General features: G+C 45.2%; 1 protein-coding gene across 1 annotated transcript; it reads left to right on the plus strand.

Moving 5' to 3' along the window:
* The first annotated feature begins 20115 nt into the window (after positions 1-20115).
* LOC144680396 (heme-binding protein 2-like) lies at positions 20116-56824 on the plus strand. Its single transcript, XM_078541366.1, has 4 exons — positions 20116-20296; positions 29468-29597; positions 47084-47258; positions 56668-56824. Exons 1-4 carry the CDS (start codon positions 20165-20167, stop codon positions 56822-56824), a joined length of 594 nt encoding a protein of 197 aa, XP_078397492.1. The 5' UTR covers positions 20116-20164.
* The last annotated feature ends 15265 nt before the right edge of the window (positions 56825-72089 follow it).

A 72089-nucleotide genomic window follows, 5' to 3' on the forward strand; every position in this document is an offset into this window, starting at 1 on the left:
TTGCCTTATCACTAATCTTTGCCACATTGTATGTTTTTTCTTTCAATTTGACATTTGGGATTGGGACATGTTCATCATTCTCTTGTAAAGGGAGGTGACTTAGAGCATCGGTATTTGCTATATGAATCCGTGGTCTATGTACAAAGGTGCATTCATATGCCTCCAGAATTCGGACCCATCTTTGTATTCTTGCAGAGGCTATGGGTGGTATAAGGTTTTCCTCACTAAGCAGACTCAAAAGTGGTTTGTGTTCTGATGCTATCATGAAATGTCGCCCGTGCACGTATTGGTGTCATGTTTTTACACCAAAAATAATTGAGAGACCTTTCATTTTGATCTGAGGATATCCTTTTTCAGCTTTTGTGTCCCGGGTACACAGCCTCTCGGCCTCTCTGTGCCATCGTCCATTTTGTGAGGTAGTACCGCTCCCACTCCATAGGGGGAGCGCAGGTCAGCTACACTTCCTTCATCTGGTCAAAATGCACTAAAAAATTTTGGGAGCGTGAGAGCTGTTTTACTTTCCGGACGGCTTCTTTTTGAGGTGCCTCTCAAAACCAACACTGCTTTTTCCTTAGCAGAGAAAATAGAGGGATTAGAATTGTGGACAAGTTTGGTAGAAATCGCCCACAGTCATTTATCATCTCTAAAAGTGATTGAAGTTCAGAGTTGTTCTTGGGTGCAGGTGCCTCTCTGATTGCTCTAACCCGATCTTCAACTGGGTGTAACCCTTGGGCATCTACCTGGTGGCCTAAATAAATGACTTCATTTTCTTAAAAAGTACATTTTTCCTCCTTCAAGTACACTCCTGCTTCTAGAAATCACTTCAGGATTTCCTCTAAGTTAACCAAGTGTTCCCTTTCAGTGAATCCAGTTATCAGTACATCGTCCAGGTAGACTACAGCCTGAGGTAGTCCCTGTAATAAACTCTCCATTGTCCTCTGAATAATGACACAGGCTGAGGAAACACTGAAGCACAGGCGTGCGTATTGGTATAACCCTTTGTGGGTACTGATGGTTACAAATTCCCAGGAGGCGCCACCCAGCTCCAGTTGCTGATATCCTGACTCATGTCAAGCTTTTTATACATTGTCCCTCCTGCTAGTTTAGCACATAGGTTTTCAGTCTTGGGAATAGGGTAGCTGTCCAGTTTGGCTGCTCTGTTGATCTTTAGTTTATAGTCCCCACACATCTGGACGTCTGGTCTGATTTAAGGACAGGGATTATGGGTGCTGCCCACTCTGAGAACTGAACTGCTTTTATGACACCCAGGCTCTCTAGCCGGTTCAGCTCAGCATCGACCTTCTGTCCCAGGGTGCATGGCACCAGTCCTGCTTTCAAGAAGTGAGGGGTTGCTTCTGGGTCCACATAAATCGTGTCCTGTAGGCCTTTGATTTTTCCCAGTTCATTCTTGCAGACGGTGTGATTTTTTTTTTCCAGCTCTTGTAGCCCACCTGCTCACACCTGGAAGATTTCAGACCAGTTCAATTTAATCTCCTTCAACCAATCACGCCCTAGAAGGTTTGGGCCTTCACCTTCTACCACCATCACTGGGAGCCGTACCGATTGGTGTCTAGAATGAACCGTTACTCTGGTGATAGCTTTTCCTTGGATTTCTTCGTCTGTGTACGTTTTCAACTTGGCAGATGTTTGTTTCAAATTTAATTGTTCATTACCTTTATTTAAATCTCTGAAAGTGTGTTTTCCAATTCCAGTAGTAGAAGCACCCGTGTCTCCGTCCACTTTTAATGGTTTACCATTCACTTACGCTGTAACAAATATTGGCTCTGTCTTCCCAACTCTAATGTTGAATAATGAATAAGTGTCAGGATTGGCTGCTTCTGCCTCTTCTACACTAAAGAGTTCATTGGATTTTGGCTGTTGATTGGAGGCCTGTTTAAATCTCGCTTTGTACTGTGTCATTATTAAGCTCAATTTATGCTGTTAATTCATTTATTTTGCCCCAAATACTATGTGCATTTAAGTGAATGGAAATTAACTTTTCTTTTTTACTATTTGTTTCCCCCTTTGACCTATTTGCTGCTTTTTTTTAATGTTTGCACACTCTGTCCCTTCCTTTCACACGCTGGGTATCATTACCTCAATAGCTGTCCTACTCTGCTGCCATATCCTTTTGCTTTGTAAGCCTACGTATCCCCTCTCCAGAACCATCCCCAACTCTATCCAGTTTAAGACAAGTAACATTTGCCCCACACAAGTGCCAGGCAATGGCCAACTCCAACAAGAGAGAATCTAACCATCGCCCCATGACAGTTCATGGCATTACCATCACTGAATCCCCCACTATCAACATCCTGGGGATTACCATTGACCAGAAACTGAACTGGACTAGCAATATAAATACTGTGCTGACAAGAGCAAGTCAGAAGCTAGGAATCCTGTGACAAGTTACTCAGCTCCTAACTCCCCAAACCCTGTCCAGCATCTACAAACCATAAGTCAGGAGTGTGATGGAATACAACCCACTTGACTGGATGAGTGCAGCTCGCACAACACTCAAGGAGCTTGACATTGTCCAAGGCAAAGCAGCCTGCTTGATTGGCACCATGTCTACAAATATTCACTCCCTCCACCATCGATGCACAGTGGCAGCTGTGTGTACCATGTACAAGATACACTGCAGGAATTCACAAAGGTTCCTTAGGCAGCACCTACCAAACCCACGATCACTACCATCTAGAAGGACAAGGGCAAAATATAGATGGGAATACCACCACCTGGGAGTTCCCCTCCAGGTCGATCTCCATCCTGACTTGGAAATATATCACCGTTCCATCACTTATGCTGGGTCAAAATTCTGGAACTCCATTCCTAACTGCACTCTGGGTGTATCTACATCACATGGACTGCAACAGTTTAAGAAGGGAGTTGACCACCATCTTCTCAAGGGCAACTTGGGGTGGGCAATAAACGTTGGCCCAGCCAGTGAAGCCCACACCCATTGAAGAAAAAAGATACATTGCAACTGTTTCAGCAAAACAAGATAAGTGATCCTATTCGCTGAATCATTCTTCAAGCCAATGCCTTGATGAATAAGGGTCAAGCTGCCTGGTTTAAATTTTAAACAATTCTTGGCAGTTAACTGTCAGTCACCATCACTGGTGCATTCTCCGTGGCAATACCTCAACCAATCGGAGTCCAATTGCAATCCAACCAGCACTCTCTTCACACTCATTAACATTGATAGTAATATTTACCTTAAATCCCCAAGCAGAAAACTGCCAAGTCTAGCAAGATGCCTCAATCCAAGTTAAGGGGTGAACTATCATCACTACACTATAGCAGCATACCTTCACCTTGAGAGATGTTGGAGTGAATCCAACAAATCTAAATATCCAACTGTGTAGTTCCAATATATATACACGAACATACGAACAAGGGACAGGAGTAGGCCATTCAGCCCCTTGAGCCTGCTCTGCCAGTTAATAAGATCATGGCTGATCTGATAGTAACCTGAAAGCAGTATCTCACATCCCGCCGATAACCTATCACCCCCTTGCTTATTAAGAATAAGGGGGAAGAAAGTACAAGAGAATTTATGGTAAGGAAGAATTCATTATAGGGGAATTAATTACTTAAATTTGAATCGATAGGCAGGCCAGCACAAATCAGTAAATCAACAATTGAACAGTTAAACCAGATGATCCTTATACGCTCTCAAACTTTGTGCACCCTCAGGGTTTGCAATGACCAGCAAGGTCCTGGGAGTTAGACTGGAGTCAGAGAATGGCAGTTACATAGGTTAAGTGTGCTCTTCAACAGATAGGGGAAGGACAGATGGTCCCAGCTTAGATAGGAAGGCAGGTCTCTGCCTGGGTGAAAGTAGGGTCAGATGATGCATGTCCCTTTGTCCCCTTTGTTACCAGGGACGTGTCTGTATAATGTAAACCTATATGTTGATAAGATGGGAATCTGGAGGATGTTCTTATCTGTGACCAATAATGTAAAAATATGGTAAACACTTGTAGCTTAGCAGAGTGCTGTCTCAAGCTGTATTGAGAAGGTGCTCTCCTTGCAATTGCTCGAATAAACGATCGTAACCTGTACCTGAGTCTCCTGTGGTCCGTTCATCAAAGATACCACTTCACTATCCACCTCGGCCTTAAAAATATTCAAAGACTCTGATTCCACCACTTTTCCAGGAAGAGAGTTCCAAAAACTCACGACCCTCTGAGTGAAAAAAAAAATTGTCTCATCTCTGTTTTAAATGGGTGATCCCTTCTTTTTAATCAGTGACCCTTAGATCTAGATTCTCCCACAAGAGGAAACAACCTCTCCATACCCACCCAATCAAGGCCCCTCAGGATCTTGACGGGTTCTCAAAATTCCCACATTTTTCATCTCATTAACAAGGACATGACTTTTGAACTTTTATGGCAGAGGACCCAACTGCTGAGTTAAGTGTAGAACCCTGCAGACAGGAGGCTAGGCCCATGAAGGCCTGGGACTTGACATGCCCAGGCTTGTTGAGTGAAATGTGGATTGTGGCCTGAAACCAGACAACAAGAGGGGACAGAATATACATTCTTCCCTTTAAAATAATCAACCCAGAGAAAGACTTCACCTTACTTGAAACTAAAGCCCATCAAAATCTTGCATAAATAATCGATACTAACTACTAAGGCAGGAAGGCTGCAATCAATGCAATTATGCGAACCTATCAATAGTCCACATATACAATGGCTTGCAGTTCAAGACTAGTGACGGGGTCAAGAAGACAATGATAAACAACATGCGAGCCCTTTAAAAACAACGAGACAACAATCACTTGAAGAAGCCCACCAAAATCAAACAAAGAACTAACATTGATTTGGTTTCAGAAAAACAATTCGAAAAACTGTATAACTGGGGCACTAGTTACTATGGGGAGGAGGGTGAGCAGTTTTGGAGCAGTTGATGCAGATTTTAAGCAGGGAGTGGTAGCTGAGCCAAGTGGAGGGAGGAGATCTGGAGGTTTGCAGGCCCGCAGGCAACATCATGGCGAGGGGCATGGAGTGGCAGGCTCAACTGAAGACAACAAGGACGCAACCGCAGCCCTCCATGAAGACCGACCACCCACAACCGCGCCCTCCACCCAACTGAAGAACCTTCGCAGATTCCACAGACCAGGACCACGTGGGGACGGCAGGCCCCAGAGGACACAAAGAGTGTACCCCAAAGCTGCAACCGGCTTACCTGGCTGGATTTCGAACTCTCAAGGGACCCTGGTTGGTGAGCATGATCCTTGACCTCTCCAAGATCAATTTAGTTAGGTTTTGGGGGTGGGGCAAGGGTAAGGGGACTAGTAGCATGATTTTCCCTCGTTATGCCGTGTGTTCCCCATTCTTAACTAAGTGTACTTTGTAAGTCTGTATAATCTCAGTGTAATCCTAATGTTTTCAGTTCATTTGTGAATTCAATAAACCCAGTTTTTATTTTCTTACACCAAAACCAGTTGTCTGCTGCACTTTGTCACAACCCCCAAATAAGTCCAATGTCTAGAACCCAGGGAGTTGGAGTGATTTGAACTGCTCAGAAGTCAGAGGCGGAGCTGACACACACACCACCATCCACTACACCATATGCCTTCTTAACCACCTTATCCACCTGGCCCACTACCTTCAGGGACCAGTGGGCATGCACAGTGGGGTTGGGGATAGGGGTAGTTGGGCATTGGGGGGCCCCTGTAATCTAAGGCAATCCTCCTCACTATTGACCACTCCACCATTCTGATGACCCTCTGATTTTCTTCATATCAAAGTGGATAGCCTCACACTTGCTCACAAAATATTTCATCTGCCAACTTGTTGCCCAGTCACCTAACCGGTATATATCTCTTGGCAGCAGAAAAGACAGCACAACCTTCAGAACACCCGGTCATAGCTGCAGAGAATCGTACCGATCCACTGAACTGAATCCTAGGATGTAAACTATCAAGTACAGTGAATTGGTCAGCCTTTAGTCCCATTAGTTTCTCTAGTGCTTATTTTCTTCCATATTAATTACTTCAAATTCCACACTCTCTTTCACCCTTTGGCTCCCCATTATTTTATGTGGTTAGCCGTGGGTGGACCAGTATTCCCGGAGAATTTATTGTTTCTCAATGGAATGTGTTTTCACTGAGAATTTGGAATTATTTCTTTAAATGTTTACCACAGTTTATCAAAACCCCATAGTTCTTTCTGTCCATTATACAATCCCCTATTCATGTTAATGGCTCACAAAATCCGGGGAGTGACAATCACCTTCGGATTTCCACTCGGCTCCTTTTCACTCACCTAGGTGTGGGGGAGTGTCAGGATGTCAGGAAGGGTAGGGAGCTGTGAGAGGAGGTGGGGGCTATTCATGGGGGGATGGGAGTTCAGGTGATAATCAACGGGACTGGTAGGATAGTTGGGTCAGTGTGGGTTAGCTGTAGGGTCATCAAGGTAGAAAAGGGGTGTGGTGGTTGGGGGATAGTCAGGGGTGGGATGTATTCAGAGTGTTTTGCAATAGTCATAGATTGGTGTTTGAAGGGGTGGGGCGTGGGGGTTAGTCAGGGGGTTGTGGCGTAATCAGGGAGTGCGAGGGTCAGAGGATAATGGTGGGGGGTGGTGATGAGTGGTCAGAATGTTGGAAGGTCTATCTGTCTATTATCCAATCCCCCATTCATACTAATAGCTCACAACTTCCTTGGGGTGGAGGGGTTGGGTCCAGTGGTTGGGGTGGTGGGGGTAGTTTCAGACACCTGAAACCCACTCTGAGAACTGAACTGCTTTTATGACACCCAGTCTCTCTAGCCACTTCAGCTCAGCATCAACCTTCTCTCTCAGGGCGTATGGCACCTGTCCTGCTTTCAAGAAGTGAGGGGTTGCTTCTGGGTGCATTTACAGGGCCTGCATTTCAGAGCAATAACTGGAGCTGATTTTTATATTTTAAACTGTTCAAGTGCTCTTCAATCACAAAGGCCTGAAACTACTCACAGGGCAGCCTTCCGGATTGACTATCGAGTTCAACAATTTAAGATCATGAGCTCTCTCCTCTGTCCCCACCCCCTTTCCGATTCCCCCCCCACTTTTTTTCCAATAATTTATATAGATTTTTATTTTCCCACCTACTTCCATTATTTTTAAATGTATTTCCAAACATCGTTTTATCTCTACCTTTTAGCCTGTTTTGATTCCTTCACCCCAGCCCACCCCCACTAGGGCTATCTGTACCGTGAGTGTCCTGCTTTCTACCCTTAATTAGCACATTCCTTAGATAATATCACCACCTTCAACACCTCTTTGTCCTTTTGTCTGTGACATCTTTTGGTTATCTCCACCTATCACTGGCCCTCTATCCAGCTCTACTTGCCCCACCCACCCCCATAAACCAACTTATATTTCACCCCTTTTCTATTTTTACTTAGTTCTGTTGAAGAGTCATATGGACTCGAAACGTTAACTGTGTTCCTCTCCGCAGATGCTGCCAGACCTGCTGAGTTTTTCCAAGTATTTTTGTTTTTGTTTTTGGATTTCCAGCGCTCGCAGTTTGTTGCTTTTCTCTGTAGGTAGATTCTTGTTAGGCAAGGGAAACAAAGGTTTTCGGGGGTAGATGGGAATGTGGAATTCAAAACACAAGAAATTCAGCCATGACCTTATTGAATGGCGGAGCAGGCTCGAGGGGCCGAATGGTCTACTCCTGTTCCTATTTCTTTTGTTCTTAGATTCTTCTGTTACATTGGCAAGAATTCAAGTTATCAACCATCTTAAGTAGTTAAAGTCAATTCTGCCTTTTTATGTCGCTAACCTGATGCTGCTAATCTGGTGCTGCTAATCCTGGGATTAACAGCTTCAAATCTCAGATTTGCCACCTGATCTGTAACTTAATTTACAGCCTTATGCCGTGTGCAATCGCACTGCTACCCACCGCCCACCTCCTCATGTCTGCTAGATTCGGGTTTGACTACAAGCTTTGTAACTAATCCAGGGAATAAAGAGTCAGAGAGAATTACAGGTACATTTTGTGTCTCAGGTTGGAAAATCTCCAGTTATTAAAATTCAAGTATTTATTTTGTCCAGGTGCAGATGAAGTCACTTTATGTCTTGTGATGCTGTTTTTCTTCATCTCTCATTAGTTTTACATAAAAAGATGCAAAGCACATTGTAAATGTTACTGAGAAGAGGGGCCAAGAGATGACATGTTGCTCTCTCAATGCAAAGTAATAAAATCAGCTGAGTACCTCACTCAAAAACAGGGTCATTGTAAATGTGGGTAAGATCTGGACCACCCAATGATCACTGAAGTAAAGCTGCCTCCAAAGATGTGAAATCAAATCCCAATTGTCCTTCCGGACATTTACTACATTTCAGAGCAATAACTGGAGCTGATTTTTATATTTTAAATTGTTTAAGTGCTCTTCAATCACAAAGGCCTGAAACTTCTGGTCGGCGTGTGGGGGTGGGTCCCGCTCACCCACGGGTAAAATGACACGCGGTGATGTCGAGCGTGCGTCCTGACGTCACCGCGCGCCATTCTAATCCTGAGTTTGGCAGGTGCCCAGCGGAATCGGCTGCGCGCCCATCGAGCTGTCAAAGACCTATTGAGGCCATTTAAAAACGAATTGAAGTAATTAACAGTGCTGCCCGGCCAACCTTAAGGTTATCGGGCAGACGAAGAGCCCAGGCGGCCTTTGCATTTTACATGGAAGCTCATCCACGGGCGGGATGAGATTTCATGAAGGCTTTATTAATTTAATAAATTGTTTCATATGAATTGATAAACATATCCCACCTCATGTAACAATGTCACATGAGGGGACGTGTCTGAATAATTTTATTTTTTTGTTGATCAATTTTTATGACTTTCCTTAATGTCCCCGAGGCAGCTCCATGTGTGTGAAAGAGTGCAGGCCCCGACTCTTCCTCCTCCCCCCGCCCGCACAGGTAGCCCTGAGCACTTCCGGGTGTGCATCACGCTGGGCCCACCCACGCAAAATGGTGGCGCCCGGCCGATTGCGGGTGGTGATCGGCTGTGTGCCCGCCCGTGCCCGCTCCCACCCGGCTCGCCAAAGGGGAGAAAATTCTCCCCATAGTAAAATGAAGCTGTAAAAAACTTTAACCAAGGACATATTTGTTCGAGTCATTGCACATTGTGGTCACATGGTATTTATTATTGCTTCTTGGGATGTGAGAGTTGCCGACAAGGTTGGTATTTATTACCCTTCCCTTGGTGCCCTAAGATGGTGGTGAGGCCTCTTTTTGAACGGCTGCATTCCAAGTGGTGCAGGGAAACCAACATTGTTAAACTGGGAGTTCCAGGGATTAATCCAGCGACAGTGAGAAAATGGAGATTGAGATCTTGGAGGGGAACTTGGAGGTGAAGGTGTTCCATTGTCCTGCTGCTCTTGTCCTTCTAGCTGGTGAAGGTTGTGGGATTTGGAGGTGTAAATGAAGGCCGGCCCAGCGTGAAACAGGAGCGGCAGCAGCAGCGCTGCCTCTGCGGGCGGGGGAGGAGGGTGAGCGGGGCGAGCGCTAACTTCACACATGTGCACGAGTGAGTGATTCAAAATCTCCCTGAGTCACAGAGCTGCCTCAGGAACATGAAGCGTTTAACAAAAATAAAGATTTCAAAAATGAGCAGGGACATGTTATTAATTAACTTTTAAAACTTCTTTTTTATTTTTTATTTGCTTTTGGAAACCTCATCCTGCACTTGGATGAGGTTCCAAAAAAGTGCAAAGGCAACTTGGCCTTTCTGCCTGCCTGCCAACCATAAGGTTGCATGATCAGTGAAAAATTTAAGTTAATTGATTCTTTAACAGCTTTTTCATTGTCAGCGGGCGTGCTGCCGACTCCGCTGTGCACCCGCTGACCAAACCATCGCGTAACTGTGCGTTGACGTCGGCACGTTTGGCTGAAATCAATGAGTGTCGTTTCACGCTCGAGCGGGTGGGGCTCGCGCCCACCCACCGAACTAAACATTTTAGTAACTCTCTGCAGTGAATCTTGTAGAGATTACAGCCTGTAGCTACAACATACCGATGGTGGAGGGTGTGGATATTTAAGCTAATAGATGTGGTGCTGGTTAAAGGGATTGATTTGTTGTGGACGGTTGTGTCAGCTCCTGGAGTGTTGCTGGACCTTCACCCATCCAGGAAAGTGGTGAGGATTACATTACACCCAGACGTCTGCCTTGCAGTGAGGATTGGGTGTGCAGGAGGTGATCCAGTATGAAGTCTCTAATCTGGGTGGATAGAAACAGTGTTTGTGAGGTTGGTCACTTCAGTTTCTGCTCAATGGTGACACCCAGGAGGTTGATGCTTGGGTCTCAGCAATGGTGATGCCATCGTTCATGGTCAAGCCTGGCACTTGGGTGGCATGAATTTTCCTTACCCCCTCATCAGACAAGCCAGGGTGTTGTCCAGGTCTGCTGTATGCAGCTCCGAACTGCAACGGCTGTCCTGGAGGTGTAAGACATAGAAGCAGGGAGTCTCACTACCCTACAAGGTTCGGGACCTGTTCTCTGGGTATCAACAACACAAAGCCAGTCTTGGATGCAATTTCTACTTCAGGTGGGAAACCTTTATTCATTCACTAGTGACAGCTCGTACTCACTGTACCGGGTGCTTGGTGACTCCCTGCCATGCATGGGCTCACCCTTCAGGTGGTCGGCCCACTGGACGTTGTCTCCCCACATCTTCCTCTTTTGTGAAGACAGAACAGAAAATATGTGTTTAATTTTTCTGGCATTTCTTAGTTTCCCATTATAATTTCCCCCGTTTCTGACTGTAGGGGACCTACATTTGTCATTTTCTCTTCATACGTTTGTCGAAGCTTTTACAATCTGTTTTTAACGTTCCCGGCAAGTTTACTCCCATACTCCATTTTCTCCTTCTTGATCAATCTTATTGTCCACTTTTGCTGAATTCTAAACCGCTCCCAATCCTCAGGCTTGCTGCTTTTTCTGGCAATTTTATATGTCTCCTCCTTGGATCTGATACTATCCCTCATTTCTTTTGTAATCCATGTTTGAGCCACCTTTCCTGTTTTATTTTTTAACAGACAGGAATGAATAACTATCCTAATTCATGCATACGTTCCTTAAATGTTAGCTGTTGCCTATTTCTCTCTCAATTCCTGGTGATAGACTGTCCACCAATATTCATTACAAGCCCACTGACTCCCACAGCTACCTCGACTACAGCTCCTCACACCCTGCTTCCTGTTAGGACTCCATCCCATTCACTCAGTTCCTTCGCCTCTGTCACATCTGTTCCACTGATGCCGCTTCCAAAACCAGTTCCTCTGACATGTCTTCCTTCTTCCTTAACCGAGGTTTCCCACCCACGGTGGTTGACAGGGTCCTCAACCATGTCCGACCCATCTCCCGCACATCTGCCCTCACACCTTCCTCTCCCTCCCAGAACCATGATAGGGGCCCCCTTGTCCTCACTTATCACCCCACCAGCCTCCACATTCAAAGGATCACCCTCCTCCTTCTCCGCCAACTCCAGCATGATGCCACCAGCAAACACATTTTCCCTTCACTCCCTCACTGTCGGCATTCCATAGGGACCGCTCATTCAGTTGCACACTGGTCCACTCCTCCATCACCCCCTACATCTCAACCCCCTCCCACAGCACCTTCCCATGCAACCACATAAGGTGCAACACCTGTCCCTTTACTTCCCCTCTCCTCACCGTCCAAGGGCCCAAACACGCCTTTCAAGTGAAGCAGCATTTCACTTGCACTTCTCTCAATTTAGTCTACTGCATTCGTTGCTCCCAATGCGGTTTCCTCTATATTGGAGAGACCAAGCGTAGACTGGGTGACTACTTTGCAGAACACCTTCGGTCTGTCCGCAAGCATGACCCAGACCTTCTTGTCGCTTGCCATTTCAACACACTGTCCTGCTCTCATGTGCACATGTCCGTCCTTGGCCTGCTGCAATGTTCCAGTGAAGCTCAACGCAAACTGGAGGAACAGCACCTCATCTTCTGATTAGGCACTTTACAGCCTTCCGGGCGGAATATTGAGTTCAACAACTTCAGATCATGAACTCTCTCCTCCATCCCCACCCACTTTTTGATCCCCTTTTTTTCTTATAATTATTATTGTTTTCTATGTATATATTTTTTTCTTTTTCCTATTTCTATTATTATTTTAAAAATTTATTTCCATCCATTGTTTTATCTCTACCTTTTAGCCTATTTCAATCCCCTCCCCACCACCCCACCCCCACTTGGGCCATCTGTCACTTGCTCATCCTGCTTTCTACTCATAATGTCACCATTAGCACATCCTTTAGCTAATATCCCCACCGTCAACAACCCTTTGACCTTCTGTTTATGACATCTTTGGCAATCTCTCTTTTGCCTCCACCTATCACTGGCCCTCTAACCAGCTTCACCTTTCCAACTCCCCTTAAACAGCTTATATTTCATGACATTGTTATTTCTCTTTATTTCTGATGAAGTGTCGTACTGACTCGAAATGTTAACTCTGTCTTCCTCGCCACAGATGCCGTCAGACCTGCTGAATTTTTCCAGCATTTTTTGTTTTTGTTTTTGTTTCAGATTTCCAGGATCCGCAGTATTTTATTTTTAGCTTGGTGAGACCACACCTGGAGTGTTGTGTGCAGTTTTGGTTCCCCTACCTAAGAAAGGATATACTTGCCATAGAGGGAGTGCAGCCAATGTTCACAAGGCTGATACCGGGGATGGCAGGACTGTCGTGTGAGGAGAGATTGGTTCGACTGGGCCTGTATTCACCAGATAAAAGCAAAATACTGCGGATGCTGGAAATCTGAAACAAAAACAAAAATTGCTGGAAAACTAGAGTTTAGTAGAATGAGAGGCGAACTGATTGAAACGTATAAAATTCTAACAGGGCTAGACAGACTGAATGCAGAGAGGATGTTTCTCCTGGTTGGGGAGTCCAGGGACCACACTCTCAGGATACGGGGCAGGCCATTTAGGGCTGACATGAGGAAAAGTGCCTTCCCTCGGAGGATGCTCAATCTGTGGAATTCTCTACCACAGAAGGGTGCCGAGGCCAGGCCGCTGAGTATATTCAAGAAAGAAATTGATAATTTTTTGGATATTAGTGGCATCAAGGGGTATGGAGAGAAAGTGTTGAGATAGAGGATCAGCAGTGATTATATTGAATGGTGGAGCAGGCTCGAAGGGCCGAATGATCTACTCCTGCTCCTAGTTTCTATGTTTCTTGTGCCACAGGAATCAGTGCTGGAACCTCAACTTATCACAATTTATATAAATGACTTTGATAAAGGGACCTAAGGAATAGTTGCTAAATGTGCTGACAGCACAAAGATAGATCGGAAAATAAATTGTGAAGAGAATGTAAAGAGGCTAGAAAGTGACATAGGTAGGTGAAGTGAGTGGGCAAAGATCTGGCAAATGGAGTATAATGTGGGCAACTGTGAACTGGTTATTTTTGTCAGGGAGAATAAGAAAGAAGCTTATTATCTAAATGGTGAGAGATTGCAGATCTCTGAGATTCAGAGGGATCTGGGTATCCTCATGCATGAATCATCTGGAGTATTGTGAACAGCACCTCTCTCTATACTTAAAAGATAGATGTAAATGCGTTAGAAGCAGTTCAGAGGAGGTTAACTAGATTGATGCCAGGAATGGGCAGGTTGTCTTATGAGGACAGGCTGGACAGGTTAGGCTTGTATCCACTAGGATTTAAAAGAGTAAGAATTGACTTTATTGAAACCTTTAAGATCCTGATGAGTCTTGATAGGGTGGATGTGGAGAGGATGTTCCCCCTTGTGGGAGAATCGAGAACGAGAGGTGACTGTTTAAAAATAAGGACAGCTCATTTAATACAGAGAGGAGGGGAGATTTTTTCTCTCAGGTAGTTGTGAGTCTTTGGAACTCTCTTCCTCCAAAGGTGGTTAAAGCAGAGTCTTTGAATATTTTTAAGGCAGAGCTAGGTAGATTTTTAATTAACAAAGAGGTGAAAGGTTATTGGGGTAGACAGGAAAGTGGGGTTCAGTTTACATTCATATCAGCCATGATCTTATTGATTGGCAGAGCAGGCTCGAGGAGCTGAGTGGCCTACTCCTGCTCCTAATTCGTATGTTCATTTGTATAATCCAAAATTGAAAGAAACACAGAGTACAGCTAAACCCTGAAGCTAAATTAGTTTTGGAAGGGAGCCAACCAGCCAGTCACTTCAAAACACCCCATTACACAGGTTGGAAAGAAAACATTTAGCCTTCACTAACTCTTCAGTGATAAGATTTATTAATAAAATAGACAATAGGAGCTTGTTTTGTCTCTGCAGGCACTGGGGGAATTTGTCCCAGATTTGCTTTAAGTGCGGTAGCAGGCGGGTAAAACAACATTTTACCCATCAGCCAGAAAACAGCTTATTGTCCCAAACCCACCGTGTTATTTATGCATTCCCAGGAAACACACTGGGCAGAATTTGGCCCTCGGATGGTGGGCGGGCCCCACTGACTCTGTGGCGGGTGGACAGCCGACCCCCACCACCGAAACGGGGCCCGCCACCATTTTGAGTGGGCGGGCCAATTAAGGTCCGCCCAGCGGCCTGCCCGACGGGAAACACTTTGCGCTTCCTGTGCAGGGTGTGGGGGGGTGGATTCCCCATCTGTCAAAGTGCGCTGCTTCCTGAGGCAAAGTCCTGACTCAGGGAGACTAGTGACAGGTAAGTAAAGTCTAAAAATAGATAAATATTGAAATTATTAACATGTCCCCCTCATGGGACAATGTCACACGAGATGGGACATGTTAATAAAAATGACATAAGCTTTATTAGACTTTTTAAAAACGGATATGAAACCTCATCCCGCCAGTGGATGAGGTTTCATGCTTTACCAGGATCCCGCTGGGGCTCCTGGCCTGCCCGCCGGCCTTTAGCTTGGACAGGCAGGTATTTAATTATCTTAATTAGCCTGTCAATGGCCTCAATTTCGCTGTCCGCCCACCTTCCTAAAAATTTAAAGGGGTCGGGATGACGTCGGGGGTTCCTCGCGATGTCATCCTACAACATTTTCCTGTCGGCGAGCAGGCCCCGCCCCCAAATCGCCGACGGGAAAATTCAGGCCAGTGTTTCCATGCCAGGCGAGCTCTCATTTGCCCTCCACACCATCATCTCACCGCTTCACACTGGGCACCATATTTAAAGTGTAGCTGCAGCAAAACCTCTCAGTGCTTCCAGCCCACGGCTGCTGCACAGAAGACATAGTCCTGAATGGAAAAAAGACTGCAGCCCTCCCAGTTCAATGACATGTCTCTCGAGCATCTTTTGGACGTAGTGGAGACTCGCCATGATGTCCTCTAACCCCGCTCTGGCCGCAGGATGGGCAGCAACATCACCAATCCGGCTTGGCAGGCTGTGGCAGTGTGGTCAGTTCCAATGCCCTGCACAAGAGGACTGCCACCCTGTGCCACAAGAGGATGAATGACCTCCCCCATTCCACCAGGGTAAGTCTACCCTTTCTCCTCAAGGAGTCAGGCAGGGGCCCTTGGGCATCCATAGGGGGGAGGATCAGCAGGTGCACACCCTGAGGCCATCCATCCAGGTGACGCCGGGAGTGTCCGGCACATCTGAATCCCCTCTTCTTGTGGCCTGAGCAGCTCCAGCTGCACAGGCCAATGGTGGTGCCAACACCACACAGCAGGACCCCAAAAGCTGGCTGGGGCCCTCCAGGTCTCAGCCTCCAGAGGATGCCAATCCTCTGTCTCCTTGTCTGACGAGCACTGTTCATGACACTCAGATATGAAACGTTTCTGCACAAGATAAAGGCAGGTATCTCAGTCTATGGCCTCTTGCCTGTGCTCTGTGCAGCCTTCAGAGCAAGGTGATGGTCCAGCCTCACACTCCCTGGACACATTACTGAAGCCTGCACCTAGATGGTGCTTGTTATTGGTGCCAGAATGTCATGGGCAGGCGTCCCAGAGATCCATCACTCTCTCTCTCTGTTCTCAGAACCTTTAAGGTGGGGCTGTCCCCCATCTCCTCAGCATCTGTGACCAGTGACGCTGTGCACCCGAAGGGCTCAGGTGCTTAAGGTGGTCAAAAGATCTGATGCTTCTTAAGTTTCAGGGCTATGTCTCTATGACATGACCCTGATCCCAGAGCGGAAGCGAGCTGCCCTTAGCCAGACAGGAGTCAGACATTCTCAGAGGCTACATAAAGATATTAGGTGAGTCCTCACTGCATGTCATCATCATCCTCCTGCAGTCGAGTGACTTTTAGGGCCTCCCCTGCATCTCCATGACAGGAGCATTATCACAGAGTGTATGTGCGCTACCATATGCCAGACAGGATTCAAAAATTCATAGATATAATTTGAGAATCTTATGGTGTCTCTCCACTGCATGTTGTCATCATCCTCGACAAGTCTAGAGGCAATGATGGCCTCCCGAGCACGCCTGCCTCGTTTGGCCAGTGTGAGGGCCTCATCCCCGTCATGGTCGCCTTTGAGGACTTCCTCACCCTCATCATGGTCGACATCCTCGGAGTAGGAGGAGACCTCCAGCTCCTCCATCTCCTCCTCAGCCAGCTCCTCTCCTGTTTGCAGCACCAGATTGTAAATGGCATTGGGGAGACTGGTCCAAACTGGGTTGATGACATTGCAAAGGGCTACAAGTGCCTTCACCAGTGACTGCTCCATGGCCAACTTTAGCAAAGAGATTGTACAATGTGCTCAATCATCCAACAGTTCTGCAGTCCACTAAAACACTAATTTGTTTACATTCTGTGCCCGAGGGGTAATAAACTCTGGAGCACTTGGTGGCACTTTAATGCCTCTGTGTTGCTTGAGTGGGCAGATAAGCTCGAGGCCCAACTCCAATCATATCAATGTGGCTGCTCCAGAACTGTCTCAGCTGCAGAGTAAGGGTCACTTTATACAAGGTGTCCCTAATGCGTGGCCGCTTCCCTTACTCACTCCCCCACCCACCACCCCACACGGGCTTGTGCGCTACCTTCAACTGCAGGGCAGCCTTTGACCCAAACCCCCTGAAAAACACGCCTGAGCCTTGAAGTCTAACAGGCATCCTTGGTGAGTGCTCTGCAATGTTACTGTGCACTCGCCTCCAAGTTTGCCTCAAAGTGCAGCCCGTCAAGTGCACGCCTTTTATATGCTGTTGTGAAACACATCACGTCAGCGTGGGCGGATGATCCGGCCGGGGGAGGAATGAGTCTGACAGGTGAGCCTTACAATGACATGTAGGTGTACGACATTGAGGTTCCCCATGTCCAATGGATGGAAATACGGCCCGCCATCGATGGACTGAGAGGACGATCGCAAACTGGTTTCACAACTCCCTGGAACCCATTTTTGGCCTTCTTGCCATATTGTCCGCTCACAGCACCAAACACACCCGACGCCAGTGGGCACAGACGATTCCACCCACTGCATTTAAAAGTTCACACCATGAGGATTAGGTCAGTCAGTCACCTTTGGAACATAAAGCGTCAGTTTTACCTTTTGAGAATTCCCCTGGGTTGAGACAGAGATATATCAAAATTCAATATCACCATCTTGAATTCATGAGTAAATATCTTTGTTAATTGCTACTGTTTGCGTTATCCAAGAATATTTGCAGGTAAGTTGGATTTATAAATTCCATGCGTTTAAGACTATTATTAATGTGCTTTGTTTAGCTTTAATTATCATTTATAACTTCATGTATAAGCTACAAACTAAAATGGGCTTTAATAAAATGTGTATGTTTTTGAAGCAGGTGAAACGTGTAGTCTTAAAAATGTGTTATCTCGGCAATCTGCATAAATACGCTACTCCTGAAGTCTTATTAAGATGTCTAAGAGCTGATATTTGTTGACTTTCAAAGAAGTTGGTCAGCTAAGACAGGCCTCAATGTATGTCCCATCCTAAGATAATTTTGTGGGCTTTGAAACTCCTGGGGGAGAAGGCTTGTATTTGGGGACCCAGTCTAAGATTATGTTCCTTTAATGCATAGAACCCCTTTTAGTTGGGACTTTAAGCAAACAATAAGTTGAAGGCTTACCCTGACGGGAGCTAATAATATTGGAACCATTAAAAGGCTACTAGCTGAGACTGGATCGCATTGGGAATGTGGTCAGGGAAAAGGTCCGAAAGTGAGTGGAATTGGGGAAGGTGAAGGGATACCTGCACCAGAGGTTGACAAGGGGTTTGAGTGGATCCTGGAGTGACACTCATATAGACTGTTGGGCCTGCATGGAGGGACAGTCTCGAGGGGTTGTACTATCTATCCCTGTCCTCTTTGCCCAGTAGGAAGCCTTCAAAACATTAAAAAGATGCACATGCCTAGGCATCTTCTTATTTTTACACTGTGCCCCCTCATTCCAGGTTCCCTTTTACCCCAGGCAGTCAGTGCCAGGGGAATTGCACCCCAGTGAGAATCAGTGCCCAGGAAACAGAAACTCAGTGAGAGGCAGCGCCAGTGATAAAGTAACCTGGTGAGAGGCAGTGCCAGGGATAAAGTAACCTGGTGAGAGGCAGTGCCAGGGATAAAGTAACCCAGTGAGAGGCAGTGCCAGGGATAAAGTAACCCAGTGAGAGGCAGTGCCAGGGATAAAGTAACCCAGTGAGAGGCAGTGCCAGGGATAAAGTAACCCGGTGAGAGGCAGCGCCAGGGATAAAGTAACCCGGTGAGAGGCAGCGCCAGGAAAGCTTTTTTAAATTATTCATTAAGGGAAGTGGGCTTCGTTGGCTAGGCCAGCATTTATTGCCCATCCCTAGTTGCCCTTGAGAAGGTGGTGGTGATCTGCCTACTTGAACCAGTGCAGTGCTGTTAGGAAAGGAGTTCCAGGATTTTGACCCAGCGACAGTGAAGGAATGGTGATATATTTCCAAGTCAGGATGGTGAGTGACTTGGAGGGGAACTTCCAGGTGGTGGTGATCCCATCTGTCTGATGCCCTTGTCCTTCTAGGTGGTAGTGGATGTGGGGTTGGAAGGTGCTGTCTCAGGAGCCTTGGTGAATTCCTGCAATGCATCTTGTAGATGATACACACTGCTACTACTGTGCGCCGATGGTGGAGGGAGTGAATGTTTGTGTATGTGGTGCCAATCAAGTGGGCTGCTTTGTCCTGGACAATGTCAAGCTTCTTGAGTCTTGTGGGAGCTGCACTCACCCAGGCAAGTGGGAAGTATTCCATCACACTCCTGACTTGTGCCTTGTAGCTGGTGGATAGGCTTCGGGGAATCAGGAGCTGCGTAGTTTGTCGCAGGATTTCACATCTCTGACCTGCTCTTGCAGCCACAGTATTTATATGGCTGGTCCAGTTCAGTTTCTGGTCAGGATGTTGCTGGTGGGGGATTCAGTGATGACAATGCCATTGAACGTCAAGGGGCGATGGTTAGATTCCCTCTTGTTGGAAATGGTCATTGCCTGGCACTTGTGTGGCACAAATATTACTTGCCACTTGTCAGCCCAAGCCTGGACATTATCCAGGTCTTGCTGCATTTGGACATGGACTGCTTCAGTATCTGAGGAGCGGCGAATGTTGCTGAACATCGTGTAATCATCAGCGAACCCAAGGCAGTGTCAGGAACTGGACTTCAGTGAGAGTCGTTACCAAGAGTTATGAACCTCAGCCAGTCTCAGTTACCTCAGGAGAGGAGGGGAAGAAATAAATAGGAACAGTGTGAAATGCTCAAGTTATTGGGCAGTGAGACCCACACCAGCTTCACCTACTCAGTGAGGAAATGGTGGTGTGTCCCGCGGTTGGAGTGCAGCATGGCCACTGGGTTCCCACTTTCTGCCATTGCAGGAAACCCAAGAAATGAAACTGTGCAGACATGAAACCCGAATGTGAAATTGTTTTCTCCCGGGTCACTAACACCAGCGGCCGGCAGATCAATCTTCCATTCCAGGCGACTCCCAAACAGGGAGGGTTGACAATCCTGAGTGTGTGAACTGGAATCAATTGTAAAATAGCTTCCCGAGTGTTCAGACTTCCCGGGAACCGGCACTCTGAGAGTTAATGGTTTCTAATGTCAAGTAACATTTCCATAATGATTCAGCTATTGCGTTTCTTCAACACAATTTGTTGCTACCTGCAGCTAAACAAAATTGAAAATCATCTTCATGAAACAATGTAAAAAGACCTGAGCTCTCTGCTCAATCTGCAGATCCACCTGAAGGTGCTGAGAGTCATTCAGTGCGTTCACCTGTGATCTGAGCAGACACCAGGATGCTGAGACTCTTCCTAACTGTGTCTGTCCTCTTCTGGCAGCAACTTGCTGCACAGGATGAGCTCCAAGAGGTGATCGACTTCTGTAATGAAAGTGACTGCATTGAGCCCGCAGAAGTCATTCAGCACATGGTAAGTATTGTTCAGAGTTGACTGCGTTCTGTCATGTTTGTACGTGGGGAAATTATTTAATGCCCAATTTTGGGGTACATAAACTGTGGTGAATTGACAGCGCATCCCCCAACCCTCAAACATGAGAATGGACTGAAACATAGAAACTAGGAGCAGGAGTAGGCTGATCGGCCCTTCGAGCCTGCTCCACCATTCATTATGATCATGGCTGATCATCCAACTGAATAGCCTGCTCCCACTTTCTCCCCATATCCTTTGATCCCTTTCGCCCCAAGAGCTATATCTAACTCCTTCTTGAAAACATACAATGTTTTGGCCTCAATTACTTTCTGTGGTAGCGAATTCCACTGGCTCACCACTCTCTGGGTGAAGAAATTTCTCCTCATCTCAGTCCTAAATGGTTTACCCCATATCCTCAGACTGTGACCCCTGGTTCTGGACTCCCCCACCATCGGGGACATCCTTCCTGCATCTACCCTGTCTAGTCCTGTTAGAATTTTATAGGTTTCTATGAGATCCCCCCTCATTCTTCTGAACTCCAGCGAATGTAATCCTAATCGACTCAATGCCTCCTCATATGTCAGTCCCACCATCCCAGGAATCAACCTGGTAAACCTTCGCTGCACTCCCTCTATAGCAAGAACATCCTTCCTCAGATAAGGAGACCAAAACTGCACACAATATTCCAGGTGTGGTCTCACCAATGCCCTGTATAATTGCAGCAAGACACCCCTGCTCCTGTACTCGAATCCTCTCGCTATGAAGGCCAACATACCATTTGCCTTCTTTATCACCTGCTGCACCTGCATGATTACCTTCAGCGACTGGTATACGAGGACAACCAGGTCTTGTTGCACATTCTCTTCTCTCAATTAATAGCCATTCAGATAATAATCTGCCTTCCTGTTTTTGCTACCAAAGTGGATAACCTCACATTCATTCACATTATACTGCATCTGGCATGCATTTGCCCCCTCACTCAGCTTGTCCAAATCACACTGAAGCATATCTGCATCCTCCTCACAGCACACCCTCCCACCCAGCTTTGTGTCATCTGCAAATTTGGAGATATTACATTTAATTCCCTCATCTAAATCATTAATATATTGTGAATAACTGGGGTCCCAGCACTGATCCCTGCGGTACCCCACTCATCATTGCCTGCCATTTGGAAAAAGACCCGTTTATTCCTACTCTTTGTTTCCTGTCTGTTAGCCAGTTTTCTATCCATCTCAATACACTACCCCCAATCCCATGCGCTTTAATTTTACACGCCTTCTGAAAGTTCAAATAAACCACATCCACTGGCTCCCCCTCATTAACTCTACTCGTTACAGCCTCAAAAAATTCCAGTAGATTTGTCAAGCATGATTTCCCTTTCGTGAATCCATGGTGACACTGTACGATTCTGCCACTGTTTTCCAAGTGCTCAGCTATTAAATCTTTTATAATAGATTCTAGAATTTTCCCCACTACCAACGTCAGGCTGACTGGTCTATAATTACCTGTTTTCTTTCCACCTCCCTTGTTAAATAGTGGGGTTACATTAGCTACCCTCCAATCTGTAGGAACTGTTCCAGAGTCTATAGAATCTCGGAAGATGACCACCAATGCATCCACTATTTCTAGGGCCACTTCCTTAAGTACTCTGGGATGTAGATTATCAGGCCCTGGGGGTTTATCGGCCTTCAATCCCATCAATTTCCCCAATGCCATTTCCCTAATAATACTGATTTCTTTTAGTTCCTCCCCTCACTAAACCCTGTGTTCCCCAACATTTCTGATATGTTAGTTGTGTCCTCCTTTGTGAAGACAGAACCAAAGTAACTATTATATGGTCAGCCATTTCTTTGTTCCCCTTTATGAATTCCCCTGTTTCTGACTGTAAGGGACCTACTTTTGTCTTCACCAATCTTTTTCTCTTCACATACCTAAATAAACTTTTACAGTCAGTTTACGATTTTCCCCTTTTTAATCAATCCCTTGGTCCTCCTTTGCTGAATTCTAAACTGCTCCGAATGCTCAGGTCTGATGCTTTTTTTAGCCAATCTGTATGGCTCTTCCTTGGACCTAATACTATCTCTAATTTAAAAGCAAAATACTGCGGATGTGGAAATCTGGAAATCTATCTCTAATTTCCCTTGTAAGCCATGGGTTGGCCACCTTTCTCGTTTTATTTTTGCGCCAGGCAGGAATAAACAATTGTTGCAGTTCACCCATGTGCTTTTGAATGTTTGCCATTGCCTATCCACCGTTATCCCTTTTAGTAACGTTCCCAATCCATCATAGTCAACTGGCGCCTCATACCATCGTAATTTCCTTTATTAAGATTCAGGACCCTACTCTGAATCAAGTACGTCACTCTCCATCTTGATGAAGAATTCTTATTATGGTCGCTCATCCTGAATCATGAAATTGGTCCTTGGGTCTTATTAACATTTTATACATGAGCTGCTGTCGGCTGATTGGTCTCCACTGCCAGTTTGTGTAGTCATAATATCAGGGTTTCCATCTCCAGCAGAGGGTCAAGAGAGCGGTTGGCGTGGTAGTAGAGAGGTTAGAGGGACGATGAGAAGGTCTCTAGAGTCGGGAACATTCCTCCCACTCCTGTATTCACTGAATCTAACCCAATTTCGGAAATTTATAACAGACTTAAGTTCACTATGTTACATCTGTAAGAAGCCAAGTCTTGTTTTAGGCGATACCCCCACACCATAGATACCTGGAAAGTCACATCAATACAGCAGTGTCCTTAAAGCAGGTTTGGCTGTGACAATTACATTCCATCCTTGCTAGGGTAATATAAATTGGCCCAGAACTTCTGATCTCTGGGGAGTTTTACCCAGGAGGTTCCCCTGAAGATGTGCTGGGGACACCGCAGATGTGCCCATGCAAGGACTGCACAGGATTTGTCCAGGAATGTTTAAACTCCCGATGGGCAATTATCCTATACTGGGAACTATCCGATACTCCGATTTACATCAGTGACTTTGGATGGTTCCGACTCTCTTAGCAGAATAGTTACCCAGGAAAAGTTAGACAGATTAAACCCACTTCTAACTCCTGGCTACCTATGGTATTGAACCTCCAACTCCCCATTGGAACAAACCCCACCCCCACCCTGACCACCCCCCACTGCCCAACTACCCCTATCCCCAACCCCAACTACCCACTAACCACAAATAACCCCCCCACCCATCTGACTAAACCTCCCAACCCTGATTGCCCCCACCCATCCAATTACCACCCCTGGACTAACCACCCCAACCCCAACCATTTCCCGACTACCCCCACCCCTCCAATAACCATCCTCGGACTAACCACCCCACCCCAAACATTTCCCAACCTCCGACTACCTCCACACCTATCTAGGCCCCAATTTCCATCCAAGCCGCTCACTGCACCCCAACCCTTCCACCCAAACTCCAGATCTTCCCCCACACCGTGACTATCTCCGACCACCCCTAGCCCCATCTACCCCCCACCACAACCCAACCCCCCCCCAGACTACCCCGTGGTCCGCTCACCCCATGATTGGTCCACAACCCACTGACTAACCTTCCCACTCCCCGAGCTCCCATCTGATAGCCCACCACCCAAACCCCAGACACTCCTCCCATACCACAAATACCTCCCTCCACCTCGACTACTCCCCACCCCCTCCACCTACCCCTGGCCCTCCCACCTCCTGATTTCCCAACAGCCCCACAAACTCAGCCCCACTCCCTGACTACCCCACCACCCCGACCACTGGACCCCCGCCACCCGTCTGGCCCGCCTCGGCCCTCCTCCACTCCAAGGAGGTTGTGAGCCATTAGCATGAGTGAGGGATTGGATAATAGACAGAACGAGGACAGAAAGACCTTCCACCACTCTGACCACTCACCATCCAACCCGCGATTATCCCCTGACCCTCCCACTCCCTTATTACACTACAGCCCCCTGACTAACCCCCACACCCCACCCCTTCGAACACTGGACTCACTGCCCCTCCTCCAATCCATGACTATCCCAAAACAATCCCACCCCTGACCATCCCCCAACCACCCCCCCCCACCCCCACTTACTACCTCAATGACCCTCTGACTAACCCCCACTGACCCAACTATCCCACTAGTCACGTCTATAGTCCCACCTATCACCTGAACTCCCACCTCCCCGTGAATATCCCCCGCCTCCCCTCACTGCTCCCTACCCTTCCCGACATGCTGACCCTCCCCCACACCTGGGTGAGTGAAAAGGAACGGAGTGGAAATCCGAAGGCGATTGTCACTCCCTGGATGTTGTGAGCCATTAGCATGAATAGGGGATTGGATAATGGACAGAAAGAGCTATGGGAGGTTGATAAACAGCCTCAGTGAACAGGTTATTTCTAAGCAAGTGCTCCATGATAGCATTGTTGATAACCCCTTCCTTTTCTTTACTGTCGAAACTCTTGCTATCCGTTTTTACATTTCTAGCTAGCTTCCTCTCATACTTTAATTTCTTCCTTCTCATAAGCCATTTAGTAATTCGCTGCCATTCTTTGTATTCTGACCAATCACCTGACCTGCCACTCAACGATGCACAATTATCGGCTTTTTTCTTCAGTTTGGTGCTTTCTTTAACTTCTTTAGTTAACCATGGATAATCGGTCCTCCCTTTAGGATTTTTCCTTATCATAGGAATATACTTATTCTGAGTATTCTGAAATATCCCCTTAAATGCATTCAGCTGCTTCTCTGTTGATCTATCCCCTAGCCTAGTATCCCAGTTCACTTCAGCTTGCTCAGTTTTCATGCCCATGTAGTTACCCTTATTTAAGTTTAAAATACAAGTCTTAGACCCGCCTTCCTCCCTTTCAAATTGGATATAAAATTCAATCATAATGTAGTTGCTGCTATCTCAGAGTGCCTTCACTCTGAGGTCATTAATTAAAAACAAAAACAGAATTACCTGGAAAAACTCAGCAGGTCTGGCAGCATCGGTGGAGAAGAAATCAGTTAACGTTTCGAGCCTCCATGGCCCTTCAGCATCCGCAGTAGCTTTTAGCTTTTTGTTTTTGTCATTAATTAATCCTGTCACATTACACAGCGCTAGGTCTAATATAACCTGTTCTTTGTTTAGTTCTGCTGCTCTAAAAAAAAATCTCGAAAGCATTCCATGAACTCTTCATCCAGGCTATCACTGCAAGCCTGATTTGTCCAGATTATATCTAGTTTAAAGTCACCCATCCCTTTATCAAAAGCACCCAATATTTCTTCTTATATACTTTGTCCTATACTGTGGTTACTTTTAGGGGACCTGTAGACCACTCCCACGAGTGACTTCTTTGCCCTACTATTTCTCATCTCCACCCAAACCGACTCGACATCCTGATCCCCTGAACCAAGGTCATCTCTAACCATAGCACCAATGCCATCCTTGATCAACAGTGCTACCCCTCCACCTTTACCGAGCTTCCTATTCTTCTTGAATGTCATTTGCCCTTCAATATTCAGAACCCAATCCTTGTCATCCTAGCAGCTACTTCTCTGAAATGACTCTCAGATCATATTTATTTACTTCAATGTGTGCTATCAATTAATTTACTATGTACTGAATGTTTTGTGCATTCAGATACAGAGTCTTTGGTTTTGTCTTTTTGTTATCTTTGTAATAAATAGCCTTGACTGTTGGTGTATTCTTAAGTTTTTTTTCTCTCTGTCCCTGCCATTCTCTAACCCTCATTTCCTATATTACTATTTTGCTCCTCTGCCTTGTCTCTACACCTTGATTTTCAATACCCACACAAGCTTGATGCCTCACACCCTTTATTTAGTTTTACGCCTCTCTGTTTCCCCAGCTATGTAGCTCGCTAGAACACTTGTCCCAGTCAATTTGTCTTATGCCAATTTACACATGGCTCAGGGAATAATCCAGAGATTATCACCTTTGGAGTTCTGCTTCTTAATTTGGTGCCTAGTTCCTCACACTGACTATGTAGTTCCTCCTTCTTTCTCCTGCCTATGTCATTGGTACATGGACTATGACAACTGGGTTCTCCCCCTCCCAGTGCAAGTTGCTCTCCAGCCCTGAGCAAATAGCCCTATCCCTGACATCGGGCACGTAACACAGCTGCCTGGACTCTCATTCTTTGCTGCAGAGAACAGTGTCATTCTCCCTCACTATACTGTCCACGACTATCACTATATTCATTATAGCTCCCTCCACTTGAATGGCTTTGTGTTTGCCCTGGATGACAGTGGTATCCAGATCCCACATGCTGCAGCTGTGTCACATCACCTGTGCTGCCTTCCTTATGTGTTTTAATTAACAACTTAATTATTTTATTGAATTATTTATTTTATTTTATGTATTTTATTAATCTTACCATTAGTTCCTATGCTATTTGAAACCTTAGGAATAGAATAGACCTGCACCACAGACCAGATCCTCACCAAACAGCTAGCTCCTTCCCATGTAGTAGAGCAAGTACCAGTTCCTACAGGTGAAAAAGTGAGAAAAAACAGAATTGCACCTTCCTCCCTTCCTCACTGAACTCCCAGCAGTGCGATGAGGTCACACTCCAGTGCTAAGTTGCACTGAAATGTTTGAATTCATGTGCTCTGAAAATAATGGCACTAGCTGAGCCCAGGTACAGAAAAACATTGCAAGCTATCTACAGCTGCACCCAGTGTTTAGATACTCTCTCCCTGGTTGGGCCGCTGGATGAGATTTAGAATTTAAACAGTATTGGCAGTTAATTTTTAAATGCCAAATATAAACATTATTAGACATTTAAAAAGAGATTTATGTTCCCTCAATTGACCAAACTCTCAGGACTCTGTTGAGGTCACACTCCAGTGCTCGGTCACACTGAAAGTTGCTGTCACTTTTTTTTTTCCTTTTAGGGATTCTTCTGCATAAATTACACTTTTCCACTTAATTTCCCTCTTTTGCACAGATCTCAGGAACAAGCAGATTTTTAAAAAAATTGTATTTTGACATTTATTTAGTGCAAATGATATGCAACATCATATTGAACCTGTGGATAGGCTGTAAATTCAGTGCTCAACACAACTTGTACGACAGCTTCTGGGCGCAGGGGAATCAATCCAGTTCTTGAGTGATGGCCGTACGGAATGTTTGTACCATGTATCATTCTACTCTGAAAAATTCAGAACAACGATTCTCTCTACAATTTTTCTGAGCTGCTGGTAGATATCAGAATGTCAAATCCTTGGTTAGTGGCATTAGCATACAAGGGACCGATGCCATTTAAGGTATACGATGAGTTGGTGCCAGTGAAGTCAGAATGGCAAGGTTATATTGTTACAGAGTTGAATTGTTTTGTAAATGTAGTGTTTTCTTTGTAGTCACTTTGCTAACACTAGTCAAGTGCTCTGTGATTAATTATCCTAAGAGAATCAGCATTGGTCCTGCAATATCACCATTGCTACAGTCACTCTGCCTATCCATGCAGGTGTAATGAAAGAAAGTTAAACATGCATTTATACAGCACCTTTCACAATGTCTCAAATCACCTGATAGCCAATTAAGAGCTTTTGAGTTGTAATCACTGTTATAATTTAGGGAATGTTGTTAAATGGCAGAGCAGGCTTAATGGGCCAAATGGCTCACTCCTGCTCATAATAGTATGTTTGTGTGTCATTCTGGATGGATCCGATAAGCTGGTCCAAATGGCCTTTATCATCCATAATTATCTTGCCATCAGGAAGTTGAATCATTTCTGGAGTTCTGTTTATTTTCTTGCTGATGGAAGTTTACTGTGAGCATGTTTTGTGGAGTGGAATTACAAGGACACAAGAGCGTAATGGGCTCATAGAGAATCAGTAATCTATTTTACACCCTATGTGATTCTTAAGTGCCTTTTCCCTTGATTTCAATCTTTTTATCTACTTAACTATTAGCTTACTCTATCTTGGTGCTTTTAATGTTTCCTTGAGGCATTGAAACATCAAGATGAAGTTGTGTTGCATACTAGATATTAAAAATATATCCTAGTAAGAAGCAGCAATCAGAAGAGTGTTCAGACTTGCTGAACAAGAAAATACAAATACAAATGTGAACCATTCAGACTTTGTCCTCTGGCCTTCTAAATATTGTGTTGCACAGAGGCACATTAGGGTTCCAATGCTTCTCATTGACAGTGAAGACCATGTTGTTCCATAATTGCACTTTGTTGATCAGGAAGTATTTGATATTTCTAGCCTATGAGATTACTGATAAAGTAGAATCCAGTAATAGTCCTTGTGTGAAATAATTGTATTGAATAATATGCACCTAAGGCAGAATAAAGTATTCTACTGCTTTTATAGAATGGGATAGATCTTCTGTAGTTAATCTGAGGTGCAAGTTTAGAATATTTCCACAAATATTAATTTACTGTCATCACTGCCAGGAAGGACAATGCGTGGAATATTATAATGAGGGCTGAGGCAGTGAACAAAATCAGTGTTATCGTCTGCAGTGTTATAAATAAGTAATGGGGTATATTATACAATGCTGTTAAAGTAATATCTGTAATCTCTGGTTCATTTAGTGGTCGTGGTGGGATCACCTTTTGGGTGCAATCAAACTAACACTGCATTGTATCATTCTTGCTCTTACTATTAATGAGCCATGCTGCATAAATATCAGATGATATTTGCAGCCAGATGCTAACAATGGGATTTCCCATTTTACTGGGACCTTTCTGTGATCGTTTAGTGAATTAATTGGTGAATGTTGAATGGGGATAAATCATCCTGCATGATTGAGGGAAGAGGGTTGGGGGCCGGTGGGGGGAGGAGGTGGGGGTGGGATTAAGGGGCCGGGAAACAGGAGAAGCACTAGGGCTCAAGACTTCTCTCCCTGGCCCTGAGAACACTCAGAGGGGCTTGATTCAGTGTAAAAGGCTTCCAATAACACTCTCTAATTTTTTTTTATTGAAAACCCAAGGGGAGGAGCAAGGCCAATAGTGCAGGACAACGCTAAAGCTGAAAGAGTGAAAGAAAAAGGAAAATGAACCAGGAAGTGTTAATGCCAAGAATTCCATCAAACCTCCTAACTCTCTTTCAATCCCAGCCCATCCAGGACATGAATGCTGCTACCACACCTGGGAAACTAGGATGCCCTCTGAACACTGACGCTTTACAGAGGGAGTTCAGTTGTGTCATATGGTAATACATTCTGCTCTTTTTGTCTTAGAATTATGAAGAGGAAGAATTCCAACATTTCCAATGGATTGGAACAATGGTTCATGGAATGGATTTGAATAGTGCAATAGAGACCGGCCTGGACAGACTTTTCAATTATTCACATTTCTCTAATGCTGCAGGTACATCCAATGTTCCCTCAAAATAACAAAGGAATAGAAAACAACCTTTCGATCTTTGATCTGTCTTGTTTCAACCTAAGTGTGTAGACTGAGACACTGACCGAAAAATCCCCCCATTGTCAATCCCAGAGGCTTCATTGTTCACTTGTTCCCAGTGGGTAGAAGTGCCACTTGGGCTATTCCTTTGATATCTGCAGACTTTATGCTCCCAGAATAGGAAGGTTTCCCACATATGGGGCGGAATCTTCCCAGATTCGTACTCAGTGCCGAAGCAGGCAGGTAAAACGATGGTGGGTTTTCACGCCGTATCATCCCAAACCCACCACATTATTTATGTACTCCCGGGAAACGCGCTATTTCCATGGCGGGCGGGCTGTCATTCGCCCTCTCACCATTACCCCGCCGCTGCATCACGCCGAGCACCACATTTAAAGTCCAGCTGCAGGCACACATCTCAGTGCTTCCAGACCACAACTGCTGCACCTAAGACATGGCCCTGAAACGGAAAAGACTGCAGCCCACAGGTTCAGCGACGCGCCCCTCGAGCACCGTTTAGATGCTGTGGGGGCTCCCGGGATGTCCTCTACCCCCACTCTGGCCACAGGAAGGGCATCAACAGCACTAACCCGGCTTAGGAGGTGGTGGCATTGGTGGTCAGTGCCAACGCCCTTCAATAGAGGACAGCCACCCAGTGCTGCAAGAGGATGAATGAACTTCCTCATTCCGACAGGTTAAGTCAGGGTAAGATCTCCCCCGTTACACCAGGGTAATTAGGGCAGGTGGTAGTGTAGTGGTATTGTCACTGGACTGGTAATCCAGAGGGTAATGCTCTGGGGACCCAGGTTCAACTCTCACCACATCAGATGGTAGAGTTTGAAATTTTAATTCAATTAATATCTGGAATTGAAAGTCTGATGATGATCATGAAACCATTGTCGATTGTCATAAGAACCCAGTAATGTTCTTTAGGGAAGGAAATCTCCTGTCCTCAGCTGGCCTGGCCTACATGTGATTCCACACCTACAGAAATGTGGTTGACTCTGAAAAATGCCCTCTGAATAAGGGCAATTAGGAATGGGCAATAAATGCCGGCCTAGCCAGCAACGCCTACATCCCAATGAGCAAACAAAAATAGAAAAGCCATTCTTCTCATCGCTTTCAACACACACACTCAAAAACCCATCGCACATCCATAGGGCCATCACTCACAGCTGGCTCAAGAGCCCAATGGCGGAATGGCTGAAATCAAGGTCCTCACGGAATTTGAAAACAGAGCCGCCCAGCTGGCTGGTGATGATCTGGACCGGTCCAGTGCTGACGGTGAGGTCAGCGGTGCTCTTACAAGTGAGGGTCCAGCAGTGCAACATCCATTAGACAACTATGCTGTGAATGACATGTTCTCTTTCACAGGCCAATGCCATGCACTAATTATCTCCCCTTGCTTGCGTAAGCACATCTGCCAAATAGCCGATGGAGTCCACAACCCAGCGCCTCCAAACAAGCCCCGAAGAAACCTCTGTGCAGGAATCTGGAGGCACCCTCCCTGAAGTCCCATCACAGTGCTGACCCTCACCCTCCACCAGCGCAGAGATACACTTTGGTGGGACCGAGCCTTAGAGTAGCCTTGGGATCACAATGTGGTGAGCACATCGCACAGCAGGCGGAGGCAGTGACCCCCGAGGTTTCTAGCACTCCGAGGACCGCTGGAGGCCAGAATTGTGCTGAGTCTGAGTCAGATGACGAGCCTCTGGACTCAGTCATGTCACAGTTGCTGGAGCTGCAAAGGCAGGCTCAGGAACATCAGGAAGGGATGTCCACTGCATTCCTCAGTTTGTAATGCATGATGGAGGAGTCTGCCAGCCTTCAGCCTGAGGTGACAGTGCCGACATGCCAATGCACTGAGGTTAACACTGGACCAGGATGTTGCTTCTGCACTGCTGTGTGGGCTCAACTCCATTGCTGATGCTCATAGTAAGCCTCCAACAATGTGTACGCAAGATGGGTGCCAGGCAGCTCGATCTCAGCCCGGCTACCCCTGCTAGTGGTCAGCCTGGGGCCCCTGGGCACCTGTAGGGAGGAGGATCAGCAGGTGCACTCTCCAGGCCCATCCATCTAAATGACTCATAGAGTATCCAGCCCACCCGACTCTCAAGAATGTCTCCCTGCCTATGGCCCCTTGTCCTGATGAGTAGTGTTTTTGTCACTCAGATATGAAACCTTTCTGCACAAGATAAAGGCAGGTGTCTCAGTCCAGGGCCTCTTCCCTCTGCTCTGTGCAGCCCTCAGAGCAAAGTGATGGTCCGGCCTCACACTCCCTGGGGCAGAAATTTGCCCTCATTGGGCGGGCTCGCTGGGGGCAAAGTGGAAGTGGTCGGGAAGCCAACAGCCGCCCGTGAATGGGCCACAACCGTGATTTGACGCTGGCGGGCCAACTAAGGCCTGCCCGGTGTGAAAGGTGCAGGACAGCGCTCAGCACTGCCTGTGTAGGGGGAGGGGGAGAGGAGGGCCAGCACAGAAGTTCACACATGCACACGGTTAAGCAAAGGAAAAGCTCCCTGAGGCTCAGAGCTGCCTCACGGAGATGGAGATTCTTGGAATAAAAAGAAAGATTGTAAACATTTTAATAACATGTCCCTGCTCATGTGACTCTGTGAGATGAGCAGGGATGTGTTAGAAATTAGTTTAAACATTTAAATTTTTTTGGATGACTGATCGAAACCTCATCCTGCCCGTGGATGAGGTTTCACAAAAAATCCAAAGGCCGCTTGGCCTTTTCACCCACCCACCAACCGTAAGGTCGGACGGGCGGTGAAACATTTCATTCAATTGGACCTTTAATGTCCTTAATGAGCCTGTTAATTGTCGGCGGGCGAGCTGCCGACTGCTGCACGCGCCTGCCCACTGAAATACCGCGTGAGGGAGCGATGACGTCGGGATGCTCGCCTGATGTCATCCTGCATCATTTTACACACGTTCAGACCGGGCGCACACCCGCACGACGAACGGAAAATTCTACCCCGGGAAATATTACTGATGTCTGCACCTCGACAATGCTTGTCATTGCTGCCAGAATGTAGTGGGCAGGTGCCACAGAGCTCGCTCATTCTCTCAGTGTGCTCTCAGCACCTTTAAGGAGGGGCTGACCCCCGTCTCTTCAGCATCTGTGACCAGTGACGCTGTGCTCCTGAAGGGCTCAGATGCTGAAGGTGGATAAAGGATCAGATGCTTCTAGAGTTTCATGGCTGTGTCTCTATATGTCCCTGATCACAGAGCACAGCCGACCTGCCCCTCAGCCAGACAGGAGACAGTCTTTGTCAGAGGCTATGTGAAGATCTATGGAGTGTCCTCACTCCATGTCATCATCATTCTCCTGCAATTAAGCAACTATTAGGGCCTCCACTGTGTCTCCATGACAGGAGAATTATCACAGAGGGTATTTGCGCTGCCATAAGCCAGACTGGAGTCAAACATTAACAGATGTGATGTGAGGAACTATGGTGTCTCCTCACTGTATGTCATCATCATCCTCCACAAATCTAGCAGCTATGAGGGCCTCCTGAGCACGCCTGCCTCATCTAGTCAGTGCGAGGGCTTCATTACCATCATCGCCGCCTCCGAGGGCCCCCTCACCCTCACCCTCACCCCCTTCAGCGTCCTCCTCATCAGAGGAGACGTGCAGCTCCTCCATTTCCTCTTCAGCCAGCTCCTCTCCATGTTGTAGGATCAGGTTGTAAAGGGCGCAGCAATGTGTGTCACCCTCTGCGGAGTGTATTGCAGGGCTCCACCAGACTTGTCCAGGCAGCAGATCCTCATCTTCAGCATCCTGATGTTCTGCTCCAGCAAGTTACGAGTTGCAGCGTGAGCCTCATTATACCATTGTTCTGCTGCAGTCTGAGGCTGCCGCACAGGTGTCATCAGCCCCGGCCTCTGCGGGTAGCCCTTGTCCCCAAGGAGCCAATCCTGCAGCCTCTGTGGACCCTGCAAAACTCCAGGGATCTGTGACCGACTGAGGATGTAGGCATTGTGCACACTCCCTGGAAACCGTGCGCACTCCTGCAGGATGTGTTTCTAGTGGTCGCACACTAGCTGCACATTCAGCGAATGGAACCACATGTGGTTGATATAGTCCACTATGTTGCAATGGAGACCTGAGCACCACATGGTGCAGTCAATCGCACCCTGCACCTATGGGAAACCTGAGATCTGGGAGAATCCAATCGTTCTTGCTTCCTGGCTGTCCTGGTCCCTGGTGAAATGCACAAAGTTGTGTGTCCTCGTGAAGATGGCATCCATGATCTCATGGATGCATTTGTGGGTGGAAGCTTGTGATACCCCACAGAGGTCACCCGTGGAGCCCTGAAAGAGGCACTGGCATAGAAATTGAGTGCCACTGTCAATTTCACAGCCACTGGCATCAGATACCCTCCATGTCCCCATGGCACCAAATCCTGCAGGAGCCGGGAGATGGGACCGACCAGTTCCCCAGACATGTGCAGTCTTCGGCGACACTGGTTCCTGGTCATCTGCAGGAATGACAGGCAGCATCTATAGACCCTGGATGTGGCTAGGCGCTGGCCTGCAATGGCTCGTTGGGGCTCTTGGGTGACGTTTGCTGGAGCACCAGCTGCCCCTTCTTCCTGAGGTTGCTGCTCCTGCCTCTATGCAGCCAGGATCCTCAGTCGCTCTCTCCTCCAACGTCTTTGCATCCTGTAGGCCATCAGGCACACAGCTAGTTCACCAGGCTCCATGATCCTGATGTACTCAGCCTGCAGGATGAAAGTGAGAGACATGTGGTTAGCATGGGTGCACTAAGAACCTGTCCTGGTTAAGTGTAACGGCCCCATAACACTTCCCGGAGAGTGCTGGCCACCACTTGGATGGTCAGAGAATAGTGCGCTGCATGGCTGCCCTATTAGCTTGAGCTATTGGGGAGACGGGTCCAAACTGGAATGCTGACATTGCAAGGAGCTGTGAGCGTCTCCTGCAGTGACTGCTCCACGGCCAGCTTTAGCGAGGAGATTGTACAATGTGCGCAGTCATCCAACTGCTCTGCAGCCCACTAAAATGCTCATGAATTTGCAGTCTGCCTGTGGGGTGGGCTGAGGGCGGGTGGGTCGGCTGTGGTGTACGTGGAGCTCTGGGGCACTTGGTGGTAATTTGCTGCCTCTGTGTTGCTTGAGTGGGCAGGTTAGCCAGCAGCCCGACCCCAACCATATCAATGTGGCTGCACCTGAGCTGTCTCAGTTGCAGAGGAATGACCACTTTATACAGGTTCCCTAATGTGTAGCCACTTCCCTCACCCACCCTACCCACCCGCACTGAATACTTGGGCACTATATTCAATGCCAGGCCTGCCTTTCCCCGCCCTCCTCCCATCAGTCGCCTCAATGGCAGGGCTGCCCTTAACCCCGAACCCCCCGATTCTCCTGAAGCTTGAAGTCCAACAGGTGACCCTGGCGAGAGCTGCACAAAGTTATTGTGTACTCACCTCCGAGTTCCCCTCAAAGTGCAGGCCACCAAGCTCACTCCTTTTATGTGCTGTAGTGAAACACGTTGGCGGACTATCCTGCTGACATGGACGGATGACCCGGGGAAGGGGGGTACGATTCTGGTGGGCTGAATGATAATGATATGCAGATGTATTACAATGAGTTTCCTAATGAGTTACAATGATGTCCGATAGCGGGCTGAGCGGGCAATCGCAAACTGGTTTACTGCTGTCATGAAACCAATCGCGCCATATTATCCGCTCACGCCACCGATCATGCCGACTCCAGCGGGCACAGAAAATCCTGCCCATGGTGGGATGGGATTCCATACTCATGTTCCTACTCCAGCAGTGGCTGCTGAATTTTCCTAGTGTAATAAAGGCTCCATATGCCAGGCATGAATCCCACTACTGCAGTCGACATGTACCCTTGTGGAAGCTGATACATTGCATCTCTCTCAGGTTACTGGATGCTGCTGGAATGCTGGGTCCAGACTGAGGCTCAGTGGCAGGAAATTCTGTCTTGTTACAGATAAATCATGTTTGACTAGCTTCATTGAGATATTTAATGGTTAATGTTGGATGAGGGCAGTTGACATTATGTCTATACACTTTCAAAAGATGTTTGACAAATTGATACATAATAGACTGTTCGTAAAATTAAAGCCCATGGGATTAAAGGGGTTGGCAGTGTGGATACAGAATTGGCTAAGAGACAGAACACAGAGAGTAGTGGTGGACAGTTGTTTTTCAGACTGGAAGGAAGTTTACAGTGGTGTCCTCCAGGGGTCAGGGAGTCTTACACTTTGGATACAAATTAATGACCTGGAAATGCCAACATTTGCAGATGATATTAATGTTGGGAAATGCAGTAAAAAATAAGGAGGTTCTAACAGAACATCCAATATGAGCGTAGGAGCATGGGAGCAGGAGCAGGCCATTTGGCACTTTGAGTCTGCTCCACCATTCAATAAGATCATGGCTGATCTGGCTGTGGTCCCAGCTTCACTTTCCTGTCTGCCTCCCCATAACCCTTGACTCTCTTGTCTAACAGAAATCTTCTAACCCTGCCTTAAATAAATTCAAAGATGTAGCCTCCACTATTTTCTGGGGAAGAGAATTCCACACACCAATGATCCTTTTGGAGAAAAAGTTTCTCCTCAGCTCTGTCTTCAAAGGGATTCCTCTTATTTTTAAATTATGTTTCCTAGTTTTAGTCACCCCACAATAGGAAACATTCTCCGTGTATCTACTCTATCAAGTCCCCTCACGAAGATCACCTCTCATTCTTCTAAACTCCATTAGATATAGGACTAACCTGTTCAATCTGTCTTCATAAGACAACCCCTTCATTCCAGAAATGAATCCAGTGAACCTTCTTTGAACTGCTTCTAAAACAATTATACCTTATTTTAAATAAGGTGATCAAAACTGCCCAGATATGGTCTCACCAAGGCCCAGTACAGCTGTAGTAAAACTTCCTGACTTTTATATTCCATTCCTCCTGCAATAAACACCAACATTCCATTTGCCTTCCAAATCACTTGCTGTACCTGCACACTAACCTTATGTATATTCATGTATGAAGACACCTAAATCCCTCTGTACAACGAGGTTCTGCAATCTCCCTCCATTTAAATACTATACTGCTTTTCTATTCTTCCTGCCAAAAGGAACAAGCTCACATTTACCCATGTTACACTTAATCTGCCAAATTTTTCCCACTCACTTAATATTTATATCCCTTTGCAGACTTACTACCTCTTTTTCATAACTTACTTTCCTATATACCTTGGTGACCTTGGCAAATTTAGCAACCATACATTTTTAAAAATTCATTCATGGAATGTGGGCTTTGCTGGCTAGGCCAGCATTTATTGCCCATCCCTAATTGCCCTCGAGAAGGTGGTGGTGAGCTGCCTTCTTGAACTGCTGCAGTCCCTGTGCTGTTAGAGAGGGAGTTCCAGGATTTTGACCCAGCAACAATCAAATAACTGGATTCGCGTTCCATCCCTTCATGCAAGTCATTGATATAGATTGTGAATAGCTGATGCCCCAGCGCTGAACCCTTTGGCACTCTACTCGTTACAGCTTGCCAATTTGAAAAAGACCCGTTTGCCCCTACCCTCTGCTTCCTGTTAGCCATCCAATCTTTTATCCATGCTAATATGTTACCCACTAAATCGTGTGCTCTTATCTTGTGTAGTAACCTTTGATGGGGTCCCTTATCAAATGCCTTTTGGAAATCCAAGTGCACCACATCCATAGACTCCCCTTCATCCACCTTGAGTGTTACTTTGTCAAAAAATTTGGACAGATTTGTTAAAAACGATTTCCCTTTCACAAAGCCATGTTGGCTCTGCTTGATCAAGTATCCTGCTGGACCCTCCTTAATAATGCTTTCTAGCACTTTCCCTATGGCTGATGTTCGGCCAACTGGCCTATATTTTCCTGCCTTCTGCCTCCTTCCTTTCTTGTATGAAGGTGTTACTTTAGTTATTTTCCAGTCCACTGGATCCTTTTCATAATCGAAAGAATTTACAAGATTATAACTCATGCATCTCTAATCTATGCCACTGCTTCTTTTAAGACTCTCGGATGCAGGCCATCCGGTACTGGGGGCTTCTCAACCTTTAGGTCTTGTTTCAGCTGCAGCTGATGTTAATGCTCAGCAAGCCAGATCTCAGATTGAAACCCATCTCGGCTGATTGTAATTTTTTTTCTGTATTGTAGAAACGAGGAGGGAAAGCTACAGAACACAAAAGTATCAGGACTCCAGTTATTACTTTTAAAAATTGAAAAATTAACATGTTTATTAAAAGAAAAAAAGAAAAGATGAATCTTAAACACACAAGATAGAAGATACAGTGAGAAAATAAGTCGTACAAAATGATACCCAAAATGCTTTATCAAAGTTACACAATAAAACTATTTTTTCGCAACAGCCTTTACAGATTCTTAACCATAAAATCCAGGAAATATTCCCCAAACTGAGAATTTGCTTTCACTTTAAACAGAAGTAAAATCCACGACTTCACAGAACAAATCCACACTTATGTGGCTCTTCCAAAGGGAGAGTTCGAACAAACTGTTTCTCAGGACACATATTCTCCTGGCCCAAAACTGTGCTGCTTTCCTCAATTAAAAGGTTTTCCGAGCTTTTCTGCACACTCCAAAACACTGGGGTTGGCCTTCAGTGGGACGTCCCCCACAGCAACTGCTACAGCTGAAAACCCATTTGTATAAATACCTTTTCACCCCTTTCATCTTAGTTCTCCATTGCCTTTAATTATCTCTTTGAAAACTCAGGTTCCCAAATATCAAAACCTTTCATGTTCCTATTTTACCTCTATTTCGGGTCCATAAAATTTAAAACGCCTGCCCCTGTTTACTCACAAATCTCCTGTAAAATGCAAATGTTCTTGTATCTTTGAGATTCGTTTGAAATACAGCAGCTACAAATCAATTTCAAAACTTATCCCCAAATGCTGATTTCAGACCAACTCTGTTTCCTTGTAATTTAACACTCACTATAAGGTCTCATTCCGAAATGCAAGAAGATAACACCCTTAGTCTTTTGTGCCTTAGACTCTACAGAGAATCTAACTCCAACAACCTCACTTTGATTAAAAAGAAAAATTGCCGGAAAAACTCAGCAGGTCTGACAGCATCTGTGGAGATAAAGACAGAGTCAACATTTCGAGTTCGTATGTCTCTTCCTCAGAACTCTGCATCCGCAGTATTTTGCTTTTATCACTTTGATTAAGCCTGGACACAGACAGACACAAATTACCCTTACCTACATAGGATATACACATAAACAGAGAAATTTAAAAACGTACTCCTATCATCATGGTCCAATAGTTTAAAAGTAAAATATTGTGGATGCTGGAAATCTGAACTAAAAACAGAGAATGCTGGAAAAATGCATCAGGTCTGGCAGCATCTGTGGAGAGAGAAACAGAGTTAACGTTTCAAGTCCGTATGACTCAACTTTGAGAAAGAATCATACAGACTCAAAACCTTAACTCTGTTTCCCTCGCCACCGATACTGCCAGACCTGCTGAGTTTGGCGGCATTTCCTGTTTTTATTTTAGGCCTAATAGTTTTCCTAGCACCCTTTCCCAGGTCAAGGTGATTGTATTATGTTCATCCCTCCCTTGAATCTGAAGGCTCTTTGGGAAGTTTTCTAAGTCCTCAACTGTAAAAACAGACACAAAATCCCTGTTCAACGTCTCCACCATTTCTTTGTTTTGTGTTACCGATTCCCCAGAATCACTCTCTAGCTTTCGTTATTCTTTTCCTATTCAAACACGTGTAGAAACATTTTCTACCTGTTTTTAGATTACTAGCGAGCTTTCTCTCATACTCTACTTTCTGCCACTTAATTATCTTTTAAGTAATTATTTGCTGGTTGTTAAAATCTGTCCATTCTTCTGACCTACCACTAATCTTGCACATTTGTACAGTGTTGCTTTGAATTTGATACAATCCCTTTAATATCACCTTCAATTTTGTCAATGCAACTTTACTGTATTAAGTTTTAGTTTCCAAGTTCACCTAAGCCAACTCTGCCTTCATAGTTTCATATGGGTTTATTATTTATTTATTATCTGGGTTTAAAACACTAGGCATGGACCAACACTTCTCCATTTTAAACTGAACATGAAATTCTATCACATGACTGCTGTCCCTTGAGGCCACTTTACCATGAGGTTATTGATTTATCCTGTGTCACTGCACATTACCAGATTTTATCTGTTCCCTGGTTGGCACTAGAATGTACTGCTCACAGTACATTTCTTAGATACCCCATTTATTTCTTCCTGTATGCTTTGTCCTACACTGTAACTACAGTGAGGAGGCCTATAAACTCCTCCCACAAGTGACCTCTTACCTTTTAGTATTTTTTATCTCTTGCCAAACTGATTCTACACCTTGCCTTTTCGAGCTAAGTTCTTCTCTCAGTATTGAGCTAATGCCCTCTTTAATTAACAGAGATACCCCACCACCTTTTCCTAGCTTCCTGTCATTTTGATAAATCAAAAATGCTTCACCATTCAGACCCCAGGTTTGGTCCCCTTTCGACCATGTCTCTGTAATGCCTATCAGGTCATCCATATTTATCTCTAGTTGTGCTAACAATTCATCTCTTTTGCTACAAATGCTGCGTACATTCAGATGCAAGGCCTAAAACTCTGCTTATCTTACCATTTTCTGCTTCATCTGCTGGTGCACTCTTATGGTTGTATTTTCTGTCCCTTCCTGACACACTCTGGAACTCATTCCCCAAATTTCTGCCCTGCTCCATTGCATTGTTGTGTCCCTTTACTTTACTGAATATCATTACATATGACCCCTTCCCCCCATTATTTAGTTTAAAGCTCTCTCTACCACCTTAGTTATAAGATTCACCAGAACACTGGCCCCAGCACGGTTCAAGTGTAGACCATCACAATGGTACGCTCCCACTGCCTGCACCCCATGAATCGAAACCCATTTCTCACACACCAATTCTTTGAGCCATGGATTCATATCTCTAATCGCAATTACCCTGCACCAATTTGCTCGTGGCTCAGGTAATAATCCAGAGATTGTTATCTTTATGTTCTGCCTTTTAATTTAACCCCCAGCTGCTAATAATCTATAAGCAGGGGGAGGGGGTGGCATAGTGGTATTGTCTGGTATTACAGAGACCCAGGGTAATGCTCCGTGGACCAGGATTCAAATCCCACCACAGCAGATGGTGAAATTTGAATTCAGAATGAATCTGAAATTAAAAGTCTGATCATGGCCACGAAACCATTGTCGATTGTTGTAAAAACCCAAATACTTCACTAATGTCCAAAAGGGAAGGAAATCTGCCATCCTTACCTGGTCTGGCCTACATGTGACTCCCGGCCCATAGCAATGTGGTTGACTCTTAAATGCCCTCTGAATAAGGGCAATTAGGGATGAGTAATAAATGCTGGCTTAGCCAGTTATGCCCTCATCCCATGAATGAATAAAAACAGGATGTAGAAACTCTTTCCTAGTCTTATCTATGTCATTGGTACCTACATGGATCACAACCACTGGATTCTCTCACTGCCACTGCAAGTTCCCCTCCAGCCCAGAGCAGATATCCTGAACCCTGGCACCAGGCAGGCAAGACAACTGCCTGGATTCATGTTCTCAACTGCAGAGAACTGTATCTATCCCCCAGACTATACTGTCTCCTATCATTACCACATTCCTCTCTGCTCACCCACTTGAATGACATCCCTCACCATGGTGCCATGTCAATCTGCTCATCCAACTTGCAGTCCTTCTCCTCATCCACACAGGTAACAAACACCTTCGCTGGGAAACTCCACTATGCACCTTCCTCCAGTCCGAAGAACAGGCTGTTTCTGTTTCCTGTTGCTCAGCCAATTTTGTATCCAAGTTGCTACTGTCCCTTTTATTTGATGAGATAAATCTTTGCTCAGCTGTCTGTTGTGCAGCACTGTATCGAATGCCTTTTGGAAGTCCATGTACACCCACATCAAAAGCATTAACCCCATCAACACTTTCTGTTACCTCATCAAAATGTTAGCTAAACACGATTAGTGCTTAATTGCTCTGGGCTGGTTTACCTTCATTAACCCATGTTTGCTGAATTGAGTATAAATTTTGTCTCAACTTATTTTTTCTAGAAGTTTCCCCAACTCCAAGTTTAAACTGACTGGCCTGTAGTTGTGTTTATCTTGATATGCTGTTTTGAACAATCATGTAACATTTGTAATTCTCCAGTCATCTGGCACCACCCCTGAGTCTAAGGTAGGCTGGATAATTATGGCCATTGCGTCTGCAATTTCCTCCCTAACTCCCCTCTGTATCCTTGGATGTATCTCATCTAGTCCTGTTGCCTGATCAACTTTAAACAAGACAATCTATTCAACACCTCCTCCTTATCAATTTTAAACCTTCCAAATGTCTAAATTACCTCCTTTTTCACTATGACCTGGTCAGAAACTTCTACTTTGGAAAAGACAGATGCAAACTATTCATGTAATACCTCAACCCTGCCCTCTACCTCCACGCATTCATTCCCATTTTATCCCTAATTGGCTTCACTCCTCCTTTTACCACTCCTTTACTATTTATAAGCCTACAGAAGGCTTTTGGATTCCATTTTATGTTAGCTGCCAGCCTCATCTCATTCTCTCCCTTTGCTTCTTTCATTTGCTTTTTCAATTCCCCTCTGAACCTTCTATATTCAGCCTGGTTCACAGCTGCATTACCAACCTGACACCTGTCATGTGTACACTTTTTCTTTTTCAGCTTAATCTTTATCCATGTTGTCATCCAAGGAGATCGGGATTTGTTTGCTCTAACATTCCCTTCTGTGGGAATATACCTTGATGGTGAGTGAACGCTCTCTTCTCTAAAGGCAGCCTGTTGTTTAATCACCTGCTAACTTGTGACACCAGATTATCTGGGCCAGATCCATTCTTACCCCACTGAAGTTGGCTTCCCCCTGTAATTATTCTGACTATGGATTGTTCTTTTTCTTTTTCCATCATCAACCTATTCCCAATGATTAATGTCCCATAAATGTTCCCCTTCTGATCCACTGGACCCATCACATTCCCAAGAACCTGGCCAAGCACTTCCTCCTTTCTCATTGGACTAGAAAAATACTGCTGAGGAAAATTCTCCTGAACACACTCTAGGAACTCTTGCCCCTCACTATCCTTTCCACTCCGACCATCCCAATCTATATTCTGATAAAGTTCCCTATTATAAATACTCTGTAATCCTGGCACCTCTCTATAATCTCCTTGCAAAATGTATATCTTCCCGACTAGTTGGTGGCCTTTAGACTACATCAAACAATGTAATTATGAGACTTTTTCTTCCTTAGCTCTAGCCAGATAGTTTCTATCCTTGACCCCTCTGGGACACAATCCCATCCAGCTTTGCAATGTTCTGTTTAATCAATGCTGCCACCCCTCCCCCTTTCCTATTTTTCCTGAACACCTTGTACCCAGGAATATTTAATACCCACTTCTGCCCGCCTTTGAGCCAGGTCTCCGTTATAGCCACAATGTCACATTACCATGAGGCTATCTCCGCCTGCAACTCATCAATCTTATTAAGCACATTCCATGGGCTGAATCTTCTGGCTGACATGCGGGTGGTGGAGCCTGCACGTCAGCGCTTAAAATCTCACGGCATCGCGATCTTTAGGTTGGCGGGCGCTATGCAGCGCCACACGTTCCCGCCGTTAATTAAAGGCCCTTTTAAGGCCATTAAGTCACCAATTGTCGATGATTTTGAGGGGCCCATGCGAACTTCGGCTCTGCGCATGGGCCCAACGGGCAGGCGGGAAAGTGATTTTTTTAACAAACCTCATCCACTGGCGGGATGAGGTTTGATTTCGGATTTTAAAAAGTTTAGTAAAGTTTCTGTGTACTTCATTAACATGTCCCATTTCGTGTGACACTTTCACATGAGGGGGACGTGTTCATGATTTTTTAATTTTTCTAGTTTTGAACTTTCACCACCTTTCAGTGATCTCCCTGAGGCAGCACTTAGCCTCAGGGAGATGTGCGCTCTTTCGTGCGCATGTGTGAAAGAGCGCACTCTCGCAGTTGGGGAATCCCCCCCCTCCCCGCACAGGAGTGCACAGCGCTTCCTGTCCAGCATCACACTGGAATCCCCCCCTGCCCACGTAAAATGGTGGCGGGGCCCGTTTCAGCGGCGGCGATCGGCTGCCCGCCCGCTGCTGAGTCGGTCGGGCCTGCCCGCCCATCAAGGGCAAAATTCAGCCCCATGGATTCACATACATGCACAGTAATGCTAATTTAGACAATGTTACTCTCCCCCTTGCTCTGAACCCACCTTGTATACTTTAAAATGGAACACCAGTAAAACTAGGAAATAAGAATGCCGGTCAAAACTGTTTTTACCTTCAAGTCATTAGCACCACCATTGGCTCAGCTGTAGAGAGACACATGAAGAAGACTGGAATAGTAATAGGGCAATAGTAACTTGCTATTCAAACAACTTGCTATTTCACACTGTAGTGCTATCTGTCTCTCCCAGTGTTTTGTGCACCTTGGGAACCCCTGGTTTCCATATCCCTGCCATGTTAGTTTAAACCCTCCACAGTAGCATTAACAAATCACCCCAAAAGTAAATTGGGCCCGGCTCAGTTTAGCTGCAACCCATTTGGCTTGTTCAGATCCCATCTCCCCTAGAACAGGTCCCAATGTCCCAGGAATATAAAGCCCTCCCTCCTGTCCATCTTTCCAGCTATGCACTCATCTGCTCTGTCCTCTTATTTCTATACTCACCTGGATGTGGTACTGTGGGTCATCCGAAGATTGCTAATCTTGAGGTCCTGCTTGCTATTTTCCTACCTAGCTCCCTAAATCCTGACTGCAGGATCACATCCCTCTTTCTACCTGTGCCATTGGTACTGCTTTGGGCCAGACTGCTGGCTGTTCACTCTTCCCCAGCAGGGTGCTCCGCAGTTGGCCAGTGACATCTTTGACCCTGGCACTAAAGAGGCAATACACCATCCTAATTCAAGTCTGCTGTCATCGAAAAAAACAATCTGTCCCCTCATGATTGAATTTCCTATTATTATTGTTCTTCCTGTGTTCTTCATGTGTCCATCTACAGCTGGGCCGTTAATGACTTCCGCAAAGGTAAAAACAGTTTTGACAAGTATTCCTAGTTTTACTGGTGTTCCATTTTAATGTATACAAGACCAGTTCAGACCAGTATTCTTATTTCCCAGTTTTTACTGTTTTTTCCTTCTGGGTTGACTCTAGTCCCCACATAAACCAGTATTTTCATCAGTATTCAGAACTGAATACTAGTTAGACAGTGTGGTGCACAGAGGGGGTTCCTGCACTACCTGCCTGTTTCTCCTTGACTGCCTGGTGGTCACCCATTCCCTTTCTCTCTGCATACTTTTCAGCTGTGGGGTGACCACATCAAAAACATGCTATCGCAAAGCTCTCTAACTTACAGATGTGCCATAGTGATAACAGCTGCTGCTCAAGCTCTGAAACCCGGAGCTCGAGCTGCTGCAACTGATGACAATTCCTGCACAAGCATCCTGGAGTTCCTACGTAGCGCAGGATGTGCATTCAACAGGTCAGAGCTGCCCTGCCATTCCTCTATCTATTAGGTAAGAAAACTTACTACCACTAATACAGCTTACTACTTAAAAAGATAAAGACTCACCAACAACTCACCTTCTTTTTGCTGTTGTCATTTAAACCGAGGGAAGATAATGAAATGTTTTATTTAAACCTCATTTTCTCTCCTAATTTTTTTTTTTGTTGCAGTTTTTAATTTCCCAGCTCCTTAAACCCTCTCAGAAACTTTGCAGATAGGGGAAAAAACTACACTACTCACCAGCCAATCAATTCATACTTTCCAGTGATGTGACATTTTGATTTATTTTTTGTCTCACATTTTATTTCAAACTCTAGCGTGCCCATCCCAATCCTCCTGCCCAGACTGTCCTCGAGTAATGGAGTTGAATATAGAAGTCGTGATGGTTTTCATGTAGTTGTATAGGGCATTGTTGAGACAACATCTAGAATATTGTGTACAGTTTTGGTCTCCTTATTTAAGAAAGATAATTGCCTGAGAAGCAATTCAGTGAAGGTTCAGACGACTGATTCCTGGGATGAGGGGTTATCTTATGAGGAAAGGTTGGGCAGGTTGGGACTGTGTCCATTGAAGTTTAGAAGACTTGAGGTGATTTTATTGAAACATATAAAACCCTGAGGAGGCTTGACAGGGTGCTTGTTGAGAGGATATTTCCCCTTGTTGGAGTCACCAGAACTAGGGGACATGGTTTAAAAATAATGGGTTTCCCATTTAAGAGACAGATTAGGAGAATTTTATTCTCTCAGAGGGCCATGAGTCTATGGAACCCTCTTCCCCTGAGAGGCAGGTCATTGAATAATTCTAAGGTGGAAATAGATAAATCCTTGACCAACAAGGGAACCAAAGGGTACAGGGGGTAGGCAGGAATGTGGCACTGAGGCCACAATCAGATCAGCCATGATCTTACTGAATGGTGGAGCAGGCTCGAGGGGCCAAATGATTTACTCCTGCTCCTAATTTGTATGTATGAATGTAAGTAAGATCAGGCGATTGATTTGCAAAACACATCTCTTCAGCCTTCAAGCCTCTGTTCAACTGTCATTTTAATTCTCCACCTTGCTTCCATGCTGATCTTGCTGTCCACAGTCTCCTGCCATGTTCCAATGACTCTCATCAGAACTTCTGCCTCCATTTCCTTTCCTTTCTCTTTGCTGGTTTCCTTTTTTCTCTCTTGTTTTGTTCTTTTTGTTTTCAGGTGGTAGTTGTTCAGATTCTGTCAATCACACCTCCTCCAGGCACATCTTTTGTTTCTTTACGATAAGAAGGAAATCAAGGCATTGGAGAGGGTGCAGAAGAGATTTACTAGAATGATAGGAGTGTGGATGGACCTCAGTTACATGGAGAGACTGGAGAGGTCGGAGGTCATTTCCTTCGAGCAGAGAACGTTGCCAGGAGATTTGAGAGAGGTTTGAAGAACCAGGAATGGATTTGACAGAGTAAATAAGGAGAAACTGTTTTCAGTGGCAGAGCAGCCGATACCCAGAGTGCATAGAATTAAGATGATTGGCAAAAGGATCAGGTGGAACATTTATTTAAACAATGAGTCACTGTGATATGGAGAGCACTGCCTGAACTGGTGGTGAAGCAAGTTCAATAGTAAAATTCAAAAGACAATTCTTGAGATAATGGGATACATTTTTTGTGTGTGTCTGTGGGAAAAGAGGAGGTCAGGGTGATTAGTCGGATATGTCCACCAAACAACACAGGAGCATCTTACCTGGAGGCTGTATCATTCTGTGTGTCTATGATTCAATATAGCCACATCAGTGTTTTCCACATCTCAGCAGTCTCCCTGACTCACCATTAGCAATGCTGTAACAATGTGTTTCTTTGTCTACAGGTACAATTGTTCCCATCTCTGCACCTTGGGTAGTTTCTGGATACATGGAAAATGGCACAATGGGACAGGCACTCTTGATATCTGTTACGATAGTTGCTGAAGTCATCAATCCACCAGAACCAACAGATCAAACAGTTCAACTAGGAAGTATGCCTGCTGATTGGTGCTATATCAGGTGAATTTAGTTACTGATTTGTATTGTGTTTGATATTGCTTTAACTCAGCTCGTGTCAACTTCACTCAACCGAGAGTCGGGCTGTGATTATTGGGCTCATCTGGGTGCACGGGAACATTGGTCAATATTAATAGTATAATGGAATGATTCATATCTCACAATCTGCAGTTCCTTCTTCTGAGAACACAGCGAGACCTCCCCATTCACATTAGTCAGGTTCATATGGAGTTGGCTCCTGTTTTTCCGACATTCTCACATCCACCACGTTGTTTATATTTTGAAGAACAAATTCAAATCCGTGTTCTCATTAGATACAATAAGCATAGTGGGAGAGGAAGTACTGGAGGGACTGCCATCATTGAAGGTGGATAAACCACCAGGGCCGGATGGATTGTATCCAGGCTGTTGTATGAAGCCAAGGAAGAAATCGCAGATGCTCTGAGGATCACTTTCCAATCCTCACTAGACACAGGCGAGCTCACAGAGGATTGGAGGCCTGCGAATGTCATACCATTTTTTAAAAAGGGTGTGAGGGATATGCCAGAAAATTACAGGCCAGTCAGTCTGATTTTGGTGGTGGGCAAATTATTGGAGACAACTCTGAGAGACAGGATAAACTGTCACTTAGAAAGGGGCAGATCGATCATGGACAGTCAGCATGGTTTTGTTAGGGAATATTGTGTCTTACTAACTTAATTGAAATTTTTGATTAAGTAACAAGGAGGATTGATGAGGGTAGTGTAGTGGATGTTGTCTACATGGATTTTAGTTAGGCATTTGACATTCCCCACATGGCAGACTGGTCAGAAATGTGAGATCCCATTGGATTCAGGGGAAGGTGGCAGGTTGGTTACAAAATTGGCTCAGTGACAGGAAACAAAGGGCAGGATTTTACGCGTCGGCGAGTGGGGATGGGGCCTGCATGCCGACACGTAAAATGACGCTTGGTGAAGTCGTGGGGAACTCCCGACGTCACCACGTGCTATTTAAATTCTTTGTACAGTTCTCGTCACTGCATTACAGGAAGGACATAATTGCTCAGGAGAGAGTGCAGAGGGGATTTACAAGAATGTTGCCAGGGCTTCAAAATTGCAGCAATGAGGAGAGATTGGATAGGCTCAGGTAGTTTTCCTCAGAACAGAGGAGGCTAAGAAGTGACCTAATTGAGGTGTACAAAGTTATGTGGGGCCGAGAATGTGTAAACAGGAAAGACTTGATTCCCCTGGCTGAGGGGTCAGTTAGCAGAGGACATAGATTTAAGGTGATTGGTAGGAGTATTAGAGGGGACATGTGGAAAAACTTTGGAATTCACTGCTTAAGTTATTGGTTGAGGCTGAAAAGCTCAACTCATTTAAATGGTACCTGGACCTGCATCTGAAGCACTGTAACCTGCAAGGCTACGGACCTATTGCTGGAAAGTGGGATTAAAATGAGCAGCCAGTTTCTTTTTCCTCTTTTTTGGCTGGCACAGACATGATGGGCTGAATGGCCTGTTTCTTCACCGTAACTTTTCTATGGTTCTATGGTTAATCAGTGCCTCACCCAAAGCCATTTCAATTCATCATCTTCTCGTTGAGATGTCTGATGTTCTATTCAATTAGTTTAAACGTCCCTTTATCTAATCTCTCTGTGCGTAGCCATAAATGGCACAGTTCCAATGTTACTGGCCATCCTCCCATCGACTGTGGAGGGGACATTTTCCTCATATGTGTCTGGACAATGAATGTCGGTGTGATTTGCTGATCTCAGAGAGGATCAACCTGGGCCCAGTTGTTCCTTCACTAAACATTCACTAATTCACACTATCAGTGAGGGTCATGACACAGGACGATCTCCAATCTGGAAATTGTCCTCCTGGAGTAATGAACGGTGATGCTATTTTGTCATCTCTATTATTGCACATTGAGCTTTTACAGTGAGCAGCTGTGATTGCAAAGATTGCTGTTTGGGAAAATTACAGCCTAGTTTTTACTCCATTTAAATTATTGACAGAAATTCAGGCACTTCGGGCCTCTGAATTCCCAACCAGTGAGCCCTGTGAACAACAATTCACTCCAGGAATTCCCGATCAGGAATTCTGTCCTCATATTTTAAACAATCAAAGACATTTGAAGTTTTCCCTTCAAGGAGCAGAAGTTGGGGTGGGAGGAGTATCTGAGATATCAGCTGGGTGTGGGTCATCCTTTATATGGGTTGGCAGTATGTGGTAGAGTTGTAGAGAGCAGGAAATGCTGCAGGCAATTTGTGCACAGCAAGATCATACAAACATACAAATTAGGAGCAGGAGTAGGCCATCAGCCCCTGGAGCCTTCTCTGCCATTCACTAAGATCATGTCTGATCTGATTGCGGCCTCAATGTCACTTTCCTGCCAACCCCCTGTACCTTTCACTCCCTTAATAGTCAAGAATCTATCTCCCTCTATCCTAAAACTATTGAATGACCCTCTTCTGCTCCCTGGGGAAGACAGTTCCACTGAGTCAAGAGCCTCTGAGAGAAAAAAAAAAGCCACCTCAGCATCTTCTATGTTTCAATAAGATCACCTCATTCTTCTAAACTCCAATTGGCCCAACATGCCCAACCTTTCCTCATAAGAGATCTCATCCCAGGAATCAGTAGAGTGAACCTTCTCTGAACTGCTTCTAAGGCAATTATGTCCTTTCCTAAATAAGGAGACCAAAACTGTCCACAGTGCTGTTGATGTTGCCTCACCAATGCCCTGTAGAACTGTAGCAAAAGATCCCTACTTTTATATTCCAGTCACCTTGCAATAATGTTAACATTTCCCTTCCTAATCACTTGCTGTATCTGCATACTAACTTCTTGTGATTCATCTACCAGGACACCCAGATCCCTCTGTACCTCAGAGTTCTGCAATCTCTCTCCATTTAAACAATCTGCTGCTTTTCTATTCTTCCTGCCAAAGTGGACAAGAGTAATTACATTCACTATTTTCCAATCTGATGGGACCCTTCCAGGATCTGGGGAATTTTGGAAAACCAAAGCCAATGCATCTACTATCTCAGCAGCCGCTTCTTCTAAGACTCAAGTATGAGGTCCAGCAGGCCCTGGGGACTTGTCAACCTTTAATTCCAATAATTTTTTCAGTACTCTTTCCCTGTGAATATAATTGTTTCAAGTTCCTCCCTTCATTTCACGTCTTGGTTCACAATTATCCCTGGGATGATATTTTTTCCTCTACAGTGAAGATGGATGCAAAATATCTGTTAAATTTATCTACCATGTCCTTATTTTCCATTATTAATTCCACACGCACTCTCTAGGGGATAAACATTCACCTTAGTTATTCTATACCTTTTTAAATACTTGTGGAAACACTTATTATTCATTTTGATATTTCTACCAAATTTTCTCTCATAATCTAATTTCTCTTTATTTTTCTTATTATTATTATTCTCATTGTTCTTATAGCCATTCTATGTTATTTATATACCCAGTCCAATTTTCTGATCTTCATGGAATTTTATGCTCTTTCTTTCAATTTGATGCTATCTTTAACTTCCTTAGTTGGCAATGGATTGTGTGTTCCTCCCCAGAATCTTTCTTTCTCACTGGAATATATTTTTGCTGAGTGTTATAAAATATCTCCTTAAATATCTGCCACTGCATCTCCACTGAACTATCTCTAAACCTATTTCCCCAGTGCACTTTAACCAGCTCTGTCGTCATACTTCCATAATTGCCCTTATTTAAGTTTAAAGCATCAGTCTTAGACCCGCTGGCCCATAACTTCTGTTCTCCGGGGCGTCAAACCCAGGAGATAGCCCAGAAGATGCACTGGGCATCCCACGGAAGTCCCCATGCAAGGATTGTATTCAAGTTCAAACTTCCCATTGGCAATTACCCTGCACTGGGAACCATCCGATGCTCCAATTTAATTCAGAGACTTTGTTGATGGTTCCAACTCTCTTAGCAGGATAGTTACTCAGGAAAAGTTAGAATAATTAAAACCACATCTAAATCCTGGCTAACTATCGTACTGACCTCCCCCTCCCCGTCCAGAAACACCCAGGGGGCACCCTGGACACCCCACATCCCCCAACCACGCCCTGAATCTCCTGATTGTCCCCAGCTTCCTGACTACTCCCCCACTACCTGACTACCCACCACCCGCCGAGGTCTCTCCCATCGCCCCCGACTGCATTCCTGACCCTCCAACCACACCCCACTCCCCTGACTACATTCTCTAACCCCCAACAAAATTGCAGCACACTGACTACAATCCCAATCCACCAACTACCCCTCTAGCAACCCCCACCCGCACACTCAGCCGCCCTTCCGACACCCCTAACAACCTCCCACTACTCTCCTGATCTCTCAAATACCCCCTACCCATCCCCGACTACTCACCCAGCACCTTCTAGAACCCTCCCCATCCCACGATCAACCCCCATCCTCCCCGGATACCCTCCCATTCCCCTGCCAGTCCCAGACTCATCCTACCGCCACACCACCCCCACTGACCACCAGACCTCCCCCAATCCTACACGCTTACCTTGCACACTTACCTTCTCCCTTGCTTCTCAAAGTGGCTAGGTCCAAAAGTTCATAAGACGTAGGAGCAGAAGTAGGCCATTTGGCCCATCAAGTATGCTCTGCTGTTCAATGAGATCATGGTTGACCTGATAACCCACATTCCACTTTCCTGCCTTTTCCCATAACCCTTGATTGCCTTACTGATTAAAAATCTGTCTATCTCAGCCTTGAATGTATTTTGCGGCCCAGCCTCCCCAGCTCATTAAACTTTAAACTTACCTGCTTTATAGCAGCTGGTGCCATAAAAAGGGGTCTGACCTCCTCTCAAATGATTCTGCTGCCCTCGACTGAAGGCCTCGGGAACACGCTGCACTGCACATTTCTCACCTGGCCCGAGGAGAAAGGTCGGGAGAGGAAGGTGCAGCTCCTGAGTAAGGTCGGAAAAAGGAGCAGAGTGGCAATCCAATAGTCGTTGTCAATTCTCGGAAGTTCTGGCCCAAGTTCTCTGCCTCAAACTGAAAGCAAAATTCAGTCATATTATGGTCACTGCTGCCTAGATGTGCCTTTACTGTTACGTTCATTAAATAATCCTGTCTTGCTGCCCATGATCAGGTGTAGCATCGTCTGCTCTCTGGTTGGCTGTAGAATGTGCTGCTCTAAGATACTGCCCCGAAAATACTCTTATGAACACATCGTGTCAATCTGATTCATCCAATTTATATGTAGATTAAAATTACCCATGGTTAACACTGCACATTTGTCACAAGCCCCCATTATTCCTTTCTGATACCCGCTCCTACAGTGTGGTTACTGTTCCTGGGCCTATAAACCAATCCCATAAGTGACTTCCATCTCTAAACAAACTGATTCTACATCTTGATATTTAGAACTATAGTCATCTCTCTCTAAATTACTAATGCCAAACTTAATGAGCAGAGCCACCCCTCGAAGTTTTCCGAGCTCCTGTCCTCCTGAAATGTCACATACCCTCAAATATTCACGTCCCAGCCATTGTCATCGTGCAGCCATGTCTTTGCAATGGCTATCAGATCATACACATTTATTTATGTTTGGACTCTCAATCCATTTGTTTTATTGTGAATGCGACATGCAATTAAATACAGAGCCTTTAGTTCTATCATTTTACTATTTTCACAACCTCCAGTCTTATCTGCTGGCACACTTATAAGTTTGTACCCTCTGTCCCTTCCTGCCACACTCCGACTATCATTTCCCCTATTGCTTCCTTGCTCCCCTGGCTTGTCTTCTCTCATCACATCCTGTAATACTTGATCCCTTGCCCCCACTAATTATTTTAAACTCCTACCTGCCAACCTCTTTACTTGACTCAGCAGATCACTGGTCGCAGCACAGTTCAGATTCAGACTGTCCCAGCAGAACAGCTCCCACTTTCCCCAAGACTGGTGCCAGTGGCCATGAATCAAAACCCAATTCTCCCACACCGCACTTTGATCCACCCATTTAAATTTCTAATCTGATTTATCCTATGCAAATTTGCTCGTGGTTCAGGTAATAATCCAGGGAATATTACATTTGAGGTTCTGCTTTTTAATTTAACCCACAGCTGCTCATTATTCCTAAGCAGAACCTCTTTCCTCATTCAACATATTTCATTGGACCCCACGTGGGCCATGACAACTGGATCCTCCACCTCCCACTGCAAGTTCCTCTCCAGCCCTGATCAGATGTCCCAAACCCTGGCACCTGGCAGGCAACCCAGCCTTCTGCACTCTTGCCCTCAGCTGCAGAAAACTGTGCCAATCTGCCTGACTATACTGTCCCCTGCACCCACTACATTCCTGTCCACTCCCCCTACTTGACTGGCTTCCAGTACGATGGTGCCATGGTCAGTTCGCTCATCCACCCTGCAGCTTCCACTTTCGTCCCTACAAACTGCAGGAACTCAAACCTGTTGGACAACTGCAAGGGCTGAGGCTCCTCCACTTCTAACTCCTCGATCCCATATCTGCCTCACTCACAGCGACACCCTCCTGTCCCTGACCACTGACCAAATCAGCTGACCCTATCCTAAGGGGTGTGATCGGCTCCTGGAATGAAGAGTCCAAGTAACTTTCCCCCTCCCTGATGCCTCGTAGTGTCTGCAGCTCGGCCTCCAGCTCAAAGACTCTGAGCCGAAGCTCCTCGAGTCTCTGGCACTTACTGCAGACATGTTTGCCCTGGATCACACACGTGTCCATGAGCTACCGCATTCTGCAGTCGCAACACGTAGATACCATGAGAAGTCCCACAAGCGACATTTTCTCAATTCCTGGAAAGTACGAAACTCCCTCTATAAAATACGAACATATCAACATATCAACATATAAACTGGGAAGAAACCTGTGATTCCTTCAGGACACTTCTTTTAAAAGTACTGTCCCAAGATTCACTTTTCCAAATCAGACCTTGTAGAAGGAAGGATATGAGTGAGAGAGTTTTCTCCACAGGGCAGAGCTAAAGTTAGTAAATTGAGTAGAGGTGTGGATCATAGACACATAGGGCGATATTTTAATGTAGGCAATGGGGATCTCTGCAGAAGAGCTGACAAAGGCCCTGCATCACCTTCTTTAGGGAGGGCCTGCTGCATTAAGTGCCTTTCAGGTGGCCAATGGCAGGTCTTCCCTGGGATCAAGGACCCCAGGAGGCAGAGTCCTCGCCCTCCAAAAGCAGCTGGCCAATAAGAGGCCAGCAGCTCTCAGCGCTTGTCAGCATCAAGGAGGTGTAGTGTCTGCTGTTGGCTCTGTTCATGAGAGGCCGAGGATCAGTGCTGGACCCCAGGATAACAGGTGACTGATGGCAGGAAGAGGATTGCAGGAAAGGTGGTCATGGGGGAGGGGGTGAGATGTGTAGGAAAAAGAGGCAGAAGGTGGCTCTCCACGGCTCCACCCACCTTCCCGATGACAGTCCCTCGACAACAAAATGGCCCCTTCAAAAAATCCGAAAGCAACCAGCGTAGTGACAGGCCCTCCTGCCTCTGGGTTAAGGACATCAGCTACAAGAAGAGACTCTAAGTGGATGTGAATTGTCCATTTAAGTGCCTCCATCGATGGTGGGTTGGGAAGGGTTGGGCTGCCCGTGCACGAACCTCCCCACACTGAATTTAATCTTGGTGGAGGCAGTAAGGCAGCGGGGTGCCCATCCGCCACCAACACAAACAATTAAATGCCCTCTCCGCCAGCAAACTTGCCTCAAGGGAGCACAATAAATTTGGCACGTAGAATCATGACTGCACAGAAGGAGGTAATTTAGCCCATTGAGACCATGCTGACTATATAGAGCAATCCAATCAGTCCCATACCCTCCCTTTAACCCTGTGAACCTGCAAGTATATTCCCCTCAAATGCCCATCCAATTTCCATCTGAAATCATTCATCATCTCTGCTTCCACCGCCTTAATAAACAGTGAGTTCCAGATTATTACCACTCGCTGCATAAATGGTTTTTCCTCAGATACCCCCTGAATCTCTTGTCCAAAGTCTTCTCTCTGTCTCCCCTAGTTCTTGCACCATCAGCTAATGAGAGCAGCTTTTCCTTTTCTACCTTATTGAACCCTGTCAGAATCTTGTACAGCTCTATCCAATCACCCCTCAACCTCCTTTGACCCAAGGAGAACTACCCCAGCTTCTCCAACCCAACCATGTCACTAAAATCCCCCACCCGGGGAACTATTCAATTACGTCTCCTCTGCACCCCCTCAAGGAACCTCACATCCCTCCTAAATTGTGGTCTCCATCAATGGATGCAATACGCTAATTGTCGCTTCTCCAGATCTTTAAACAGGTTCAGCATCAATTCCTTGCTTTTGTAATCAATACCTCTACTTATGAAACCCAAGTTGCCAGATACATTGCTGAACATTTTCTCAATATGTGCTCTCACATTCAAAGATCCATGCAGCCCAAGGTCCCTCTGTCCCTGCACACTCTTTAGAATTGTGTCATGATGTCTCCATTACCTCTCCTTATACCTTCTGCAAAATGCATCACCCCACTTTGTTCTTAGTTCATTCATGGAGTGTGTGCACCACTGCTTAGGCCAGCATATGTTGCCCATCCCTAATTGCTCTGAGAAAGTAGTGGTGAGCTGCCTTCTTGAACCATTGCAGTCCATGTGGTGTAGATACACCCACAATGCAGTTTGGAGTGTGTTCCACAATGTTGTCCCAGCGACACTGATGGAACGATGATACGTTTCCAAGTCAGGATGGTGAGTTGCTTGGAGGGGAACTTCCAGGTGTAGGTGCTCCCATGTGTCTGCTGACCTTCTAGATGGTAGCAGTTTTGTGTTTGAAAGAGGCTGTCTAATGAGCCTTGGTAAGTTCCTGCAGTGCACCTTGTAGATGGTACACACTGCTGCTACTGTGCATCAGTGGTGGAGGGAGTGAATGTATGTGGATGGGGTACCAATCAAGTGGGCTGCTTTGTTCTGGATAATGTCAAACTTCTTGAGTGTTGTTGGTGCAGCACTCATCCAGGCAAGTAGAGAGTATTCCATCACACTCTTGACTTGTGCCTTATAGTTGGTGGACAGGCTTTTGAAAGTCGGGAGGTGAGATATTCACCACAGGATTTCTAACCTCAGACCTTATCTCGTAGTCACAGTATTTATATGTCTAGTTCAGTTCCGTTTCTGGTCTATGGTAACCCACAGGAAGGTGATAGTGGGGGATTCAGTGATGGTAATGCCATTGAATGCCATTTCCCTGTATTAAATCCAATCTGCCACTTGTCTGCCCATTGGGCTATCTTATCTATTATGTTACTACAGCTGTGGATGAACTGAATGGTGGAGGGTCCTCAGTGGACTGAATGTCCTGACAATCCATTTGGCTTCCATACGGGCTTTGTCAGGAGGAACAAAAATGAAAATTATATATTCTTAATTCTGTTGCAGGACTTTTGACCAGAAGGTTGATGGGCAACAATATGAAGGACATGTGACTGAATTCCAGCAGGATTTGGAACAAGACAATCGACACTTTGATCCAGGATTCATCATCAGTTTTTATAACACACATGGGCTGATGCAAATAGCTTTTAGAAAATTGTAAAAGCTACCTGGTAGGGTTTGTTACCCCTATAGATATAAAACAGTGAGATGTGCTTAACTCTATTCTTAAACTGATTGAACCTTCCACTAATTACACAATGAGTTTAAGCCGGAGTACTGTGCAAAGTTCTGGTCTCCTTTCCTAAGGAAGGATATATTTACCTTAGAGGGAACGCAATGACTGTTCATTAGACAGATTACATATATGTGCCGGTATTGGGGTTTTGAACAAATCCACCAATGACGCATTCAGCACTGAGACCCTGTTTAGAAATATTGGCCAAAATTTTTCCCTTGATGGGCGGGCGGGCAGCCGAACTCCGCCACCGAAAAGGGCGATGGGAAGCACCATATGCTTCCTGTGCAGGGGGGTAAGGATTCCTCATCTGTCAAAGTGCGCTCTTTTGCACATGCGCGCGAAATAACGCACATCTCCCTGAGACTAAGTGCTCTCTCAGGTAGATTAATGAAGTGTAAAAAACTTGAAAAATAGAAAAATATAAAAATTATTAACATGTCCCACTCATGTAACATAAGAAGCACGTAAAATTTATTGATGTTTTTAAAAACGGACATGAAAACTCATCCCGCCAGTGGATGAGGTTTCATGTATTATCAGAAGCCCACTGGGGCTCCTGGCTTGCCCGCCAACCTTAAGGTTGGACGGACAGGGCCTTTAATTATCTTAATTATCCTGTCAATGGCCTTAATTGGCCATTGACAGGTCGGTGGGCGGACAGCTGATTTCGCTGTGCCCCCGCCTTCCTCAATATTTAAATGGACCGGGATGATGTCGGGGGTTCCTCCCAACATCATCCCATGTCATTTTCCCCTCGGCGAGCGAGTCCCGCCCCCAAATCACTGAGAGGAAAACTCTGCACATTGCCCTCTCTTGACAGTTAATTCTGACTCCCACACACACTGTTGCATTTATTCTTTTTTTAAAATTATGCAACCATGTTAGCATCAACAGTGAGCATTTCTTCTTCATTTACATAAACTGCTCCCTTTGGTTGTTTTGTTCAGTGATTCTAAACAACGGCTCTTGCCGGGTGTCCAGCTCAATGTCTCCCACACTATCCTGTGACAGACAGGTCATGGTTCTCACCAGGGGCTGTCCCTCCTTGTCTTTCCCAAAGTCAAATAAAACAGAGGCTCTTCAATCCTGCTCCACCATTCAGTAAGATCATGGCTGATCTTCTACCTCAATTCCACCTTCCCACACTATCCCTCGAGTGTGTAATCTGTCTAATAAACAGGCATTGCAGTCCCTTTAGGGAAAGTTCATCTAACCTTAGGTAAGGAGACCAAAACTACAGGTGTGGTGTCACCTATATAATTGAGGTAAGATTTATTTGCTCTTTAATCCCTTTGTAATAAAGGCTAAGATACCATTTGTATTCCTGATTGCTTGTTGTAACTGCATATTACCTTTCTATGCTGCATGTGTAAAGACACCCAAGTCCCTCTGAATAACAACATTTTCCAGTCACTCACCCATGCAAAATATTCAACTTTTATATTTTTCCGATATTTGACTGACTTCATACGTCCCCAAATTATATTCTGTCTGCCACATTCTTACCCACTCACTTCGCCAACCAAATATGGAGAAACCACATGGTCTTCTACGTTAACCAGACATGAGGATCCAGCCCTGGCAGATCTGACTGTCCCTGACAGAGGAGCCCTGACCACTGCTGTTGCTTTTCCTGTTGTTTATAATTAGGTTCCTCCTTCAATTCAAACTATTTGCCAAACTTGCAGATTCATTTCTGACCAACCACCTCTGTGGGCAGCAATGGTGAAATGAGTCTAACATCTCCGCACTGAGCATACACAGGCCTAATCCCAGTTGGACATGGGTAGTGGGCCCTCCATTGGGGAACAGGGATTAATCACTGCAGTAATTTGCCTTTTCTATAATGTTGCTTTAATTGAATCATGAACAGACTGAGATTGAGATGGTCCTAGTGACTGATATAGTTCCAGAATGTTCTATCTTGACACAGCGATGGATTATATTTATGTTTATCTCAGTCATTCTGATCAGAATGTTTAAAGGTGAAGTGAAAAGATCTAATTGAAAATGGGATGTGTTGCAGAGCAGAGAGAATTGAAGTTGTTACGAATGAAATTATGGAGTGGTCAGATGTGGCATTGTACCTGAGCTCAGGGAGGGGAGCATGAGAATGGCAGCTTGCATTGAGGCCCAGGACCGACACGAGTGACTCAGTGTTGGAGGGTTAAGTGGAGTTGAGTCGGGGTTCAGGGGCATGCAAGAGTTAAAGAGTGTGTGAGGTGCTCGGTAATAGAAACAGCCAGAGACACCTAGAGTTAAAGTGCATGAGCAACATGGCTCCTTGTATTAAAACATATTCTTCAGACTCTCCACTTCTTCCTGCAGACTCCCTCTGTGGGTATAATTCTGTAAGGAAGATTCCAGTGAACAATATGTACAGATTGCAATTTCAAAACAGTAATCAATGACAGAAAGATCCAAGGAGGGCAGAGGGTGGACTTGGGGCAGGCAGAAGTGAAAGAGGAGGGGCCTGGCATCTTGGTATGGTAGGGGTGAGGGTAGGGGAGGTGGGGAAAGGCAGTCAAGGTAAGAAAATGAGGGACCTAAAGGACAATATCAGGACATGTGGGTCCATTTCTAATTGTTGGTTGGCTGAGTCCTTGAATTCACCTACAACATTCCAATTATCCCTGCTGAGAGTGATCATCGACAATCTCCTTTACAATGCATAGAAGGGAGAGCCAGCTGAGCCAGCAACTCCAACCATGTTCCACAGAGCAGTGAGTGCAACACTGGACACTAACATAAACATTCAGTAAAGAGTGAACCTAGACACACAATATTATATCTTCCATGATAAAGATATGTCCCTGATTCTTTTGTAACCATCAACGTGTGCCAACTATGAGCTGTGCCAGGACATTGAGTTTTCTGATTAAATGAGTCTCAATAAATAACGATGGTGCCGACATGAATAAAGAGAAACCAATGTAATGTGAAATACTTACAAGTGAAGTTTAAATTTGAAAAACACGCATGCCACCTTTCTGCTTTCTATAAGTCTCCTGTTAGTAGCAATAGAGTTGGGCAGGAAAATTGTGGTCATGATGAAGACCCTGTTTGTCCAGGAGACTCTTTTATCACCTGCCTGTACCTGCTGCCTTGTCAGCTGACGACAGTAATCACCACTGAAAAGCTTCCCCGCAGCATGATCACACACGTCTCCCATGCACACCACCAGCACTTTAAATTTTCATTAGAATCATGAGGAAACTGAAGTGGAAGTTTTGACGACTCCGGTTTGAAGCAGCTTAAAACTGAGAAAGAATCCCAATCTAAGATTAGATTCCAGAGACTAAACATGGAATAAAGTTCAGATTCCCATCTCCTCACACCCATACTGGGAACTCACATTCGGAACATCGACAGACTGAACCTGTGATTGAGAACATGATCTATTCAGATATTACCCCTGTTAACAGGTGACCCATTCACAGGCTTCTCTCATGGAGTAAATTAGCCATTGTCTTCTAGCTTTTGTTTGTCTTTTGTTTTTCAAACTGCTGGGAATGTATTCTCACTGTGAAATAAAGAGGGTGATGCATTTCAACTTTTGGTCTCATGTTAGTTTCTTACTCAGAAATAAGGCTGAGTAACGCATTTGTTATTTCTGGGGAGATAGTGGTGTAGTGGTAATATCACTGAACTAGTAATGCAGAGACCCAGGATGATGCTCTGGAGGCAGGTGTTTAAATCCCACTATTGCAGCTGGTAAAATTTAAATTCAGATAATAAAATCTGGAATTGAAAGCTTGTCTCAGTAATAGTGATAAAAGTAAAATGCTGCAGATGCTTGAAATCTGAAATATAAACAGAAAATGCTGGATAAACTCTGCAGGTCTGAAAGCATCTGTCACCCCTTCTTGAAAGATCATATGGACTGGAAACATTAACTCTGTTTCTCTCTGGTAGACCTGGTGAATTTTTCCAGCATTTTCTGTTTTTATTTCAGATTTCCAGCATCCGCAGTGTTTTGCTTTTATCTTAGTGTTTAATTCAGTGCCACCTCTCTTCCAGGAATGCCTGCATTGAAGAAGTACTGCTCTTCTCTCAGTAATAGTGACTCTGAAACTAACATTGATTGTTGCAAAAACCCATCTGCTTCACTAATGCCCTTACCTGGTTTGGTCTACATCTGACTCCAGATCCAGAGCAATCCACAGCCAGGCTTTGAATTAACCGTGTCACGTCCTGGTCTGTATTTAATTGGGTATCCTGGATCCCCTGTCCCCACCCCAAAATCTCCTTAAGCTTAAAGCTCAGTGTACGGACCTTCTGATCAACAGTTGCTAGGTTGATGGAATTAACTATTGATGTCCCTGTATTGAATAATGTGGCAGCGTCATTTGTCAGGCTGCGCTTAGCTCGGTCTCCCTCTGGGCCTGATCGCATCCCGCCATTAAACTGGACCGCTTCAGCCATCAGCTGGCCCGTCAGAACCGTATAGAGTGCTTAGGTATGGGTTAAGCACCACTGGGTCACGATGATTCCGGATATGTTCAAGACGACGGTTACCAGCACATGGTGTACATTATCATACAAAACTTCTGATTAACCAGGGCCAAACCATTCGTCGGTCCTGGATGCATAGTCGGAAAAGGTGGGTCAGTCGGTGTGGTTTGCGGGGCTTCAATTATCTCTACTCGGACTGTGAAAGTAGAGGTGGGAGGTGGCTGGATAGTGGCGGACCTCCCATGCCCGATCTGAAGCAAACTCTTGCTACAATTCGAAAGCACTTGTTCTCTCACTGTTACATTTATCATTCCCCGTTGCGTGTCGCATTCGGCACTATCCGTGCTGTACCAAAGTTCCTCCTGCGGTGCGGGATGAGCAGTGATGATCCCTGACCTTGTTGCCAGTACTGATACGCCCACAACCAGGATCATAGATCTTTGGAGACATTAACAAAGAAAAGAACAAAGAGCAAAGAAAAGTACAGCACAGGAACAGGCCCTTCGGCCCTCCAAGCCTGCGCCGATCATATTGCCCGTCAACTAAATCATTTTGCACTTCCGGGATCCATATCCCTCTATTCCCATCCTATTCATGTATTTGTCAAGCTGCCTCTTAAACACCACTATCGTACCTGCTTCCACCACCTTCTCTGGCAGCAAATTCCAGACACTCACTACCTCTGCGTAAAAAACTTGCCCCGCACATCTCCTCTATAGTTTTCTCCTCTCACCTTAAATCTATGTCCCCTAGTAATTGACTCTTCCACCCTGGGAAAAAGCTTTTGACTATCTACTCTGTACATGCCACTCATAATTTTGTAAACTTCTATCAAGTCGCCCCTCAATCTCCGTCGCTCTAGTGAGAACAATCCGAGTTTCGCCAACCTCTCCTCAAAGCTAATAACCTCCAGACCAGGCAGCATCCTGGTAAACATCCTTTGCACCCACTCCAATGCTTCCATATCCTTCTGGTAATGTGGCGACCAGAATTGCATGCAATATTCCAAGTGTAGCCTAACCAAGGTTCTATACAGCTGCAGCATAACTTCCCAGCTTTTATACTCAATACCCCTGCCAATGAAGGCAAACATGCCATATGCCTTCCTGACTACCTTATCCACCTGCGTTGCCACTTTCAGTGACCTGTGGACCTGTACACCCAGATCCCTCTGCCCGTCGATGCACTTAAGGGTTCTGCCATTTACTGTATAATTCCTGCCTATATTAGACCTTCCAAAATGCATTACCTCGCATTTGTCCGGATTAAACTCTATCTGCCAATTCTCCGCCCAAGTCTCCAACCGATCTATATCCCATTGTATCCTTTGAAAATCCTCTTCAATATCTGCAACTCTCCAACATTAGTGTCGTCTGCAAACTTACTAATTAGCCCAGTTACATTTTCCTCCAAATCATTTATGTATACTACAAACAGCAAAGGTCCCAGCACTGATCCCTTCAGAACTCCACTAGTCACAGCTCTGCATTCAGAAAAGCACCCTTCCACTGCTACCCTCTGTCTTCTATGACCAAGCCAATTCTGTATCCATCTTGCTAGCTCACCTCTGATCCCGTGCGACTTTACCTTCTGTACCAGTCTGCCATGAGGGACCTTGTCAAAGGCCTTACTGAAATCTATGTATATAACATCCACTGCCCTTCCATCGTCGATCATCTTTGTCACTTCCTCGAAAAACTCGATCAAGTTAGTGAGACACGACCTCCCTTTCACAAAATGATGCTGCCTCTCACTAATACGCCCATTTGCTTCCAAATGGTAGTAAACCCTGTCACGAAGAATCTTCTCCAATAATTTCCCTACCACTGACGTAAGGCTCACCGGCCTGTAATTTCCTGGATTATCCCTTCTACCCTTCTTAAACAATGGAACAACATTGGCCATTCTCCAGTCCTCTGGGACCTCACCCGTAGCCAGTAGGGATACAAAGGTTTCTGTCAAGGCCCCAGCAATCTCCTCCCTTGCCTCTCTCAGTATTCTGGGGTAGATCCCATCTTGCCCTGGGGACTTATCCACCTTAATATTCTTCAAGACGCCTAACAACTCCTCTTTTTTGATCTCAACATGATCCAGGCTATCTACACATTCTTCCCTAGACAAATCGACTGCTAAGTCCTTCTCTTTGGTGAATACTGATGAGAAGTATTCATTTAGTATCTCTCCCATTTCTTCTGGCTCCACACACAGATTCCCACCTCTGTCCCTGAGTGGGCCTACCCTTTCCCTGGCTACCCTCTTGCTTTTTACATATGTATAAAAGGCCTTAGGATTTTCCTTAATCCTGGTTGCCAGTGACTTTTCATGACCCCTTTTAGCCCTTCTGACTCCTTACTTAAGTTTCTTCCTACTTTCTTTATATTCTCCACGGGCTTCATCTGCTCCCAGCCTTCTAGCCCTTATGAATGCTTCCCTTTTCTTTTTGACTAATCTCACAATATCCTTCGTTACCCAAGGTTCCTGAAACTTGCCATGCTTATCCTTCATCCTAGCAGGAACATGCCGGTCCTGAATTCTTATCAACTGATGTTTGAAAGCCCCCCACATGTCAGTTGTTGATTTGCCCTCAAACATCCGCCTCCAGTCTAGATTCCTCAGTTCCTGCCTAATATTGTTATAATTAGCCTTCTCCCAATTAAGCACCTTAACCCGAGGACTCCTGTTATCCTTATCCACCAGTACCTTGAAACTTACTGAATTATGGTATTTTTCCCGAAATGCTCTCCTACCGAAACTTCGACCACCTGGCTGGGTTCATTCCCTAATTCCAGGTCCAGTATTGCCCCTTCCCTAGTTGGACTATCTACATATTGTCTCAGGAAGCCCTCCTGGATGCACCCTACAAAATCTGCACCATCCAAACCCCTAGCACTAAGTGATTCCTAGTCAATATAGGGAAAGTTAAAATTACCCACCGCAACAACCCTATTGCTTTTACATCTTTCCAAAATCTGCCTACATAAATGTTCCTCAATCTCCCGCCGGCAATTGGGAGGCCTATAGTAAACCCCCAACGTTGTGACTGCACCCTTCCTTATCCGGAGCTCTACCCATATTGCCTCGCTGCATGAGCTCACCGAGGTGTCCTCCTGTCGTACAGCTGTGATATTCCCCTTAGCCAGCAGTGCAACTCCCCCACCTCTCCTACATCCCTCTCTATCCTGCCTGAAACATCTAAATCCTGGAATGTTTATCTGCCAATCCTGTCCATCCTTCAACCAAGACTCTGTAATAGCAATAACATCATAGTCCCAAGTACTAATCCAAGCTCTAAGCTCATCTGCCTGGCCTGTTATACTTCTGGTACTGAAACAAATGCATTTCAGACCCCCAGTCCCACTGTGTTCAGTCATTTCTCCCTGCCTGCCCTGCCTCTTAGTCCTACTGGCCATATTCACTGGTTCCCAGTCATTTATTTCACCTGCTGACCTATTGCTCTGGTTCCCACCCCCACACCCTCCCGAGTGACACTAGCAAACCTCGCAGCCAGGATATTGGTGCTCCTCCAGTTTAGATGCAACCCATCCTTCTTGTACAGGTCCCACCAGCCCCGGAAGAGATCCCATTGATCCAGATATCAGGAACCCTCCCTCCTACACCATCTGTTCAGCCACGTGTTCAGCTGCACTATCTTCCTATTTCTAGCCTCACTGGCACGTGGCACAGGGAGTAATCCTGAGATTACAACCCTAGAGGTCCTGTTTTTTAACTTTCTGCCTAACTCCCTGAACTCCCGCTGCAGGACCTCATCACTCTTCCTGCCTATGTCGTTAGTACCAATGTGTACCACGACCTCTGGCTGTTCTCCCTCCCCCTTCAGAATGTCCCGTACCCGATCAGAGACATTCTGGACCCTGGCACCAGGGAGGCAACATACCATCCTGGTGTCTCCTTCACGACCACAGAAGCGCCTATCTGAGCCCCTGACTATAGAGCCCCCTATGAAAATTGCTCTTCTGTGTTTTGACCCCCCCCCCCTGTTGAACAACAGAGACAGCCATGGTGCCACTGCTCTGGCTTCTGCTGTTGTTTTCCCCTGATAGGCCATCCCCCCCCAACAGTATCCAAAATGGTATACCTGTTAGAGAAGGGGACAGCCACAGGGGATGTCTGTACTGACTACCTGCCCCTTCTAGCGGTCACCCATCTATATGTCTGTACCTTGGGTGTGACCACGTCTCCAAAACTCCTGTCAATGACGCTTTCCGCCACCTGAGTGCTCCTAAGTGCATCCAACTGCTGCTCCAACCGATCCATGCAGTCCGTGAGGAGCTGCAATTGGGTACACTTCCTGCAGATGTAGTTGTCTGGGACACTTGAAGCATCACAGATTTCCCACATCCCACAGGTGAAGCACTTCAACCCAGCAACTGCCATTTCTAGAACTATTTAATAAATTAATTTAAATCTAATAACTGCTTATTGACTCCTTATTAACTATACATTCCCTAGGGCTAGATTTCTAATATAAATGCTAAATTCTAAGAACAGTAATCCCCTGATTCTGGTCTAGATACCCTCTACTTATTAATTAAGTAATTAATTTATTTCGTTTAATTAACTTAACAATGTTTTAGTCTCAAATTCAGTTTAGATTCTCTACCAGCCAATCAGGTCACAGATTTACCGTGACGCCACAGTTAATTTTTTTTTAAGACCCGAGGTCCGCGAATCCTCGAGGTAAGATTTTTATACTCACCTCTCTGGAACTCCACCCTCCGACTCTGCTCCCTGGAACTAGGCCGCGAATCCCCGAGGTAAGGTTTTTATACTCACCGCTCTGAAACTCCGCCCTCCGACTCTGCTCCCTGGAACTAGGCCGCGATTCCTCGAGGTAAGGTTTTTATACTCACCTCTCTGGAACTCCGCCCTCCAACTCTGCTCCTTGGAACTAGGCCGCGAATCCTCGAGGTAAGGTTTTTATACTCACCTCTCTGGAACTCCGCCCTCCGACTCTGCTCCCTGGAACTGAGATAATACACTTTCGAAATTATATTAAATTTGTTTTAGGAACTGAAAATGCAATTCACTTTTTATGGTAAATCAATCACAACATTGACAGTTCCAGGAGAAGTAAGTATATTCTTGATTATAATAGAGAATCCAGATCTTATTCATGTTACAAAAAAAATTGATATCTATTAATATTTGTAGTTGTTTTGTAGTAGAGAACATGATCATTGCTAAAACAGAAACATGTCAAAGTTTTTCATCTTGCACTCATCAGGACACTCCTCAAGAATACCAGTATAAGGGGAAAACAACTGTTTACACTTTATGATAAGAGAGTGCTGATTGATTGGCAAGTGCACTCTGATTGGTAGAGGCATTGATATTATGTGAATCTGCATTAATTGAATCTATGATCTTGGTAACGTATGCAGTTGACTTCAGTTTTAACCATGCCACGTAGCCCCAAATAGATGGTGTTGTCATAGGATCCCCTCTAGGCCCAGCTCTCATGAACATCTTTGTTGGGTTCTATGACAAATGTCTCTTTGATGTAATGACACCTAATCATCTCCCTCTCACACATTTCTGATATGTGGATGATACGTTTGCCATATTTAAATCTGCAGCTATATATTATAATTTCCTTACACATATTAATGGAATCCACCCCGTGCTCTGATTACCCTGGAAAGGCAAGGTATCCCAATAATTTATGCAGCAGCAATAAGAGTGATATTCACTAGTAGCAGGTTGCTGCCATCAAGCCAAAGGTCATTCTGCCTATCACACAAATGAGTAATGTGGTATATGATTTCTCGTGCCAGTGTGATGCTAGGTATGTAGGCTGGACGTGCAAAGACAGGGGATCACATCAAACAGCATGTCCCAGCCGCTGTTCACAACGGGCAGGGTACAGGCCGTATCCAACCAGCCCTTTCTTGCAAAAATCAAAACACAGTGTCCAACATTAGATGTGATTCGGCGAATGGACAACATTTGCTAATTAATCCTCAGTGTGCTAAGAATGACGCTGACAACCAATTGAAGATTGTCAGTTGAGCTCGCAATGTGGCACTTTTGCATGAACTGGAAGCTACACGTATTAATACACAGGGCCCTGCTCATTGCAGACAGAAAGACAATGTACACATGGGGAGGTGAAGGTCTTGTGGTATTTTCACTGGGCTAGTAATCCAGAGACCCAGGGTAATGCACTGGGGACCCAGGTTTGAACCTGCCAGCGCAGATGATGGAAATTGAATTCAAAAACAATCTGGAATTAAAAGTCTAAAGATGATCACAAAACCATTGTCGATTGTTCTAAAAAAATATCTGGTTCAATTATGCCCTTTAGGGAAGGAAATCTGCCGTCCTCAATGATGGGGGAGCCCAGCCCATCAGTTCAAAAGATAAGGCTGAAACATTTGCAACAACCTTCAGCCAAAAGTGCCCCGTGAATGATCATTCTTGGCCCCCAGTTTCACAGATTCCAGTCTTCAGGCAATTCGATTCACTCCACATCTGAAGGTACTATAGAGTGCAAAGGCTGTGGGCACTGAAAATATTCCGGCCATCGTACTAAAGACTTGTGCCTAAGAACATGCCATGCCCCTAGCCAAGATGTTCCAGTGCACCTCCAACGCTGGCCTCCACCCGGCAATGTGGAAAATTGCCCAGGTATGCAAGACAAATCCAACCTAGCCAATTAATGCCCCGTCAGTCTACTCTCGATCACCAGTAAAATAATGGAAGGGATCATCAACAGTGCTGTCAAGCAGCACTTGCCAAGCAATAACCTACTTATTGATGCCCAGTTTGTGTTCCTCCAGGGCCACTCAGACCCTGACCTCATTAGAGCCTTGATTCAATTGTGGACTAAAGAGCTGAACTGCTGAGGTGAGGTAGAAGTTACTGCCCATGACATCAAGGCAGCATTTGATTACTGTGGTGTCAAGGAGCCCTAGCTAAACTGGAGTCAATGGGAATCAGGGGGAACATTCTCCACTGGTTGGAGTCTAACCTCACACAAAGGAAGCTGGTTGTGGTTGTTGGAGGTCAGTCATCTCAGCTCCAGGACATCACCGCAGCAGTTCCTCAGGGTAATGTCCTCGGCCCAACCATCTTCAGCTGCTTCATCAATGACCTTCGTTCCATCATAAGGTCAGAAGTGGGGATGTTCACTGATGATTGCACAATGTTCATCACCATTCACGACTGCTCAGATACTGAAGCAGTTCCATGTCCAGTTGTAGTAAAACCTGCACAATATCCAAGCTTGGGCCTACAAGTGGCCATAAGACCATATGGTGTAGGAGCAGAAGTTGGCCATTTGGCACATCGAGTCTGCTCTGCCATTTAATGAGATCATGGCTGGTCTGATAATCCTCAACTCCACTTTCCTGCCTCTTCCCCATAACCCTTGATTCCCTTACTTATTAAATATCTGTCTATCTCAGTCTTGAATATACTTAACAACCCACTCTCTACAGCCGTCTGCGGTAAAGAATCCCACAGATTCACTAGCCTCTGAGAGAAGAAATTCCTCCTCATCTCTGTCTTAAATGGGTGGTCCCTTATTCTGAGATTATGCCCTCTGGCCCTAGACTCTAGCACAAGGGGAAACAATCTCTCAGCATCTACCCTGTCAAGCTGCCGAAGAATGTTATCTGTTTCAATAAGTTTGCCTCTCATTCTTCTAAACTCCAAAGAGTACAGGCACAACCTACTCAAAGTCTCCTCAGAAGAAAATCCCTCCATACCCGGGATCAACTCAATGAACTTCTCTGGGCTGCCTCCATTGCCAGTAAATCTTTCCTTAGATAAGGGGACCAAAACTGTTAATAGCATTCTAGGTGTGCGCGAACTAGGGCCTTGTATAGTTTTAGCAAGACTTCCTTATTTTTATACTCCAATCCCTTTGAAATAAAGGCCAACATTTCATTTGCCTTCCCTATTACCTGCTGAACCTGTATGCTAGCTTTCTGTGATTCATGCACGAGGACCCCCAAATCCCTCTGTGCTGAAGCTTTCTGCAGTCTTTCTTCATTTAAATAATATACAGCTCCTCTCTTCTTCCTGCCAAAGTGCATAACCTCACATTTTCCCACATTATATTCCATTTGCCAAGTTTTTGCTCGATCGCTTAACCTGTCTATATCCCTCTGTCGACTCTTTATGTCATCCTCACCAATTACCTTCCCACATTTTAACGTGTCATCTGCAAACATGGCGATAGTACATTCACTTCTCTCATCTAAGTCATGAATGAATATTGTAAATAATTGTGCCCCAGCACTGATCCCTGTGGCACTCCACTAGTTACAGATTGTCATCCTGAAAATGTCCCCCTTATCCCAACTCTCTGTCTTCTGTTCGTTAGCCAATCCTCTATCCATGTGAATATACCACCCCAAACACAATGGGCTCTTATCTTATTAAGCAGCCTTATGTGCGCTACCTTATCAAACGTCTTTTGGAATTTCAAATAGATTACATCGACTGATTCCCCTTTATCTCTCCTGCTTGTGACCTCAAAGAATTCCAATAAATGTTTCAGCCATGGTTTCCCCTTCATGAAGCCATGTCGCCTCTGCTAGATTATATTATGCATTTCTAAATGCTCTGCTATTACATTGTTGATAATAAACTCTAACATTTTCCCAATGACAGATGTTAAGTTAACTGGCCTTTAGTTACCTGTTTTTTCTCTCCGACCCTTTTTGAATAAGGGTGTTACATTGGCAGTTTTCCAACCCTCTGGGACTTTTCCAGAATCTAAAGATTCTTGGAAGATTGCTATCAATGCATCCATTATCTCTGTAGCTATTTCCTTTAATATCCTAGGATGCAACCCTTCATGTCCAGGCTATCAGCCTTTAGCACCATTAGTTTTCCTACTACTATTTGATAGTTATTGTATTCATTTCCTCCCCTTGCTCCCCTCTTTTCCCCTTGATTATTTAGTATTTTTGGAATGCTATTAGTGTCTTCTAACATGAAGACTGATGCAAAGTATTTATTCAACTCCTCTGCTATTTCCTGGTTCCCCATTGTTATTTCCCCAGCCTCATTCTCTAAGGGGCCTATGTTCATTTTAGCCTCTTCCTTCCTTTTTATATATTTAAAGAAGCTCTTACAGTCCATTTATCTATTACTCACTATTTTACCCTCAAAGTTTATTTTCTCCCGCTTTATTTTGTTTTGGACATCTTTTTGGGTTTTTAAATTTCTCCCAATCCTTTGCCTTACCACTAATCTTTCCCACATTGTATATTTTTTCTTTCAATTTGACACTATTTGTTATAGAGTTGATCTTCAGACTAGTTTTCTTTGTGGAAACATTTAACTTTATATACAAGACAGCAGCAGCAACTGCACGTGTGCATCAAACTCCATAACTAAAGAAGAACTCTACTGTAGAGCTTCCCCGCGCTGCTAACATATTGGTTTACACAGATCATGTGATCTTACAACACAGGGTTAATCTTAAAGCTACAGTCCAACATTTCCCAAAATGATAATTACTACTTTCCTCCCCCTTTAACTTTTCTGTACATTTTGTATTTACAAGGATTTTTATCTCATGACATTACAATGTTTACACAGGTTATGAAATTACAAGTTCAGTTTTTCATGTGGTTCCATGATCCGTGTGGAAAGTCGCAGATCCACGACTTCAGATTCTTTTGTAGGAAACACATTCTCTGGAAACTCATTAATATCAGGTACCTCATTATGCACTTGCAGTTCAGTGTCTTCCACTCCCACAGAGACTTCGGGCATGTCTGTCCTTGACTGAGCAACTTCAACAGGAACCACTGGCTCAGTAATGGTTACAAGTGGAACATCATTTTGTTGGGGTATTTCTCTATTTCTTAAACGATCCACATGTTTACGGGTGATCCGGCCCTCCACTTCCACATGGTACAACAATGGTCCGGTAACAGAACTCACTTTACCAGGTAACCACTTCAGTCCTCCACCAAAAATCTTTACACATTTTGCTTCTCCAACCGTAGATTGTCGCTCAAGACGATGCAAATCATGAGTCGGTTTTTGATTCCCTTGGCTTTACTCGACTTGCCCCTCCAAATTGGGAAGTATTAGGCTTAGTCTTGTCTGAAGACGGCGCTTCATCAGTAATCCTGTCGGTGTTGCTCCTGCCGTAGTGTGAGGGATTTGTTATGTAGTGAAATAGAAAACAAGCAAGTTTGGTCTCCAACGAATCCGCTGTTAACTCTTTCATTCCCGCCTTAAATGTTTGCACTGCCCTTTCCACCAGTGCGTTTGATGACGGATAGTACAGTGCAGTCTTCATTTGGTTGATACCGTTGAGGCTGATAAATCGTTGGAACTCAGCGCTTGTAAATGCCGATCCATTATCTGAGATGATTACCTCTGGCAATCCATGGATGGTGAAGTTCTGGCATAGTTTTTCTATAGTAGTGCCTGACGTTGGCGACTTTACCTCATAAATGTCTAAACACTTGGAATGAGCATCTATAATCTGTAGAAGCAGGTTCCAAGGAAAGGACTCACGTAATTATTGTGCTATTGCACCCAGGGTCTACCAGGATACTCCCATGGGTGTAATGGGGCTGCCAAGGGCAACTTTTGTAGCCATTGACACTGCACACAGTGTTTAACCACCTACTCAATATCACCATCCATCCACGGCCAACAAAGATAACTCCGCGCTTTCATCTTCATTCGGGAGATCCCTGGATGGGCACTGTGTAGCTCTACTAAAAATGGTTCCCTT

Source organism: Cetorhinus maximus, chromosome 5 (genome assembly GCF_964194155.1).
Source record: "Cetorhinus maximus chromosome 5, sCetMax3.hap1.1, whole genome shotgun sequence".
NCBI lineage: Eukaryota > Metazoa > Chordata > Chondrichthyes > Lamniformes > Cetorhinidae > Cetorhinus > Cetorhinus maximus.

Excerpts from the sequence above, each read along its gene's own strand:
- LOC144680396 (XM_078541366.1), top strand. The coding sequence starts at position 20,165 with ATGCTGAGACTCTTCCTAACTGTGTCTGTCCTCTTCTGGCAGCAACTT. Across the intron at positions 20,297-29,467 it reads CAGAAGTCATTCAGCACATG|AATTATGAAGAGGAAGAATT; the intron begins GTAAGTATTGTT and ends TTTTTGTCTTAG. Across the intron at positions 47,259-56,667 it reads GCTGATTGGTGCTATATCAG|GACTTTTGACCAGAAGGTTG; the intron begins GTGAATTTAGTT and ends ATTCTGTTGCAG.